This window comes from Cantharellus anzutake (assembly GCF_015039405.1).
Source record: "Cantharellus anzutake strain C23 chromosome Unknown EI90scaffold_46, whole genome shotgun sequence".
NCBI classification, from domain to species: domain Eukaryota; kingdom Fungi; phylum Basidiomycota; class Agaricomycetes; order Cantharellales; family Hydnaceae; genus Cantharellus; species Cantharellus anzutake.
In genome coordinates, this window is record NW_024066996.1 from 497,854 (window position 1) to 563,515 (window position 65,662).

The 65,662-nt window shown below is 50.0% G+C and overlaps 16 protein-coding genes across 16 annotated transcripts; 7 read left to right on the plus strand and 9 right to left on the minus strand.

Annotated features, from left to right (window-relative positions):
- Positions 1-1,836: 1,836 nt before the first annotated feature.
- EI90DRAFT_3070697 (uncharacterized protein) lies at positions 1,837-2,556 on the minus strand. Its single transcript, XM_039061244.1, has 2 exons — positions 2,310-2,556; positions 1,837-2,261 (listed from the first exon to the last, which is right to left on the minus strand). Exons 1-2 carry the CDS (start codon positions 2,536-2,538, stop codon positions 1,915-1,917), a joined length of 576 nt encoding a protein of 191 aa, XP_038912880.1. The 5' UTR covers positions 2,539-2,556; the 3' UTR covers positions 1,837-1,914.
- A 555-nt stretch (positions 2,557-3,111) lies between these two features.
- Positions 3,112-7,808, minus strand: EI90DRAFT_3070699 (chitin synthase 2). Its single transcript, XM_039061245.1, has 26 exons — positions 7,655-7,808; positions 7,153-7,565; positions 7,038-7,098; positions 6,651-6,985; positions 6,528-6,598; positions 6,392-6,468; positions 6,195-6,335; positions 6,028-6,140; positions 5,947-5,966; positions 5,870-5,885; positions 5,704-5,811; positions 5,574-5,643; positions 5,464-5,512; positions 5,338-5,407; positions 5,175-5,282; positions 5,081-5,107; positions 4,964-5,017; positions 4,827-4,832; positions 4,633-4,725; positions 4,240-4,570; positions 4,166-4,180; positions 4,081-4,102; positions 3,942-3,956; positions 3,631-3,888; positions 3,508-3,581; positions 3,112-3,437 (listed from the first exon to the last, which is right to left on the minus strand). Exons 1-26 carry the CDS (start codon positions 7,698-7,700, stop codon positions 3,331-3,333), a joined length of 2,700 nt encoding a protein of 899 aa, XP_038912881.1. The 5' UTR covers positions 7,701-7,808; the 3' UTR covers positions 3,112-3,330.
- A 139-nt stretch (positions 7,809-7,947) lies between these two features.
- Positions 7,948-9,143, minus strand: EI90DRAFT_3127975 (uncharacterized protein; the record flags this gene model as incomplete). Its single annotated transcript, XM_039064054.1, has 4 exons — positions 7,948-8,196; positions 8,257-8,466; positions 8,612-8,803; positions 8,859-9,143. 4 exons carry the CDS (start codon positions 9,141-9,143, stop codon positions 7,948-7,950), a joined length of 936 nt encoding a protein of 311 aa, XP_038912882.1.
- Positions 9,144-9,593: 450 nt separating this feature from the next.
- EI90DRAFT_1946819 (uncharacterized protein) lies at positions 9,594-10,651 on the plus strand. The gene is made up of 2 exons (XM_039052362.1): positions 9,594-9,660; positions 9,749-10,651. Exon 2 carries the CDS (start codon positions 9,931-9,933, stop codon positions 10,489-10,491), a length of 561 nt encoding a protein of 186 aa, XP_038912883.1. The 5' UTR covers positions 9,594-9,660; positions 9,749-9,930; the 3' UTR covers positions 10,492-10,651.
- A 1,754-nt stretch (positions 10,652-12,405) lies between these two features.
- On the minus strand, positions 12,406-14,565 carry EI90DRAFT_3291421 (uncharacterized protein). Its single transcript, XM_039067275.1, has 5 exons — positions 14,465-14,565; positions 13,338-14,410; positions 13,102-13,288; positions 12,995-13,039; positions 12,406-12,934 (listed from the first exon to the last, which is right to left on the minus strand). The coding sequence occupies exons 2-5, from the start codon at positions 14,096-14,098 to the stop codon at positions 12,551-12,553; spliced, it is 1,377 nt and encodes a 458-aa protein (XP_038912884.1). The 5' UTR covers positions 14,099-14,410; positions 14,465-14,565; the 3' UTR covers positions 12,406-12,550.
- A 737-nt stretch (positions 14,566-15,302) lies between these two features.
- EI90DRAFT_3070713 (uncharacterized protein) lies at positions 15,303-15,926 on the plus strand. Its single transcript, XM_039061246.1, has 3 exons — positions 15,303-15,477; positions 15,518-15,711; positions 15,738-15,926. Exons 2-3 carry the CDS (start codon positions 15,521-15,523, stop codon positions 15,838-15,840), a joined length of 294 nt encoding a protein of 97 aa, XP_038912885.1. The 5' UTR covers positions 15,303-15,477; positions 15,518-15,520; the 3' UTR covers positions 15,841-15,926.
- Positions 15,895-16,963, minus strand: EI90DRAFT_3018677 (uncharacterized protein; the record flags this gene model as incomplete). Its single annotated transcript, XM_039057246.1, has 6 exons — positions 15,895-15,957; positions 16,189-16,431; positions 16,485-16,511; positions 16,568-16,621; positions 16,664-16,747; positions 16,799-16,963. The coding sequence occupies 6 exons, from the start codon at positions 16,961-16,963 to the stop codon at positions 15,895-15,897; spliced, it is 636 nt and encodes a 211-aa protein (XP_038912886.1).
- A 20,736-nt stretch (positions 16,964-37,699) lies between these two features.
- Positions 37,700-39,742, minus strand: EI90DRAFT_3070717 (uncharacterized protein; the record flags this gene model as incomplete). Its single annotated transcript, XM_039061247.1, has 6 exons — positions 37,700-37,781; positions 37,815-38,192; positions 38,253-38,297; positions 38,360-38,546; positions 38,596-38,933; positions 39,314-39,742. The coding sequence occupies 5 exons, from the start codon at positions 39,740-39,742 to the stop codon at positions 37,815-37,817; spliced, it is 1,377 nt and encodes a 458-aa protein (XP_038912887.1). The 3' UTR covers positions 37,700-37,781.
- Positions 39,743-41,753: 2,011 nt separating this feature from the next.
- On the minus strand, positions 41,754-44,532 carry EI90DRAFT_2999395 (major facilitator superfamily domain-containing protein). The gene is made up of 11 exons (XM_039056289.1): positions 44,252-44,532; positions 44,099-44,195; positions 43,947-44,037; positions 43,734-43,896; positions 43,670-43,681; positions 43,527-43,613; positions 43,319-43,478; positions 42,922-43,266; positions 42,507-42,859; positions 42,332-42,448; positions 41,754-42,257 (listed from the first exon to the last, which is right to left on the minus strand). The coding sequence occupies exons 1-11, from the start codon at positions 44,371-44,373 to the stop codon at positions 42,080-42,082; spliced, it is 1,725 nt and encodes a 574-aa protein (XP_038912888.1). The 5' UTR covers positions 44,374-44,532; the 3' UTR covers positions 41,754-42,079.
- Positions 44,533-45,525: 993 nt separating this feature from the next.
- EI90DRAFT_1947843 (uncharacterized protein) lies at positions 45,526-47,142 on the plus strand. Its single transcript, XM_039052364.1, has 9 exons — positions 45,526-45,987; positions 46,047-46,118; positions 46,174-46,308; positions 46,360-46,443; positions 46,517-46,540; positions 46,597-46,623; positions 46,677-46,723; positions 46,784-46,919; positions 46,976-47,142. The coding sequence occupies exons 1-9, from the start codon at positions 45,616-45,618 to the stop codon at positions 47,015-47,017; spliced, it is 939 nt and encodes a 312-aa protein (XP_038912889.1). The 5' UTR covers positions 45,526-45,615; the 3' UTR covers positions 47,018-47,142.
- Positions 47,143-47,337: 195 nt separating this feature from the next.
- Positions 47,338-47,810, minus strand: EI90DRAFT_3070739 (uncharacterized protein; the record flags this gene model as incomplete). The annotated part of the gene is made up of 1 exon (XM_039061248.1): positions 47,338-47,810. Exon 1 carries the CDS (start codon positions 47,581-47,583, stop codon positions 47,338-47,340), a length of 246 nt encoding a protein of 81 aa, XP_038912890.1. The 5' UTR covers positions 47,584-47,810.
- Positions 47,811-47,982: 172 nt separating this feature from the next.
- On the plus strand, positions 47,983-49,842 carry EI90DRAFT_1947422 (uncharacterized protein). Its single transcript, XM_039052363.1, has 9 exons — positions 47,983-48,095; positions 48,143-48,413; positions 48,475-48,501; positions 48,558-48,629; positions 48,680-48,862; positions 48,912-48,962; positions 49,020-49,043; positions 49,093-49,119; positions 49,178-49,842. Exons 2-9 carry the CDS (start codon positions 48,252-48,254, stop codon positions 49,376-49,378), a joined length of 747 nt encoding a protein of 248 aa, XP_038912891.1. The 5' UTR covers positions 47,983-48,095; positions 48,143-48,251; the 3' UTR covers positions 49,379-49,842.
- An 87-nt stretch (positions 49,843-49,929) lies between these two features.
- On the plus strand, positions 49,930-50,678 carry EI90DRAFT_3018681 (uncharacterized protein; the record flags this gene model as incomplete). Its single annotated transcript, XM_039057247.1, has 4 exons — positions 49,930-50,208; positions 50,274-50,300; positions 50,359-50,430; positions 50,487-50,678. The coding sequence occupies 4 exons, from the start codon at positions 49,930-49,932 to the stop codon at positions 50,676-50,678; spliced, it is 570 nt and encodes a 189-aa protein (XP_038912892.1).
- A 3,344-nt stretch (positions 50,679-54,022) lies between these two features.
- EI90DRAFT_3070752 (putative Serine/threonine kinase receptor associated protein) lies at positions 54,023-55,885 on the plus strand. Its single transcript, XM_039061249.1, has 5 exons — positions 54,023-54,569; positions 54,640-54,718; positions 54,837-55,109; positions 55,209-55,570; positions 55,631-55,885. The coding sequence occupies exons 1-5, from the start codon at positions 54,398-54,400 to the stop codon at positions 55,699-55,701; spliced, it is 957 nt and encodes a 318-aa protein (XP_038912893.1). The 5' UTR covers positions 54,023-54,397; the 3' UTR covers positions 55,702-55,885.
- Positions 55,886-56,311: 426 nt separating this feature from the next.
- Positions 56,312-60,542, minus strand: EI90DRAFT_3127987 (uncharacterized protein; the record flags this gene model as incomplete). Its single annotated transcript, XM_039064055.1, has 7 exons — positions 56,312-56,391; positions 56,461-56,808; positions 56,866-57,091; positions 57,145-58,576; positions 58,631-59,257; positions 59,321-60,331; positions 60,391-60,542. 7 exons carry the CDS (start codon positions 60,540-60,542, stop codon positions 56,312-56,314), a joined length of 3,876 nt encoding a protein of 1,291 aa, XP_038912894.1.
- Positions 60,543-62,855: 2,313 nt separating this feature from the next.
- On the plus strand, positions 62,856-65,100 carry EI90DRAFT_2930282 (uncharacterized protein; the record flags this gene model as incomplete). The annotated part of the gene is made up of 7 exons (XM_039055019.1): positions 62,856-63,143; positions 63,267-63,566; positions 63,635-63,795; positions 63,856-64,173; positions 64,230-64,391; positions 64,498-64,646; positions 64,733-65,100. The coding sequence occupies 7 exons, from the start codon at positions 62,856-62,858 to the stop codon at positions 65,098-65,100; spliced, it is 1,746 nt and encodes a 581-aa protein (XP_038912895.1).
- Positions 65,101-65,662: the final 562 nt, after the last annotated feature.

Here is a 65,662-nt window from a genome sequence, read left to right on the forward strand (position 1 = left end):
TTTCATGTCATCATTCTATCGGCTGTTCTTTATCTCGTTTGTAGCCGCACTCTAGTGGATAGCAGTATCCATGTATATAAGCCCTATCTCCACTGAAGGTGGCACTTCAGCGTTAACAACGACTAGGATTCTCGGGAACACCTCCATCGTCGTGAACTGACATGCAGTCCCTGACAGAGCTGTCAGGGGACGACTCCCGGGTCCCCATGACCCTCCCCTATGGTCCACAGCCTCTGGTCTGGCCAGCCCTATCCAGGGCACAATCCTACTGTGGGTAAGAAGATGTAATAAAACAAGGGCAAGTATATACACTTGCCTACTGTGGGTAAGAAGATGAGAAGGAAGCTAACTTCTCATCTTCCCACAGTGGCCCCATATCAGGAAAACTTCCGGGGATACCCGGAAGTCACATGAAGGAGTAGGAACCGGGCCCGGAGCATGCGCGCATGCGGGAAGCGCGGCGGGTGGAAGCGGGTCCGGGTCCGGGCTAGTCAGGGTGTGTGCCCTGACATATATGCATGAAGCCCCTCCCAGAGAAAGATTGCTTGGGGCCAAGGGGACTATACACCCTCTGTCTAGTTATGCTAAACTCATCTCAGACCAATTTCCCTCGCTATTTAGGACTGGTTGGTTTTGGAATTAGATATTAGGCTTAAATTTGAGACTTGTGCTGCGACCTTTGAGAAGCACGCTAGGAGAGTGACCGTGTAGCTGAGATCACGAGGTGCATATGAGTTAGATTGAGTACACTGGTATGCGGGTTCACCATCGCCAACTTCCATTTACAAATTCCCCGAACGGTTCCGCTGGCCAGAAAGACTCAGTGAGACCCATTAACCTGATTATGCATAACCGGAGTGCCTTGTATGGGTAGCCACAACAACGATATTGAGCGCCGGGCGTACTTCTCTGCTGGAGACAAGGGAATCACAGTGGTCGTGTGCAGGCTGAGGAGAGTTTGTTTCCCTACGAAGTCCTAGGTAGAACAAGCCCTAACCACATATATCTCATTCATAAATGTCCATAGGCAGGTAATTTGTTTGATGCCACTTGCAGGGCTATGGTAAGCGTCTGTCTATCGCGATTGAAGTGGGAAATGTATATGATAAAGAAACGGAGAATCGGGACACAGAAATGCTCATGGCTCCAAACGATATATGTCTGATCACCAGCGCTCAGATGTCTCCAGCCTGGCACCTTTCTTGAACGGCGAAGCCAACTGCCACAGTAGCCTGGGAGCCTGAGTGACTTACAAGACCTGTGGAAAGAGGACATCTAGATATCCCGAGGCATGCAGTGGACACGGGGAAATAGATGTGAGCACCAGGATCCACCAGAGCGGTGATAGGGACCACAGAAAGATAGGTCGCTTCCATCGTGGTAGACGTACCTCCTCACCGTGACCCAGGAGGCCCTTACGAGCGCCGTGGGCGAGGCCGCGGACATCATATCAACACTGGAGCAAGATTTAGCACCGAGATATGCAGACTCGGACCCAGTCGTTCCAGGGGAACGACTGGTGGAAAACATTGCATCCGGGATGATGTAAGCGCTACATGTGACTATACCGACGTCGGTTCAATGTGTATCACTATTTAGACCTACTTCGATGTAAACTCCCGAACGGCATGGCCACCGACTCCATCCCTATCCTATCCGCACCCATATGCTGAGCCAATGGAAGATACAATAAGGAGAAATGTCGCTGACGTCTTTGGGAAGACTCCAATTGAGAGCAGTCGTTGCCCAGATCCATCGGAGGGATTTGCTCTTGACAGCTCTGGCAAAACTTGATATACTGCCATTGCTGTATAATGGCGGAAGGATTCTAGTAGTCATAACACTACTTACTGTCCTTGGCTCTCAGCAAGCAACTGGACTCGGTGCACTTGGTGTAAGATCAGACTGTAATCCTTACTGCCGCTTCTCACTACGGGATCGGCTCCTTTGAGACGAAGGTGGGAGGCCACTAGAATCTAACCAGCAATCATCGTCGTCATTATTTTCGTTTTCCAAATCGTTGATGTCCTCCCATTTATCCATTTCAACAATTTCCCCAGGGGTAAATGTCGCTGAAAGGAGACAGCCAATAAAATGCCACAAAGTAGGAGCTTTATGGGAGAATTTCTTCGCTATCCGCTGGACAGACGGAAATTTAACTTCCTTGTGTGTCATTGATGAAGCTGAGAAATGGAAGCCAGAGGCTATGTCTGTTAGGCAATCGAGCTCATTCGTGAGTTGTTGGCGAGTGTAAAGGAGCACTGAAGCGAGAAACAGGGTAGGATCCAGCGAGTAGAGCATTTAGAGACACTTTTGGAGGCTTTCCCTTTCAATAATGAGACCAACAAGCGTAGGGAGAGACCCCTTGATTTTATGGAGATTTGTGGGGTTGTGACGCAGATCATCGCTAAGGCAAGCGTCGAGAAATTCATACAATATCAGACCATTTGCTTCGAAGGAGTTAAGCACAGCCTCTACACGCGCTCTCTTCGGCACTTGAAAGGGTAAAGGAAGTGGGGACTGGTGGACGTTCATCATATCGGACAGTGAGATCAGTTGCGCAATAATATTCTTGTTGAGTGTTGTTTGTTCGATTCAATATGCACAAATAACAGTATACGGCTGTCGTGGGAAAATGTTTTCCACCAGCCGTTCTGACAAGATAAACAAGCATAAACAGAACGGCTGGGTACGAGCCTGCGAGATATGGAACGGAGCTGGTAGTATCGTAAACAGACACCTACCTTACGCTAACGAATTGGCAACGAGGTATCAATGAAACCATGCATCAATTCGCAAATCAACCATTCGTCGCCACGCCTACTTCGCCATCGTTTGCGGTAGCGAATTGTCAACGGTAAACTTGCAGAACAACGACGCCGAGGTGGTGCAAGGAACCGAAGGGACGTCCACGTCCACCCACAGTAAATCATCAGGCACCTCGTAAGTTGAAAATTAGATATGCGATCTTGGGCCTTCGTCCCTCGCGCTCCCTCAGTGTGTTAAAAAACGATTAGCCATTAGGCAGGTATAGCAATTAACCGTACAGCGGCCGGGATTTCGGCACCTCATGACTTTAAAGTTAGGGGTCGCAAACCTCCTGCATATATCAAACCGCTAGCGGTGTCAACGTACCGACACCCCGAATGAACAAAATAATCGTTATTAAATGGACCACGTTTGAACGGCAATCATCAGCCTCGCCAGGAGATCACAAAGCAAGCCTCTTAAGGATACATAATCGAAACGAAGAACGAGCGAAAAAAAGACCAGGATGAAAAATAGTAGAAACAAACGAACGATAAGTAATGAAAAAGCGTTTGGACCTTTTCATTGACCGAATAATCGGAATATGACATAAAGAACGGAGCCCGTGAATCGAACAACGCTCAAACCAGCAAGAGCGTAGAAAAGCATGATAAGATAAGGGTTGATGACTTGTGAGCGAGAACCATAAAAGGTATCATTAGGTGGGTCTTCAGATGAGCCGTTTGGGCAGGGACGAACCTCCTGTACTACTAGTGAAGTGCTTCGCAGCCCAGTCATTGAAGAATTGGGAGGTGAACGCAATGACCATGATCCTACCAAAATCGATCAGCGCCTTACAAACAAGGGGATCAAACCGCCAACATGTTTGTTCCTATCCAAGCAAGCACTACATTGGTCCGACTATTCCGATCATGATCAGACTGCTTCGTCGCAGCGTCACGATGCTGCTTCTCCTCGGGTGCCGGAATACGCAGCGAATGCTGGCTCGCTTTCCATAGCTTATCAATGTCCTCCTTCGCAGTGATCACTTCAACTTCCATGACTTCTTTGCCGTTTTCATCTTTGACTTTCTTGGCGCCACCTAGGTCCTTCGCTGCGCCATTGTCGCCCTTTGTTCCCCTAGAAAAGATTGCTGAATGAGAACGACCAAGAAGATAATGTGTGACACCAACCAGCCGAGATCGTGACTAAAACACGATAAAAGATCGTAAGTGGTAAGCTGGGTGTTCGCTCATAATAGAGGAAACCCACAGATTGCCTGCATAATCGTGTCGGTGTCAGTAGAATGCAGGAAAAAACGTTTTAGTGTGCAGCTTACACATCGAATACATCACTACGCATGGCGGTTCAGTTCATGTCATCAGACATGACAAAATAACAACGAAGAAGCACGTACTTAGAATATTGACATCTGGAAGAAAAAAAATGCGTTAGCCTAGATGATGCACTTCACACAATTTTTCAACTCACAGCTCGGTAAAAAGAACAAATACTGGACAAAACTAGTAAAAAGATGCCATATCTCAAAGTGGATAATAGATCCAAAGAAATACAGCCCGTATGTCGCCGCCAAACTGATTGCGATATCGCGGAACGTGCGATTCTTCAATAGCTTACCAACATGCGACCATCCGGTTGCCGTGTGAGGAAGAGCCAGATACACCGTAAACCCTGCACACCATAGAGCGATGATGTTACATATGCCGAATGCGACTATGGCAAAGGTATATGTCCATTTTGAACCTTGAGGTCGATTACCGAGGGAACAGATGAGCACGAGAAGCAGGACGGCAATGTAGATCTACGAGAACACCATCAGTCGACGAGCCAACCCGGCACGGGAGCTACTTGTGATTGTCGCACCTTGAGAATTATTTCAAAAACCTTCGCACCTGCACCGTTAGCCAGAAAGTTGAATGCGTCATCAGGACCAGGGATTGTAGCGGATTGAACAAGCTAGAAGAGGGTAGTGTTGAATTCCTCCGAAACTATGTCAGAGTACACTACTTACGAACTACAAATCAACATGAGTCCAGATACACAATCAGTGATGCTCGGAAAAATGATACGTACAAACTGAGGCGGGGTGCCGCGCATAGGAAGAAATCAGGTTCTAACGTTTCAATGAACTGATCGGCGGTACGCACGAACTAATGAAAATCAATCCAAGTCAGAAAGTACATTGTTCCTCCGAGAAAACACTCACAGCAAGATAGAAGTTGGCTAGTGAAGTCCAGGCGAAAATCATCTGCAGCGCAAATAACAAAACATCAAACTACGCCAACCTGAAGTCGTCCCCCTGTCGACGAACCTGGACAGCATTATAAATGAATTCAAACTTGAAAGGGTAGAAATTCACGATGAGTCTCCAATGTTCGTGTTGGACAACAATGTTACAAACTCACCTGAAGGACAAACTTGCGCCAGACTCCATGACCGGAAGTCCATATTCTGAACATGTGGATAGTGGCATGAAGGGCAGCGAAAAAACTTCCATTGAGCCATCGTCGACGCTGCAAATGGATCATCGATAACAGATTTCCGTTAAGCTATAGGGTGAGGACTCACTTGTGAGATGAATTCGGGCACGGTAGTCGGGACATCAGTAACTGCTTTTGCCGATTTGACATACTTCAGCCTATTGAATGCCATTTCAGAAAGAGAAAATGACGCCATGCAAACGAGAGAACTTACACCCATGATTCGCTCTTCTTGGTCACAATCTCGAAACACAAGATACGATCTGCACATATCCCAAATTACTACCCACCAACCAAAGGGGCAGAAGCGATAATTAGAGTTACCTTCGGCAAGATACATATTACGAGTATTTAGGCTTGCACCGTGGATACCACCACCATGCATCGTCTCGCCCTGTGGATGAGAAAGGAAAATCAGATCTCGAGTACGGTCAACACAAACTGAAAGGCGAACCTTGAAGTAGCTCGCTAGTGGTCCGCTCCCGTTCGGCAAGTTCTGAAGAGCCTTGTACCGGTAAGCACTGAATGCGCCAGGGAGTACGCTAATGTATCCGAAGACACTCTGCGGAAAGGAGGCAAAAGTCAGAATTGGGTACCGCTGGCTGAGATAAACTCCGTACTTCAAGGGGTTTATCACTAGATTCCAGGGAGATCGAGGTCAGTAGATGCAACTGGGCAGTGAATAGCGACAACTGACAGGATGTTCGACATCTTGTACTGCGAGATGGATGAGAGTAAGTCTGAATCGAGAAACGTAGAGTAGTGACAAGCAACAAACTTCGAAGTTCTGCGATGCGGCCAGGGGACTAGTGAGCAAAAGCGAGCAACCACGACCAGTGTCAACGGCAATCTCTCCACAAGCGCCTCCAACGTTCGGATGTTTGTCGAAGCCTAACACAGAATACGGTCACCCAATTTGATAACGACGTGAGGGAACCAACTTACATTTCCAGAGCTCGTAAATGGACGTCCCAGTTGGCTTCGTACCTACGTCTAGAAGTACACAGACGTTGGGATTGATTAAAGGGCCGAAGGCATTGAAGAACCATCGGTGCGAGTTGAGTTTCTTCTTATTCTGCTCTTTTACTGCATAAAGAGTCCTGCTCAGAATTTTCCACTGGGATAACTGGAAATAGACAAACGGCAGAAGATGACTTGAATCGGGCAGGGAGCCTGCGAGACTTCGCCATTCAAGGTGACCATCACCTGAGTGGTAAACCTAAATAAACTTTGAGTACAAGCACTAAGATCCATGAGGGTGTTACGGAAGAGACGCACTCAAAGATGTGCGCCTGAACGTCTTTCCCATTGACGGTGTCCTTCGCGACACCATCTTGGTAAACTCCCATCTGTTACATCGCTTGAGTAAGCCTCGACGCAACTGTTTTCAAAAGCACTCACTAGCGTTAAGACCTTCAGCGTCCGCTGGTTGATTTTACTCCTCCCATCCGAAACGACACATACGACAACCTTCTGCCATCCATCCGCACCCCACGTCTTACTCCTACTCCTCCCACACAAATGCGCAATATTCTTAATGACTGCATTCATCGTCTTGCAGAAGAGTTCCTCATCCTCATTGTACATGGTCATAACAATGAAGAGCTCAGTCTTACGACCGTAAAGGAATGGTCGAAGGGAGTACTTGGCACGGACAAACTCATCTGGGTCAACAGTGCAGGCGGAGTACCGGATGTGTGTGAATTCGTCGTCTGTCCTGCCACTGACCAAGATACCTAATCACACCATCAGCCCTCTTTCATCCCAGAGTGAATGGATGCACCTCACCTGATGGTGCCGGCATATCTAGGACGAGATTCCCTTCGCGCAGAGGAACTTGACGAACGGACTGCGGGCATAATGATTAGTTCAAGAGCATCCAACAACTAGGCCAACCACTCACACGTCGCTTCATGAGCTGCTCGTGAGCATTGGACCAGCCACCGCTCGGGTCTCGATAAGAAACATTGGGACGAGAATAGGGAAGGGAACCCGGCGCATAAGCCACGGGAGAACGAGGCGGGTAGTTGGACTGTTGATAAGGAACAGAAGGAAGCGGCGGCGCACCGCGCACTTGCTCCATCTCGTACCGAGAGTTCAGATGAGTTTGAGAGTGATATGATTTGAAGCTTTTAGAGTCCCACTGCTCCTCAGGAGGCGGTTGAGAACTGTCTAAACCGTACGAACCGAGACCAGACTGCATGCTGTAGTCGTCGTACGGATGTTGAAGGGCGGAACGAGCGAGGCGTGGTGAATGTGAAGATGCACTGTAATGATTGGGTTGATGCTCCTGGTGAGCAGGTGATGGATACCCAGCTGCATCAACAAATAGACAACATTGCAAATTTTCGAAGCGTCAGTTATTACGGACTTGTCTCCTGGAAACGGAGAACTTAATGAGTTACCAGTAGCGGCATGATAAAGAGTGGCATAATGCTGCGAGTCAGCCATGACAAGGGAGGCAAAACGAGGACAGATTGTTGAGCTGGTTAAAGAAAGTCGCTAACAGCAAGGCTGGAGTCAATGAATAGATACAAGGTGGCAATCCGAGCGACGATCACAATTCAATCGCGCTGATCAAGTCAACAACCTCGATATTGAAATTGATAATTACGAAAAAATCTCAGATGAGTTGATGAATGAACGCGGAGCGTTGACTCAGAGTGAGTATGCCCAGGATAGATACTATGAGAATAAGTTACACAGTAGGGTTCGCAGTATGGACATGGGGTCTTGCGGCAGTAGTGTCATTGGAAAGGGTTCGAGCAGCTCTGACTTCCTTCCTCTTCTGATGATTTCTTGGGCTATATGTATGCTGGAACTTGGATCCAACATCCACAAAAGTGGTGCTGCCTATCTTAATTGATGACTTGGGTCGGGGTTTGGATGCAACCTGTGACAGCTTCGTCTGCGCCAATTCCTCCAAGGTCGTAGGGACAATGGGTGTCTAACGATGACGATTATTAAGCCTTGTCAAGGACAACACAAGGAGCATTCGATAACATACTTTGCCATCATCCACAGGTTCCCAGTACACAGACGAGATAGAAGTGGATGGGAGTTGCTCCCAGTCCGCATCATAATCTGCGGCGGCGGCATCATCACGATCTACCTTGGCTGGCTTGACATTGATATCTCGCTTTTCCGGGGGAACTTTGGCAAACACTCCAGTAGCCGACTCCCAAGCACGAAGAAAACCAGTTTGGAGTTCGAAGCCCTAACGCAAGCAAGAGATGAGCCTCAGGAAGCAAAAGACAATACTTTCGAAACCAAAAGCTCAGAAAGTGAATGTCATAGAAATCGCATTCATCATAGAAATCCATTGGACCAGTGAGAAAGAGGGAATCTAAACGAGAACACACCTTCCCGAGATTCCTTTGGTGGGACTTCAGTCTTATAATGGCTTCAACTCGTTTGATGCTTATACTGTGCTGAGCAGCTAACCGTCGAGGGCTATTGGCTTTAGGGTCACGTAACCATGCATTATATACCGTATTACGGAGTGCATCCGAAAGCGGAGGTGGTGGCTTGAATGTCGGATTTAAGGGGAATGGCTATGGATAACTCATTAGTGATGACCTACACGTGTGAGGGAGGCGTCGCACATACCACTTTCCCCCCCAGCCAATTGGTCGAATGTAGCTTAGGTTGTTTGAACTGGGATCCAGTGGTCTTTAGCCAGTCCCGATATAACGGACCACTGTCTCTTCCAATAGGGTTCCCGTCTTTATCCCTCGCTGCACGGCGTCCCCCACTCTCACGTGTTTTCGAAGAGGACGCATCTGAGCTAGCCCCCGCGCTGGAGACAGATGATGTTGATATAAAAGCCCTCTCCCCTATGACATGTCGACAGAGGGGCGACACGAGTACTTTTGCACAAGTGAAAGGAGGCATTTACGGTTGCCCAGCAGGGCCAGGTTGAACTTTCGTATTGTGGCCACAGGTCACGTGACTCGGGATTTTTTGAGCTCACTGCTACGCGTGTTTACGTATCTTCCACTTCCACGGTTGTCTTCACTCCCCTTCCGACTTTCGTGTGCAAAGTGTAACATAAGGGATTACTTGCACTTGGATGCCACATTTTTGACCAATTAGTGCCCTTTCACTCATGCTTATTTGCGACTTCTGTGCTTCCGTACGCCTTAACACCCAGCGCCCTCACGATACGAGAACCCTCGGCTCGCCCCTTATGACCCTGGATTCCGCCTCCCGCTGCCTCGGCAGTGACTCTGTCATAGCCTAGGCAAAACCCAACCCTATAGCATACACAGAGGTGCACGTATTCATCCCATATCAACCCTCTACCCACCTCTGGGACGCGTTATCTCGTTCTCTTTGGGCGAGATATAACCGTCATTAGACGTGTCTGAAAGACGCTCTCATGTCTCTGTGGCCCAGGCTATTTTACACCGTATGACCGCTCATTTTGGCTTGTTCATTCGGAACGCTGATGTTGACCGTGACGCGTCACCTCCTACGGACCCTTCCACTTTGTTGAGGAGGCCGCTGCGACGTTCTCTATTGGCTCATTGGATGACCAGAGTAACGCGACGCGATAGCATGCAATGCGAATCAAGTCAGTGACGTACTCTTGTGTCTTCTCTGAGACTTTGTGGGTGTTCGGCAGAGCTTCATCGGCATCGTAAGGGTGGGGTCGGCATTCTGCCACGGCCTGACCTTCATGAGACTTCATGGCCAGATGTTCAAGATGCGAGATGAGTCGGGAGGTGAACACCAACGCACTGGCGCGGGATGTCGTTTCACTCCAGGACCTACAGCAGATTGTCTCTGGAGGAGCACGATCCCGTCCTTGGCTCCTGAAGCGACATGGTTTTCTCGTTGCGCTCTGGTGCGGTTCGGGGGAATGGCAAACCTACGGAATACTGTGTTTCTTATCTTACCGCTTCGGTTGTTTTGCGAGTGTTTTCGGCCGTGGGATGACCGAACTTCCCAAAGGATGCTTTGGAATATGGCCTCAAACTGTAAAAATACTCTGGCTTTCCAGGTGTTGTTTGGTGGGTCACACGAGTTGAGGGTGAACCATTCAAGGGGAATAGACGGGAGGCCAGCAAGGGCATTATTGCAGTTGAGGGTCTGGGAGGGTTTGGGACTAGGTCTCATAGATGGCGAGCGTCGGTGCTTTCCCGTTTCTTTGTGCTTGGAATCGTGCCCCATCACTCTACTCCTTACACCCCGTCTCCACAATCATTTTGTCACTAGCATGACTTGCGATGCTCCATGAACTGCTCTTTTAACATGGAAAGACGGCTTGGATTCAGTTGACACATTCGTGACGCCATTGCGCTTTCTTCAGCCACCCGACTTTGCCCTTACGACGCGATGAAAGGAGGAATCAGCAGGCTATGTCCCAGCCATGCGAGTGCAATTCAGCTTTCCCACTACGTGTTGCTCTGGTTCACGGTAACAGGTCTTTAAGGGGCTGCTATAGCTTGCGCTGGGCTGATCTTATACCCGTGCTAGGCGGAGCCTTTATTCCCACCTGGCGCTTGCCTCTGGCCCGGTTACCTGAGAGCATGTAGCCCCTGCGGGGAGAAGCTGGTATCACCATTCCGGCCGCTGCATGAGAGATATGTTCTCGATTCCTCGAAGGTGTTCGTTTGCCAATGTGGCAACTTGGGTCTCAGAGATGCAAACTGCTTGCAGTGTACCGGCTTCGCTGGTTGCACGGTGTATGGGATAGCTTTCGGCCAAGCTAGAGGGCCTCGGGAGCAAAGGGCTTACAACCGTGATGCGTGGGACGGACAATTCGTACGAACCCACAGATAGCGAATCGCAAATCCTCTTGTGGTTAGCTTGCTTCGCTTTCTTTCTGGAGTCCTGGGGGTGAAGAGTGAAGGTGATGGAGTTGAGTGGTGGAAACCTTGACGCCATGTTGCTGGCAAGGGAGTACTTGGGTCCAATTGGCAGTTGGTGAATGCATGCTTGGCTGTCTCTGAGGGAGTTGCCGCAATTCCGTGCTAGGGTCTGATGGCCTTGAGGACCACGATTTGACATGCGTCATGGGAGGTGAGGACTTAGAGTCCGGCGACCCACCCTTGCAAATATATAACAATTTTTCAACTCCTGCTCTCATTTTGATTTGAGGCAGTTTTACACATTACTGGCGTTTGGCGCTTTGTTTGATCATTCCAATGTAGACCAATCGGATGTCTGGGGCCCAACCTCCGCCCGACTTGCGAGCTATGACTCCCGTAATGACACCACCGCTAAATGCGCAACTGACCGAGTTGTCTATTTGAGTGGCCCGCTGGCCCGATAGCTCTGTGACAGTGACTGAGATAGTATTTTCCCCAACCCATTTGCATGCATTCCGTTCTTACTTGTTGACAACTTTCTGAGTAAATGTAGCTCATGTTCAACCTGCCAGGATACGAGAGATGTCGCAAAGCAGACATTGTTCCCACAATTATGCGTGCACACGTAGGAAACCGGGTGCGTTGAATCACGAGACTAATCACGGGATAGCTGTCTGCCCTCAGCTGACCTCAGGTTTCCAGCTTCTGCTCCGGGAAACCTGGTTGCGCTCTGTCGGGACCGCTTTGGCATTCACATGCCTCACCTCACCTTTCGCGCAACTTAGCCTGAATGGGCCAAGGCACGCTGCCTCATCGTATGCGGAATGTTTCGGCACGGATGCGCGAGGCGCACCATTCAGTGGAAGTGAGGACATTGTCTAGGCCATGCTTATAAAAGAGCCCTGATAGCTCCCCTTTCTCCTCCCTGTCGCCTGGTATCTCGCGCCCTTCTGGTAAGTGAGATCCAACTTGCTGCTCGTTTTCCTGGCTTACACCTTTGACCCGCTGCTGCTACTCCCGTTTACTGCTTGGTGCTTCCACCGGAGTCAGCTCTCGGTGTTCCGGCTTATAGGGTATTAAACTTAGCCTAGATATGGGTATCCTGTCCTCGCAAGCTGAGCACTTACGTGAGCGCTCAGCTTTACACTCGCCCTCCTGCGAAGACAGGATACTCGCATCTAGGAATTAATGTTAGGCAAATGGTCGGGTATATAGACCTAATATTGCATAATGAATTTCTAATTTTTAATTGACGAGGTGCTTGAGTAAATCCCAAATTGTTTTCGGATCCGTGCAGGGTTGATTGCCACCAGCCGTCAAATGCGCCAAATGTAGCACACAAGTTTAGAATTAACGTTGATCATGCAACAAATGACAAGGGTTGCTACCACTGTGTCCCGCCGTTCGCATTTACAAGTGCTTCAAGCTTGTGAACGCAAGAAAAAAAGCAGCTTTGTCATACAGATCACAGCCAGATTACTCGTTTTAATATTCATGATAGTCGTGGCGGACTCTCCAAGGCTCGTCAACATCAAATCCCCGCACGGTTGTCACCATGCATACAGTGCCATACGCCGTCTCCAACGAGGCCTCATTGCCGTATGCGACAAAATCCACCTTAACGAACTTTTTAGGATTCCCATTCACTTCGATGATCCCTAGCCTCCCGGGGCTCCGGCCTTTGTGTGTACGGATCAATGTATTTACGCCGCCTTCCATCTCGCCCCATGTGTGGAGCTTGGCAGATCGAGGGAGTATTGCACGAGTTCGATGCTCGGAGTGGTACTCGGCGAAGAGAACGTGGTGAAAGGTGATGCTGACCCCCGTTTGAATTAACATGTGATAAAGAACGGCATCACGACCTTTGAGCTGAAAGAAAGATGGAGTATGAATGCCGATACTGCACCGTGGAGGCTGCATTGTCCCTACCTTGTGACTGACTGAATCCGCCTTCTCCAATGCCCCGTCCATGGGCTAGGTGGGTATACTCTTGAGCCATCGAGAATGTCGAGACGATCGCATAGATAATGACTCACATATTGATGTTCCAGATAGAAGCACAGACGAGGATGTTCGATGTTGGTGAAAACACTGGGAGCAGTGAGTGCGTGATATAGCAGACTGAGATTGTGATTGGAACCCGATTCAGCCAAGAAATCGGTGCCAAATGATGTATTGTCGCTACTAGTGCTATCAAACGAGAGCGTGTACGAGAGCGTCACTCTGTCAAATATTAGAATGGATTGCGAAAACGGTTATTGGATACGCTCACCGATGGCCGCTCGTGACTGGCAAAACTTCATGCTCACAATCAGAAAAGAAGGCTATCCACTCGAGATTTGCGCCGCTTCCCCATTGTGTAGTGTACTCCTCGTGGCCCAGGCTGTTGTTGCTACTTTCCGTTCCTGGTGCTCTGACCACAAGCTGACCTCCCTCGTGTCGGGCAGGCAAATTGATAAGCAGTGTCCCGAACATGTCTGAGGAGCGAGGGGTATCGATATGTCCCTTGAAGAAGTCGCCAGTAGAATAAACGTTAAGTTTGTCCAAACAAGCAATGATCCGGACCCTTCCAGTGTCTGCTTCCAGTGCATGCAGAAAGTTCTCATCATCGCTCATCTGTCCGGCGGGCGAGTGCGGATTCGAAGGAAGCAGAAACTTGGATATGTAAGTAATGATACCTAGACTATAAGGGTCCAGGCTCCCTGCAGGAAAAACTCCAAAGTTCTCCTTTTGAAGCACGAGGGCGCGACGGTACGAAGGATCAAACACGTCTTCTTTTCCCTTCCCAAACGAGGCCTGACTAGATGCATTGATGAGTGGCACAATTTCGCTTTCATTCTTCAGCGGGAAAGAGACGGGAGTGAATTTGGGTGATGATTCCCCAGACGTTTCGGAAAGCAGTATAGTGATGGATACGTTCTCATCCAATGGGATGTTACCAGTGCAGAAGAAAGGGCGCTCGGTCGCCTCGAGGGCGGATTTAATGGCCTGAAGTTGCTCTGGGATGTTGGTGTTTTCAATGTTGCTCGACATTGCAAGAAGGTAGAGAGTGTACTGCTCTCAAAACTCAGCTAACACACCCGATCTGAGATCCAATTCAATTCCGGTACCGAGATGCTGTCGTTCAATGATTCCGAACATTCAGACCACGGCTCTCACTAATACCATTTGTTGATATCCCTGCACCTAAAGCCTTGCTTTCCCTGTAGCGAATTGATGTGTGTGTGGTGCCAAAAGCGGATGTAAAAACCATTTTCGGGCTTGGTTTCCCATCAGCTCCGTCGCGCTAATTGTAAATCTTCGGCCGCGATGAAAGCAATGACTGACCCCTTTCGGTGTGTATCTCTTAATCCAACATCGATCACCTCCCACTCTCAGGGAAACACGACTGATCCTCACCATCATGAAAACGAACGAGTGGGGGAATGGAAAACGATTAGCAGCTGAAAAAATTGGCGGAGTTGCAGTCCAAGTTGGAGACGACTGGGCGTGAGATGAAGATTCGAATGGAAGTGATTGAGACGGAGCCTGCAGCTTTTATAGGCACAGGATAAACGAATAAACGAATAAATTCGGCCAACTCCGCTACAAAGCAGCTCAGGTAAGACATACAAGCCGACCTCGTTGGTCCGTAACAACGCATAGAAAACACAGTGAAAACCAACACACTCCGACCAATTTCTTAACTACTTTCCTAACTTTCGACGGCCCTTAACCATCTCCCCCCAAACCCAAAATAAAACCCCAAATTCTCCCTGCCAAATGAATGAACCCGGAATGCCACACATGTCCCATAGCGGATGCGCAACGCGAGGACAAAGCTGGAAAGCGACAGGATGTGATGTTGGAGTAACAACGACCCGTGACTTACCAACCAACACCACATGATCCCTCTTACATCCGTATTTGCCTCGTGACACAATGTATATAATTGTATATACTGTTTTCGCTCTACTTTCCTTTTCTCCTCAGTTCTTCATTTACGGAGACTGAGGTTAGTATCATTGCTTTTAGTTAGTTGTTACATTACTTACTCTGTACTCTTCTGTACTATAGCTCCCGCTTTAGGTTAGTACTAAACGTAGTAATTCAGTTCTTCATTTACAGAGACTGAGCTCCCGCTTTAGCCCTCCTATTATGTGAGTGCTTCAACGTTCAGTTTGTCTTCACAGACTGACTTTGTGTCCGATGGCCTCTTACAGCACATGACCTTATCATGGAATCACTTTCCTCAGTGTGTACATCGCATTATCGTTCTAACATCTGTGCTGCCCTCCCTTTGGGTATGCACTTCCATTGGTGTTGGCAGATTGTAGTCACAGCTTTGTCCAATCACTTTCTAATCTCAATATTTGATTGCAGTACACTCGCTTTGATAATCACCCATGTTTGATGGCTTCTGCCTTTAATCGGTCTCTTTCACCCAACAATCGCATTATTTTGCATAACCCACGGATGTTGGTCTACCGGTGGTTGGATGCATGTTACGTTTGCTTCGGCCTGGGTTTTTGCTACACTATTGACTGCCCTGTCCCCCTTTCATGCCCCTCCTCCCAAGTTTTGTTTGTTCCTGCGATCCAATATCCATCGTGTCACCAAAACCTCCCTCAACTCTATGCCTTTATTCGGCCGCCAGCCAAAACTCCAGATTGATGCGGCCCCAACAATAATAGGGTCAACCTTGGCATGCAAGGCAAAGCATAGTTAGCAAGATTTCTTTTGCACTCAAACTCGAAGTGAGAAATTCTGGTATGGATTGCATAGGATCTGCATAATTACACGCCGGTGCCGCCAAAGGGAACGTATGGTATATGTACATAATGCAAATGTTATTTCTTGAGCTCGAACTCTGCCCAAAACATATTTACGCCGAGTTTTCCACAAGAAAGGAACTAAACGTACAGATGGGATACAGATGTGGTGAAACTGATTGTAGACACAAGATATAAGCAAGAAACAAGATACACGGGGACCAAGAAAGTTTGCTAATGGAAACAGTGCAACATGCGATACGCGATTTCTCATCAAAGCCTCACCATCCTCAGGTGGATCCTGGTTTTTGTTCATCTAATTCCTCATGTGGGTGAGGCTCTCCTATGTTCCGAAGGTAAGCTAAGACGTACGGAATTTTCAATCCTCGCAATAGCCCTTTCATTGAGTTTCTTGACATGTTGCTCATGTTCCCAAACGCCGCCATGAGCCATGAAGGCAAACCTCCGCACAGTGGGCTCAAGGAAGACGTAGCAGTCCTTGTTGTTCCTGAAGTAATGATTGGCTTTGTGAGAGGCAACGGCAATGGAGCTCAGGGTCTCGACGCACCTGATGGGATCATTCCAGTTATAGGACTGCTTGTGGCGAAGCGCTTTCTGAAGAAGATATTCATCAGCAGAGAATAGTTAGATATGGAAATACCACCCACCAATGCAGGAACGAGCTTATTGCTAATCTATGAGATGAATGAATTCACCTACAAATGCATACCATGCATGAAAAGGAACGTACCTTGTACTTTCTTGAGCCGCTGACTATGGGATCGCTGTGAGGGGAACGTATAACCTGATCACCCCCCGAGGAATAACACTAGCACTGGAAGCTCACCATGACGATTGTATATGGGGTGTGCTTGATCAAATGATGCTTTTCTCCATCTTCCCACTCAACCAGCTGAAGCTGATTCAATAGCTGGAATCTTAGCGTAAGCTTTAGGATTGTTCATGGTGTGCCATGGCATACCAGGTCTTTATGATGACAACTGCTGTTGAAGAACCCCATTGGCCTTCGGATCTGCCTGCTGGCAAGCCAGCCTGCACTCCACAAGTGGGGAACATCCTCATTAATATCCAAATCCAACCTTTGTCCATACAGTTTCTGATGGTGCGATGACGTAAGCAATAGCATAGGTGGAATCCAACAAGCGCCTTACTTTCCAAACTTCCAGGGTAAAAAGACTTCGTATTTGCCTATTTACTCCGGACAGCGCAAGATAGTCTGTGATCTGTGAGAAGGGCCAGGTCAGTTCCAAAACTCACACCACAGATCTCTGGATTTATGCACCTCGAGGCCATTTTCCCTGCTCATAATCTGGATAGGAAGAGATGGGGCTCCGACTAGTACTATTGAAGCCTGGGTTGAAGGGGGATATCTCACTTTATCAAGTATTTCGACAGGTAGGCTGAGAAAAGGAGAACGATCGTGGTGCCATTCAGGGATATCTGAAAGGTTGCTTACTATTTTGGGGATGGTACGTTCCATTCCCCCGTTCGCCTCAGGCCTCAGTTAGTCCGTCTAAATATAAGCTTAAATGTGCTGTATATTCAACGGGGTAGAGGTAAAAGGCTACCGGGCCTTTACAACTACTCCGAGGTATATATATGTAATTTACATATCTCGGCACAAATAAATAAAGAAATAAACACATCACTATAATGGGAATTATAGTGATGCAACATAATATAAATATCACTATAATCGGAATTATAGTGAAGTAAGGTTAATCCCTTACATCCTCCTCCCTTGCGATATTGAATCGCAGACAGGGTACAAGCATATGAAAGGGAAAGCAAGCATATTAGGGAAATATAACACTCTACATACAAAGAATGTATGCAAGCGGGGGTACACTCATTGCAGGAGGCTATAGTAGTAGTTTGTAGGCAAAGCCCACTTAGAGTTTCTCCTGGAACATATGTACCCAGCTCTTGACAACAGCATTGTCGACGATGAAGTAGCAAGTGTCAATATGACAAGCTAGAGTAACGGTTGAGTCACCGTCAAAAATCAAAAAAGGAAAGGAAAAGAACCAACAACGGCATTGTTGTTGATGAGAAAAGGCAGTGACACCTGAATTGGTCCGCTGCGGGATTGGGCACAAGTTTATAATGCCCACAAGTTTGCGGCATCATGGCTTCCACCCAGCAAGAGATGAAGCAGTCAACCTGAAGGTTGATACTCCAGTGATGGAAGCAACTCACCGAAGGTCAATGCCCCGGTGATGGCCAGTGATTCCACACCTGAAGGTTGATACTCTGGTGACACAAATAACTCACCGAAGGTCAATACCCCGGTAATGGCCAGTGATTCCAAAGGTCACTGAGGCCGCTCCTCCCTAGAGTGTTCTCTGGGAGTAAAATAATAGTTTGATATGAGTCAGCACGATGCTGACCCACAAAGATAACCACTAAAGAGTGGCACGGGTTTGTTTCTCCTCCCTAGACAGTTGTCTGGGGAGTAGTTGAAAATTCAACCTAGGAATCTAGGTTAAAAAAATAAGACAAAATTTCCGCCACACTTGAATGTGGGCCGGAGTTCTGAGCAGTGATCTGCTCCTCCCTAGATAGTCATCTAGGGGAGTAGAGAGGTCATTCTGTCCATATGAGTGACAGAATGGAAGCGCGGCCCATGAACTGGGCAGGACTGAGCATGTCTGATCATTCAGACACGGGTTTTTTTTTTTTGTTGGGGGCGGCTTGTCCGTCGGTGGGACAGCTTGTTCACTGTGAAGTGAACAATAGAGAGAAGCCCTTTCCTTAGAAAGGGCCAGCCTTCCAGATGGGAAGGCAATAAGGAAATGAGCGCGGTGCAGAGAGGCACCGCGCATTTTGACGACCTGGCACTCAACAGTGCCAGGAAAACACAGACCTTCCCTTGGAGGTGGGGTGTCTGTTGGCAAGACAGATCGTTCACTATGCAGTGAACGACAGAAGAGAACCCTTTTCCAGATGGAAAAGCAACAGAGAAATGAGCGCGGTACAAAGAAGCACCGCGCATTTTGGGGGCCTGGCACCCAATAATGCCGGGAACACACAGACTTTCCCAGAGGTGGAGTGTCTGTGGGCAGAACAGATCGTTCACTATGCAGTGAACGATAGATGAGAACCCTTTCCTTAGAAAGGGTTGGTCTCCCTTCCGCGGAAGGGGTGGAGAATAATGAATCACCAAAATCGCGATGTGGAACAGCATCGCGCATCTTGGTGACCTGGCACTTAACAGCGTCAGGAAAGCATCCCTCTTGGCCTGCAGAGGGCCAAGGAGGTGGTTCGGATTCGACTTCCTGCAGAGTGGAGGGAGTAGGTGCTGCTGGGTTGTCAAACCCAGGAATTTCCGAAGCGCTGGGCAGCTCTATGAGCTGGCACTTGGCAGCAGCTGAAGCGCTGCCGATTCCATCTATAACCATAATAGATGAGAACCCTTTCCTTAGAAAGGGTTGGTCTCCTTTCCATGGAAGGGGTAGGAAGTCATGAACCACCAGGTCCGTGGTCCGGAGCATCCTGGTGACCTGGCACTCAAAAGCGCCAGGAAAAACGCTCCTCTTGGCGTGAAGAGGGCCTCTGAGGCCCCTCGAATCCATCCTCCCTCAGATCAGGATGAGTAGGGGGTTGGGAGTGTGTAAGGAGTATCTGGGTTGTCAAACCCAGGAATTGCCGAAGCGCCCGGGTAGCTCTATGAGCCGGCACTTGGCAGCAGCTGAAGCGCTGCCGATCCCATCTAAAACCGATGGTAAACAAGTCGCTTGGGCCCTCACAATGTCGCTAGATCGACACTTGGCTCCCACTGGGGCAGGAGAGTCAATGAGACTTTTACACAGCGAAGCGCTGGGTGGCTCGGTGTGGTCACACTCTACAACATTAGAGGAATGGTTATTCCGCCCCAAACTGGGCGGAAGGGAAGTCTCAGCACGCTTTTCTAGTGTGCAAGTGAGTGGGGAGGGAAGTCGGGCCTGAGTGGCCACGGGTGGGTCAACTCGCGTTTTTGTCCGCGGTTCTAACTTTGTTGACGCGTTCACATAATACTCATGCGCTCTTGAAATAGGGAGAGCGGGCCCATGATGGTGAACGCGAGGGTGGCAGTAGGACAGACACCAAGTGAGATTGAGATGCTGCAACAGGTTCAGCATCTCCTGAGATGGTACAACGTGTATGAGACGCGTTGCTGGGCCCTCACGGGCCCAGATCACCACTTCCAGATGGAGTGGTGTTGACTCCCACCATAGGACTGGAGGAAGGGCCAGCCGTGTGGGTGTGAGTCCGGAACTTCCTGGTTGTGAGCATTAGGAAGTGAAATCAAAGGTTCCGGTGTGAACCTTGATTGAATGTGCGCGTCGTCAGGGACAACGATGCGTGGGTTGCCAAATGGGGTTCTGGCACCGGTGTTGTGGTAGCTTCCCAAATCCTGAGATTGGGAGGGGTTGCCTCTACTCTGAGGCACAGCCTAGGTGAGCGTGCGTCTAGGAACGGCGCACGCGCGATTTGCGCGTGAGAACTAGGCGCAAATGCGCGTTGTCGGGCTAGACAACGCGTGCGTGATCAATGATGCGCGTTGTCAGGGTAGACAACGCGTGTGGGACACAGCAGGGTTCCGTCACCAGTCATGGTGCCGAGATTGTAAAAGGAAACTAGCTTAAAAAAGTGAAAGGTTGCTTACTATTTTGGGGATGGTACGTTCCATTCCCCCGTTCGCCTCAGGCCTCAGTTAGTCCGTCTAAATATAAGCTTAAATGTGCTGTATATTCAACGGGGTAGAGGTAAAAGGCTACCGGGCCTTTACAACTACTCCGAGGTATATATATGTAATTTACATATCTCGGCACAAATAAATAAAGAAATAAACACATCACTATAATGGGAATTATAGTGATGCAACATAATATAAATATCACTATAATCGGAATTATAGTGAAGTAAGGTTAATCCCTTACAATATTGCACCATGCCACTTCACCTTTGGAAAGTTTCTTACGAGGGCTGCTCGGAAAAGTATTGGTGGGCTGAGCCTTCCTGTGCTTTCTGGGAGATGGGGTCCTAGGGGTAACAACTTCTTCGCCGGAATCAGCATATTCCCCGTCCTCTTCCTCAACCGTGCGTCGCTTGCGGCCTTTTTTTGTAGGGGTTTGAGTGTTCTCCAGTAGGGACATCTCCTCGATGCCTAGGCGTGTCTGGAAAGGATGGAGGTTGTTGACGGTGTTCGTCCAGTTTTCGGGTGCAAAATGAACAATATAACAAACCCATTTTCAATTCAAGGTCACCTGACCCGATGCTTTCCTAATTTGGTGACAGGAAGACTATTCTGGGTTATTTCCAAAGCGGATTACATTGCAGTTAGACAACAATTCAGGCACAGGCCGTTTGACCAGGCCCCACCATGAACCATATACTAAGGCAAGACTCACAACAATTGCGACACATGTCGCAAGATGCAACTGCACTGTGGACCAGGCAACGGTTCCAATGCGTACACCTCACCTAGGTTGCTTACCCTATCATTCTCATGTCCGAGTGCGTGATGCCCGTATTCTCAGTGCTGCAAAAATACTGGGCAGGCTCTTAAAATGTACAAGGGCTATTGTCACAAACCTCTCGGTGCTAACAAGCGTGGGAACGGAGCGGAGCGAAGCGAGAGTCGTGAGATCACGGGAAGCAAGATCATGAGCCACAAGATCACAAGATCACAAGAAGTCTATTGAGGTCAGTGACCTGTGTTGACCAGTTGAAGAGTCCATCTTCACTGGTCAACTCCTTATATACATGAAGATGTGCTAAAACATGCGAGGTGAGACATATGAGACAAGAGAAACATACAGGAAGTCTTAAGCTACATGAGTTGAAATGGAACTGAGATATGCGGGACATGTGAAACCTCCGTTAAGTCCGTCCAGGGTTACAGCTTAACTGTAACAGCTATGGCGCGTTAAATAAATACATTTAGAATGATTCTCAAAACGGTAAAGGAAATTCCTTGAACCCGAACAAGAGATCTGAGGGAGAAGGGGTGAAAAAAAAATTGCTCTCTTTGTACATGAATACACCAGCAGCGACTACACCGTATAACAGAGAGAACAAGGGTTTGAACCCCCAAAGATATTGTTGGAGGAACCGTGTGCTATGGGAGGCCGGATGAGTTTCCGTACAGCCACATTCCCACATCCGAGCGAGGAACTCGCCCGGATAGCCACATTCCCGTGGTAGCGTGACTACTTGGTCACAACACCTTTTTTCTTCTTATCTATTTTAGTCACTTCGGACTCATCTGCGAAGTCCACAAACTATATCCATTCATTTGGATTAGTTTCCTTTTTCCCTCAGTTCTCGTGCATTAGCTTGAGACTGAGGTTAGTTTACAACATTCTTTTACTCTTATTTCTTATACATTGTAACTCATTGTATATTACCTTATAGCTTTAGCATTAGGTAATATTATAGTTCTCGCGCATTAGCTTGAGACTGAGCTTTAGCATTAGAGCAAGCAGTTATTCCGTTAGATATCAGAATAAGTAATTACAATGTCCATCGCTGTCAATGGGGGTTGGCAAGTGAGGTTAACTTTGTAGTTGCTTATGTAAGCGACTCACGCTCGAACCATGGTCCAACCATTGCAATGGCAGTTGGTCTCAACACAAGTAGTCAAGAAGAAAACAAACAATGTATTATGATAGGAAATATGCAACTCTATAAATTTAATGCTTGATCGGTGCAAATTAGTCAGTTATATGGTGAGATCGAGGGGGGAGATGGCAGTCAAACTAACCCATTGCTGAACTGTCCATGGAATGGTGATTAAGGTACCGTGAAATAACTTTCTTTAATAAGTCCTTCCTTGGCCCAGTGTAGAGGTTCCTAACAGGCATTTTTGGTGGTATAAGACCATCTTCACCTATAGATTGGCGCTTGTTGAATTGAAGGACCCATGTTCAGCATGTCAACTTTGGTGATATCTAGGACGAGTTCTGTTGTCTATCCAGCTCATCCCTCCTTCCCTTTTTTTGCTGCCTCCTCCACCCAGCGCTTCTCTGCTTCTTGAACCCCAACCTTTATCAGCGAAAGTGGTATCTTTTCTTCTTATATGAGGTAACGGAATAACCGCTTGCTCTAATGCTAATGCTAAAGCTCAGTCTCAAGCTAATGTGCGAGAACTATAATATTACCTAATGCTAAAGCTATAAGGTAATATACAATGAGTTACAATGTATAAGAAATAAGAGTAAAAGAATGTTGTAAACTAACCTCAGTCTCAAGCTAATGTGCGAGAACTGAGGGAAAAAGGAAACTAATCCAAATGAATGAATATAGTTTGTGGACTTTGCGGATGAGTCCGAAGTGACTAAAATAGATAAGAAGAAAAAAGGTGTTGTGACCAAGTAGTCACGCTACCGTGGAAATGTGGCTGTCCGGTGTAGGAGAAATAATATTCAAAGAATAAAACAATGATCTATCAGAATAGTCAACAAACAGGTGACAAGTTCAGACGTTTAACAGATCTCATGATCTTTATGAGACTGGACAGACATTAGATCATTATAAATTATCTACACCCATGTAGCATGAGATTTAATCTACTACAATCATGCCTAGAACTTGGCATAGGTGTAATATTCAAAGAATATATCCCTACAACAAGAAAATAGCACATAGATGGCAGAATAAGAAGGAACATTGGGAAAGAAATGTGAATATCTCGGGAACCAGTAAACTTTTGACTGTAATCTTTTTACCATCTGAAAGGACTGTTTCTTAACTTTATTCACGGTTTTGTTTCATTCTAAAAGCTTCAAAACTGACGGAGATATTGCTCAAACAGCGAAACACCTTATAATTCATATATATTTATTTGCTAATTCTTACAAAAGGTAATGTGACTCAAGGGAAATATATTGGCGCCCGGAAGTCTGGCGGACCAAATACCATATGATAGAGTATTCCCCGGCGCGGGCGGACAGTTTTTGATTGCATCAGAAGAGGAGAAAATGCTAAAAAACCGGATCTTGTATATTTTCCCATGATTCATCAAAACTTTTTGATTTTAAGCTCAAATAAATCGGAACAAAGGAATGATTGATGATCTGGATCTTGGATCATAAGCATGAAGTGATTCAGAAGTCCGCGGATCGGTTAATTAATTGGGAAGGCTCTAGAACATTAGTAATGATGTGGCTTCACAAAAAGGGGTCAATTAGAGAACAGTCTAGAAAGTTCCTTTATAGCTGAGTCATTTCTAAAGATAACCGTTCGTAATTAAGGCGGTGTAGAGCATAGCTTCAGCGCTACAAGATCCCGCTAAGATCGGCCCAAAAGACAAAGAAATGAATTACTTATTGCTGAGTCATGTCCTAAGTCCATTATTAAGCTTACACAGCCCAAGCCCCTATATCATTCTAGAACTATCTATAATACAAATGTAGCACATGTAACTAGTGCGAGGCGTGGGAGTAGAGAGGCCTCTGAAAAGCATAAAAGGCCGCTGCTTCTGCCCCCTCTCAAACCTCAGGTAGAAATAAAAGTTTAATTCTCCTCACCAGTGGTTGGTTCGTTTGCTCCAAAAGATAAAAGCAGATATTAGTTGTTAGCTCACTAACACGTCACTCTAAGCGTGAGTTAGGGTCAGTTAGACACAGCTGAACAAAAGTGTCATAGTGAGAATTAGTGAGAATTTGGTGGAGGGACTTCTTAATTGAATAATCTCTCAGCAATATTTGGTTATCACACCACAGGAGAAAAGTGAGCGATCCTGAACCTGCTAGATAACTAGCATGCACTCTAAGCGATAGAAAGAGCAGTTTGGTCACTCCTGTATTGAGTAACATTTATTGCGGAATTATTTTATTAGTAGTTTTCCTTCAGTAAATTATCAGGAAAATGTCAGGGCACGCCCGCCTGACCCAGCCCCACCTAACCCGGTGCCCCACCATCCACTCCTCCCAACCTCCCCCTCTCCCCCTTTTCTCCCTTCCCTTTCTTCTTCTCCTTCTTTTCTATTCTCTCTCCTCTTTATTCCTTTCTTATCACATGGACGACTTCCTTTGTATCAATGTACCATTGACCCGGCTGCAGTGTAATGTGCCCGAACCCGGACACACCGGACGACCCCCCGCACACCGGACGCTCCTAGGACCTCTTACGGAGGTACCCAGACGGAGGTGGCTGTGTGCTCGGATGACATGGCGCTTCCCACGTGGCCTTCAACCACATGTATATAAACACAGCCTAAGTGGGAACTGAGAAGCAACCTTCTTCTCACATTTCCCACTTTAGGCAAGTAGCTTACACTTCCCTTGATAATGACAATAACACATTTCCCACTTTAGTCTTAGTGGCCAGGGACCCTTGTCTGCTTCGGGCCCGTTGCTACGCGCGCCCGCGTCATACCTACCGGACCCTCAGCCTCGGGCGATACACCCGGGCGCTCTCGACCCCGGGTCGGTCCCTGACAGCAGAAGAAGGTTTCAACCCCACCTCCCCCGCCATGGTGACACAAGAACAGTATGACGACCTCCTGGCCCGGTTCCAGGAACTACAGGCCACTGTGGTAGCCCAAGCCCAGGGCCTGCCTGCGCATGCACCCAGACCACCCAAAGTCGCCCCCCCACCCCCTTCTCGGGAGTCAGAGAAGACCTCGACCGCTTTAAGGCCGAATGCGGGATCTACCTCTACGTCCGCGTGGCCGAATTCCCCAGCACCCTCTCCCAAGTCCTCTTCATGCTTTCTTACATGAAGGGAGGGACTGCAGGAGCATGGGCAACGCAACGCACCATGGCGCTACTGAGGACAGGCTCCCCTACACCCACCATGGACGAGTTCAATGCAGAACTTGACGCCATGTTCCAAGACCCAAACCGGGCGGCTACAGCCCGGCAGAGGCTGGCTACTGTCCGACAGGGAAGTGACCCCGTGGACAGACTCATCCAGGAGTTTGAGATACTAGGGCCCACCTCGCAGCTAGGCGACGTAGGGCTAGTCGACCGCTTCGAGCGGGCAATCAACTCCCGGCTCCGCGAGAGCATCTACCAGCTCCGCCCTATGCCCATCACCTGGGCCGAATGGAAGCGTGAAGCCACGCTCCTTGACAGCCAGTGGCGGCACTTCCAGAGGACGCAGCCATGCACGCCCCCACCCGGGCCCCCTCCACCTGCCCCACCCGCGACCCCTGTAACCCGTCCCAGACGAGAGACGAACCCGCACCCCGAGACCCGCCAGACCCGACGCCTGCACCCAGAAGACCTTCAAACGCTGATGAAGGGGCTGAAGGGCCAAACGACGAAAGGACCGGAAGCAGGAGGGAAAGGGCTAGACCCGGACCCAAGAGGACGCCCGGAGACCCAGCCTGTAAGGAGCACACGCCAGCCACCCACAAGGGATAGCTCACGCAGACGCCACGATGCCCAGGGGCCGTCACCAGCACCGAAGCTCCATCGAGTCATCGCAAAGAAAAGGAGAAAAGGAGCACCCCGAGCCCGCAAGGATGAGGAAACCACAGAGACGGCCCCAGAGGTAGCAGTATCCCCACCTGCTATCTACGTCCTCTCCAAACGGTCCCCGAGATCCCTCAACCTTGCCGTGAGGCTGACCTCCCTAACCTCCCTTGCCTCCGTGTCCGTATCAGCGCTCCTAGACTCAGGAGCCACCGGAAACTTCGTGAGCCCTGAGTTCGTCCGGAGACACAAGCTCGAGACCACCCCACTCCCCACACCCATCCCCGTCCGTAACGTCGATGGAACCCCAAACGAGAACGGGGCCATAACCGAAGAATTAGAAGCCCTCTTGACATTCGGACGCCATACAGAGCGGGCCCGCTTCGCAGTCGCGAACCTCGGGCGACAGTCCCTCATCATAGGACACTCATGGCTGCTGCACCACAACCCGGAGGTGGACTGGGTACGGCAAAAGGTCGTCATGTCCCGCTGCCCATCCTCCTGCTGGCCACCACGAGCACAAGGTGACCAAGACCCCACGCTAGAGCCTGGAGATGGGATCTATGCCGCGATCATTCCTCCAGAGTGGGGACACGAGCTAAGAGTGACTACCACACCCTCCCAGCGGATGGCCCAAGAAGCCCAAGACCCGGAGGCAGAACCCGTATCGTTCGAGGCACTGGTGCCAGAGCAATACCAGGATTTCCGGGATGTGTTCTCGAAAGAGGCCTTCGATCAACTACCCCCCGGAAACCCTGGGACCACGCCATTGATCTAGTGCCGGACGCCAAGCTCCCCAGAGGGAAGACCTTCCCACTCTCGCGGCCAGAGCAGAAGGAGCTGGACGAGTTTCTGCGAGAGAACCTGCAGAACGGACGCATCCGACCGTCCAAGTCCCCGATGGGGGCCCCAGTCTTCTTTGTTAAGAAGAAGGACGGGTCACTACGGCTAGTTCAGGACTACCGGAAACTGAATGAGATCACGGTAAAGAACTCATACCCGCTCCCGCTCATCTCTGATGTCCTGGCCCGCCTCCGCAATGCCAAGTACTTCTCAGCGCTAGACTTGCGCTGGGGGTTCAACAACGTCCGAATCAAGGACGGTGACGAGTGGAAGGCCGCATTCGCAACCAACCGAGGGCTGTTCGAGCCCTTGGTAATGTTCTTCGGGCTATGTAACTCACCCGCGACCTTCCAAACCATGATGAATGACATCCTCCGGGATTTCATTGACCGAGAGGTTGTCATCTGTTACATGGATGACATCCTCATTTTCACCACTACCCTAGAGGAGCACCGGAGGGTCGTCCGAGAAGTCCTGGAGACGTTGCGAAAGAGGAGGCTCTTCCTGAAGCCAGAGAAGTGCAAGTTCGAGCGGACGCAGATCGAGTATCTGGGACTTATCATCTCCGAGGGAAGTGTCGCGATGGACCCTGTGAAGATTAGAGGAGTCCTTGACTGGCCCACCCCAACCAAGGTAAAGGAAGTGCAGTCCTTCCTAGGGTTTGTGAATTTCTATCGCCGGTTCATCAGAGACTTCTCTGAGAAAGCCCACCCACTTCATGCATTGACCCGGAAGACCAAAGTCTGGGACTGGGGCCCGGACGAGGACCACGCCTTCCACGCCCTTAAGGAGGCCGTCACCACTGCCCCCGTCCTCTCCTTCCCCACTGATTCCGGCCACTTCAGGCTCGAGTGTGACGCCTCCAACTTCGCAACCGGTGCAGTCCTCTCTCAGCTTCAGTCGGATGGGGAGTTCCACCCGGTAGCGTTCATGTCCAAAAGCTTTACGGACGTGGAGCGCAACTACGAGGTATATGATAAGGAGATGCTCACGATCGTCCGAGCCCTTGAAGAGTGGCGGCACTTCCTGGAGGGTGCCAAAGAGAGGGTTGAGGTCTACACGGATCACCGCAACCTGGGGTACTTCCGCACGGCCCAGAGGCTAAACCGACGCCAAGCACGGTGGTCCCTCTTCCTCTCCCGCTTCTACTTCACCCTCGTCCACCGCCCAGGGAAGCTCATGGGGAAGCCAGATGCACTCTCACGACGCGCTGACCACCCGAAGGGGAAGGATGACAATGAGGGGCTGACACTCCTCCAACCCACCTGGTTTGAAGCCCGGGCAACAGAAGCGATCTCAGTAGAGGGAGAGGAGGCAGGGATCCTAGAGAGGATACGTGGAGCGAAGGAGCATGACGAGAGGGTGGTGAAAGCCATGCGGGAACTGGGAGAAGGGACCCTGAGGTCGGATGAATGGGAGAAGCAAGGAGAGTTAATCCTATACCGAGGAAAGGTGTACGTACCGAGAGACCAGCAACTCCGCCATGACCTGGTACGGTTGCACCACGACGCACGGGCAACGGGGCATCCGGGGCGATGGAAAACCCTAGAACTCGTTTCCCGTGACTACTGGTGGCCCCGGATGGCAGAGTATGTCGGGCGGTACGTACGCGGGTGCGATACCTGCAACCGAGTCAAACCTTTCCCCTCACGAAAGGTTGGGAAGCTCACCCCAAACAAAGTCCCCACCCACCGCTGGCAGATAATCTCAGTGGATATGGTAGGAGAGCTCCCAGAGTCGAAGGGGTACAACGCCATCCTGGTCGTGGTGGACCGCTTGTCCAAACGCATCCATGCGATCCCAACCGTAACGACGATAGACTCAGTGGGCGTAGCGCAACTCTTCCTAGAACACATCTGGAAGCATCACGGGCTCCCAGAGGAGATCCTAAGTGACAGGGGGAGTGCCTTCGTCTCCCACTTCTCGAGAGAGCTCGCAGACCTCCTCGGAGTCAAACTCACCCCTTCAACACCCTACCACCCCCAGACGGATGGACAAACCGAGCGGGTCAACCAAGAAATCGAAGCCTACCTCCGAGTGTTTGTCAACCACCGCCAGGACGACTGGGCAGACTGGCTCCCGCTAGCAGAGTTCGCCTACAACAATCGCATCCACTCGTCCACCCACCGGACCCCCTTCGAACTCGACACCGGGCAACACCCCAGGATGGGGACAGAACCCACCTGTACGTCCGAGGTGGAGGCTGCTGATGCCTTTTCATCAAGGATGATGAAAATGCAGGAGGAGGCGAAGGCGGTGCTAGAACATGCAGCAGACGAGATGGCCCGCTATTACGATCGGGGCCGTGAAGCAGCCCCCAAGTACCAAGAGGGTGACCAAGTCTGGCTCAATGCCCAGAACTACACGACCGACCGCCCCACCAAGAAACTAGACCACAAATGGCTTGGCCCCTTCAAGATAGTCAAAGTCGTCTCCCGTCAAACTCCAACTCACCGCACGACAGAAAGGGATCCACCCGGTTGTATCTGTAACAAACATCAGGCCCCACCACCCGGATGAAATCGCAGAACGACCCCTCGACCCCCGCCCGGGCCCGGAACTCGTAGATGGAGAAGAGGAGTACGAAGTTGAAAAGGTATTAGACTCCAAATGGCTACGCCGGAAACTCTGGTACCTGGTAAAATTCACGGGCTGGCCAAACTCGGAGAACCAGTGGCTCCAGCGGGACCACTTAACCCACGCCCCCGACCGAATCGAGGAATTCCACAGAACGCACCCCCAAGCCCCCGGGAGAGAGAGGGAGAACCACCTGGCCGCTTCGAGGCGAAGCGGCTTAAGGAGGGGGTGATGTCAGGGCACGCCCGCCTGACCCGGCCCCACCTAACCCGGTGCCCCACCATCCACTCCTCCCGACCTCCCCCCTCTTCCCCTTTTCTCCCTTCCCTTTCTCCTTCTCCTTCTTTTCTATTCTCTCTCCCCTTTATTCCTTTCTTATCACACGGACGACTTCCTTTGTATCAATGTACCATTGACCCGGCTGCAGCGTAACGCGCCCGAACCCGGACACACCGGACGACCCCCCGCACACCGGACGCTCCTAGGACCTCTTACGGAGGTACCCAGACGGAGGTGGCTGTGTGCTCGGATGATGTGGCGCTTCCCACGTGGCCTTCAACCACATGTATATAAACATAGCCTAAGTGGGAACTGAGAAGCAACCTTCTTCTCACATTTCCCACTTTAGGCAAGTAGCTTACACCTCCCTTGATAATGACAATAACACATTTCCCACTTTAGTCTTAGTGGCCAGGGACCCTTGTCTGCTTCGGGCCCGTTGCTACGCGCGCCCGCATCATACCTACCGGACCCTCAGCCTCGGGCGATACACCCGGGCGCTCTCGACCCCGGGTCGGTCCCTGACACTATCCCAGATCCTCTTCGTCCTCTCCTACATGAAGGGAGGACCCGCAGGGGCATGGGCGACACAACAGACGATCACCCTGTTGACAGCCACCTCCCCCACCATAACCATGGACGAGTTCAACACGGAACTCGACGCCATGTTTCAAGACCCGAACCGGGAGGCCACAGCTCGGCAGAAGTTGGCAGTCATCCGCCAAGGGACTGACTCCGTGGATAAGGTCATCCAGGAGTTCGAGATATTGGGACCCGCCTCGAGGCTAGGCGATGTCGGGCTGGTCGACCGGTTTGAGCAAGCGATTAACTCGCGGCTCAGGGAGAGTATATACCGCCTCCGCCCCATGCCCACCACTTGGACTGAGTGGAAGCGCGAAGCCACGCTTCTGGACAACCAGTGGCGACGTTTCCAAGCCACCCAACCACGCGCACCCCCACCTAGACCCCCATTCCCGCCAGCTCGACCTCCGCTGACCGTGACCCCATCCCAGACCCGACCCGCGCAGACCCCCCCACGACCTGCTCCAGCACCTCCGCCCCCACCCCAGCAGCCTGTCCTACACCAGGGACGGGCCCCCAGCCGATGGATCTCGACAGGTCGAGGACTGACCAGAGACGGTGCTACAACTGTAACACCCCGGGTCATCTTGCGCGAGAATGCCCACACCCCAGGGTCAGCCGAGTACGATGTCTCCACCTGGAAGACCTGAGGACATTGATGGAAGGGCTGAAGAGGCAGTTGACCGAAGGGACAGAGATGGTGGAGGGGGAACCAGAGGAAGAACCTCAGAGGGATTTTCAGGCAGGCGACCGGTAAGGGATGCGTCCCGGCCGCCCGTAGAAGATAGCTCGTGTAAATACCGCAGCGCGCGTAAGCCAACGCCAATGCCAAAGTTTCACCGAGTCATCGCGAAGAAAAAGAGGAGAAACGCATCCTCCACCCGTGAGAACGAGAAGACCCCAAGGGCAGCAACGCCCGAGGTAGCAGTCTCCCCCCCGCCATTTACGTCCTTTCCAAGCAGTCCCCCAGATCTCTTAACCTCACAGTGAAACTGACCGCCCTAACCTCCCTCGCGTCGGTATCTGTATCAGCCCTCCTGGACTCAGGAGCCACTGGGAACTTCGTAAGCCCCGAGTTCGTCCGAAAGCACAACCTAGAGACAACCCCCTTCCCCAACCCATTCCCGTCCGTAATGTCGATGGAACCCCGAACGAAAATGGAGCTATAACAGAAGAGCTAGAAGCCCTCCTGACCTTCGGGCGACACACAGAGCGGGCACGCTTCGCGGTTGCAAATCTCGGGCGCCAGTCCCTCATCATAGGACACTCGTGGTTGCTGCACCACAACCCAGAAGTGGACTGGGTACGACAGAGAGTCGTCATGTCCCGCTGCCCGTCCTCCTGCAGACAACCGCGAATACAAAATGATCAGGACCCGGTACTGGAGCCTGGGGATGGGATCTACACTGCTATCATTCCCCCAAGCTGGGGCCATGACCTGAGAGCCACCACGACCCCCTCGCAGCGGATGGCCCAAGAGGCCCGCGACCCGGAGGCTGAGCCTGCGTCGTTTGAGACGCTAGTACCAGAGCACTACCAGGACTTCCGGGATGTGTTCTCCAAAGAAGCCTTTGACCAATTGCCCCCCCGGAAGCCCTGGGACCACGCTATAGACCTGGTACCGGATGCCAAACTGCCCAGGGGGAAGACCTTCCCACTCTCGCGCCCGGAACAGAAAGAACTGGACGAGTTCCTACGCGAGAACCTACAGAACGGGCGCATACGGCCGTCCAAATCCCCCATGGGAGCACCAGTCTTCTTCGTCAAGAAGAAGGACGGGTCCCTATGCCTGGTCCAGGACTACAGGAAGCTGAACGAGATTACGGTGAAGAACTCGTACCCGCTCCCCCTCATCTCAGACGTCCTCGCCCGCCTCCGCAACGCCAAATACTTCTCAGCCTTGGACCTACACTGGGGGTTTAACAACGTCCAGATCAAGGACGGAGACGAGTGGAAAGCGGCATTCGCGACCAACCGGGGGCTGTTCGAGCCCATGGTGATGTTCTTCGGCCTGTGTAACTCCCCGGCAACCTTCCAGACCATGATGAACGACATCCTGAGGGATTTCATCGACCGGGAGGTTGTCATCTGTTACATGGACGACATCTTGATCTTCACGGCCACCCTGGAGGAACACCGAAGGGTCGTCCGAGAAGTCCTAGAGACGCTGAGGAGAAGGAGGCTCTTCCTCAAGCCAGAGAAGTGTAAGTTTGAGCGAACCCGGATCGAGTACCTGGGCCTCGTTATCTCGGAGGGTAACGTCGCGATGGACCCGGTGAAGATCCAGGGTGCCCTCGACTGGCCCCCCCAACCAAGGTGAAAGAAGTACAATCCTTCCTAGGATTCGTAAACTTCTATCGCCAGTTCATCAGAGACTTCTCTGAGAAGGCCCGCCCCCTTCACAGGCTGACCCAGAAGACCCAAACCTGGAACTGGGGCCCGGATGAAGACGATGCCTTCCGTGCCCTCAAGGAAGCCGTCACCACAGCCCCTGTCCTCTCTTTCCCTACCGACCACGGCCGCTTCAGGCTCGAGTGCGACGCATCCAACTTTGCAACCAGCGCGGTCCTCTCCCAGCTCCAACCGGATGGAGAGTTCCACCCGGTAGCGTTCATGTCCAAAAGTTTCACGGATGTAGAGCGCAACTACGAAGTGTACGATAAAGAGATGCTTGCAATCGTCCGAGCCCTCGAGGAATGGTGACACTTCGTGGAAGGTGCTGAGGAGAAAGTCGAGATCTACACCGACCACCGTAACCTGGGCTACTTCCGGACGGCCCAGAGGTTAAATCGACGTCAGGCCAGATGGTCCCTTTTCCTCTCCCGCTTCCATTTCACCCTCGTCCACCGCCCAGGGAAGCTCATGGGGAAACCAGACGCACTCTCCCGCCGCGCTGACCACCCGAAGGGAAGGGACGACAATGAGGGGCTGACCCTCCTCCAACCGGCCTGGTTCGAGGCCCGTGCGACGGAAGCAGTCTCAGTGGAGGGTGAGGAGGCAGATATCCTAGAGAGGGTACGAGGAGCGAGAGATCATGACGAACAGGTGGTAAAGGCCATGAGGGAACTGGGAGAAGGAACGTTGAGGTCGGACGAGTGGGAGAGACAGGGAGAGTTGGTCCTCTACCGGGGCAGGGTGTACGTTCCAAAAGACCCACAACTCCGCCACGATCTGGTACGGCTACACCACGACGCGCGGGCGATGGGACATCCAGGGCGATGGAAAACCCTAGAGCTCGTCTCCCATGACTACTGGTGGCCTCGGATGGCAGAATATGTCGGGCGATACGTACGTGGATGCGACACCTGTAACCGCGTCAAACCCTTCCCCGCACGGAAGGTTGGGAAGCTCACCCCAAATAAAGTTCCCACCCACCGTTGGCAGGTGATCTCGGTAGACATGGTGGGAGAGCTCCCAGAGTCGAAAGGTTATAACGCCATCCTAGTTGTAGTGGACCGTCTGTCCAAACGCATCCACGCGATCCCCACCGTGACATCCGTGGACTCGGCTGGTATCGCCCGGCTCTTCCTAGAGCACGTCTGGAAGCACCACGGGCTCCCGGAAGAGATTCTTAGCGACAGAGGGAGCGCCTTCGTCTCGCGCTTCTCGAAAGAACTTGCAGATCTCCTGGGGGTCAAGCTAACCCCCTCAACGCCCTACCACCCCCAGACTGACGGACAGACAGAGCGGGTTAACCAGGAAATCGAGGCCTACCTTCGGGTGTTCGTCAACCACCGCCAGGATGACTGGGCGGACTGGCTCCCACTGGCAGAATTTGCCTACAACAACCGCGTCCACTCGTCCACCCGTTGAACCCCCTTCGAGCTTGACACCGGGCAGCATCCCAGGATGGGGACGGAGCCCACACGTACGTCCGAGGTAGAAGCCGCCGACGCCTTCTCGTCCAGGATGATGAAGATGCAGGAAGAGGCGAAGGCGGCCCTGGAACACACAGCGGACGAGATGGCCCGCTACTACGACCGAGGTCGAGAGACAGCCCCCAAGTACCAGGAGGGTGACCGAGTCTGGCTCAGCGCCCAAAACTATACGACTGACCACCCGACCAAGAAGCTAGACCATAAGTGGCTAGGCCCCTTCAAAGTCGTCAAGGTCGTCTCCCCGGCTGCCGTCAAGCTCCAACTCACCGCATGGCAAAAGGGAATTCACCCAGTCGTATCTGTGACAAACGTAAGACCCTACCGCCCGGACGAGATTGCAGAACGACCCCCTGACCCCCGCCCGGGCCCAGAACTCGTAGATGGAGAGGAGGAATATGAAGTGGAAAAAATACTGGACTCTAAGTGGTTACGCCGGAAGCTCTGGTATTTAGTAAAGTTCGCGGGTTGGCCGAACTCAGAGAATGAATGGCTCCCCCAAGACCAACTAATCCATGCCCCTGACTGGATCGAGGAGTTCCACCAAACACACCCCCACGCCCCAGGAAGGGAGAGAACGAACCCCCTGGCCGCTTCAAGGCGAAGCGGCTTAAGGAGGGGGTGATGTCAGGGCACACCCGCCTGACCCAGGCCCACCCGGGCCCACCCGGCCACACCACACCCGCTCCCCGCTGTCTATCCCCCTCCCCCCTCCTTCCTCCCTCTCCTCCCCTTTCTTTTCCCTTTTCTTTCCCCTTTCTTTATTTCATTCTTCTCATCTTCCTCTCCCTGTTTATTTCTTTCTATCTACACGGACCACCTTCCTTTGTATCGATGTACTATTGACCCGTCCGGCCCACACACCCCGGACGGCTTCCCGCTGTGCCCAGCACGCGCGCATGTAGCGGACGCTCTCGGGATCCCCCACGGGGACACCTGGATGCCTGCGGCTGCCTCCGAGGATGACGTGGCACCTGTCATGTGACTCAAGCCGCATGTACATAAATGTACCTGAAGTGGGAACCGAAGAAGTAACCTTCTTCTCACATTCTCCACTTCAGTCTGAGTGGCCAGGGACCACTGTCCCGGATCGGGCCCACCAGTACGCACGCCCGCTCCACACCCCGCGACGGCCTCAGTGCCGGGTATTACCCCCGGGCCCTCTCGACCCCGGACGCGTCCCTGACAGCGCAGCACCGATACAAGTCCACAAATCAGGATGCGGGGTCGGTGCGATGCTGACACAAGTCCGCAAAGGGATGCAGGAATCAGCATGGTGCTGATGAGTCCGCAACAGAGGGTGGTCTGTCAGTGCTGTCACAAAAGGACAGCATGATGGCCAGCAAGATACGGAGGGGAGTGTTGACCTGACCAGAGGTGTCAAGGACAACCAGAAATGGACAGAGGTTGCGGAAGGTGCGGAAGCGGTGCATGGTTGATAGAACAGACATTGGGTTGGGGCTGGTAAGGATGGGTTCGGGTTGGCGGAATCGCCTGTCGGCATTGATTCGCCGCTGACAGAGCCCTGGGATTTGTCAGTCGTGACACATATCCAGTAAATACAATTTAAATGCTTCAAAGTGTATAGGGGTGAGAAGCTTCTGGGAGCTCCTGGAGCATTTGAAAATGAAAAGGAAAAAAAGAGGGAAGATCCCCCATGAGTACCTCCTACCACAAGACTAACACAACAAGACACTGCTTAACATTTAGATCAAACACTATACTATATATCAAGGACACTGAGACTCACCAATACACAATCAAAATTTATGGCCTGATATATGATTAATCTGGCAACTTAATCACTTTCGGGCTGGCAGAATATGGGGGAGGGGGAAATGGGGGAGAATGAGGGGGGAATGAGGAAAATTTGAAAAATAGGGACTTCTAAAAAGTTGAAAAAAATAATTAGGGAAAAATCAAAAAAATTCAGAAAATGGAAAATACTTTTGGAGACCCAAGAAATAATGAGAACTGAATTGATGGGAAAGTCTGAAAATTGAATAGGGAAGTGAGGGGAAGCCTTGTAGCATTGCTGTTCTAATTTTTCCTGATTGTTCTTGGTCTCACTCCCAGCTGCTACTGGATACTCCTGGATACTCCTGGAAGCTCCTGGGAGGGTCCAGGAGCAGCTAATGGAAAATACTTTTGGAGACCCAAGAACTGAATTGATGGGAAAGTCTGAAAATTGAATAGGAAAGTGAGGGGAAGCCTTGTAGCATTGTTATTTTCTGCTGTTCTGATTTTTCCCAATTCTTCTTGGTCTCATTCCCAGCTGCTCCTCAATACTCCTGGAAGCTCCTGAAAGCTCCTGGGAGGGTCCAGGAGCAGCTGGGAGTGAGACTAAGAACAATCAGGAAAAATTGGAACAGCAGAAAATAACAATGCTTACAAGGCTTCCCCTCACTTTCCTATTCAATTTTCAGACTTTCCCATCAATTCAGTTCTCATTATTTCTCGGGTCTCCGAAAGTATTTTCCATTTTTCTCCATCATTTCTTCCTCAATTTTGCAAATAATTATATGTCCTGAAAGCACTTTAAAGGCACTATAGTTCCTGAATTTTTTTTCGATTTTTCCCTAAATTTTTTTTTCAACTTTTTAGAGACCAAAATTTTCCTCCCACTGCTCCTGGCACATTACATACTCCTCACCACTCCCAGCTGCTCCTGAACCCCCTCCCAGGAGAACACTATTGGCTCCAGGAGTGCCCAATCTGCTGTTTTGTCTCCCACATGCTCCAGCCACTCTTGATGCTCCGGAGCATAACAGACTTTTGCTGATGTACCTGAAACAGTCTAATGTCCCATACATCCAAGTCAAAAATCAAGTCGGACCAAGTCATCTCATCACTTCCTTAGGATATGTAGTTATATTACATATATAAAGAGCAAAGTATATTATCGTGACTTCCACCTCTACGGGCAGCAAGCGGAGTGTGCGGGGAGTGTTCGGGCATGGGAGAAGGTCAGGGAGGAGGTCGTCTGGCCCCGGGGAACACCGGGTCGTGACATGCAGGCCTTGTAGGGTATTAAACTTAGCCCGCTCGAGTCATCCTCGTGAGGCTTACAGTTACCTTGCTTGTGAGCCTAGCAGTACTCATGTAATCCGCAAGCAAGGTCATTCGCAACCTTTCTAGTTAGTCAAATGGTCGGGTATATAGACCTAAGATTGCATAATGAATACCTAATTTTTAACTGACGAGGTGCTTGAGTAAATCCCAAATTGTTTTCGGAGTTCCGTTGCCACCAGCCGTCAAATGCGCCAAATGTAGCACACAAGTTTAGAATTAACATTGATCATGCAACAAATGACAAGGGTTGCTACCACTGTGTCTCGCCATTCGCATTTACAAGTGCTTCAAGCTTGTGAACGCCTTGATAAGGAAAATACAGATCACAACCAGATTACTCGTTTTAATATTCAGAATCGAGGCCTCCCCAAGGCTCGTCAACATCAAATCCCTGCACGGTTGTCACCATGCATACAGTGCCATACTCCGTCTCGAACAAGGCCTCATTACCGTATGCGACAAAATCCACCTTAACGAACTTTTTAGGATCCCCATTCACTTCGATGATCCCTAGCCTCCCGGGGCTCCGGCCTTTGTGTGTACGGATCAATGTATTTACGCCGCCTTCCATCTCATCCCATGTTTGGAGCTTGGCAGATCGAGGGAGTATTGCACGAGTTTGATGCTTGGAGCGGTGCTGGGCGAAGAGAACGTGGTGAAAGGTGACACTGACGCCCGTTTGAATTAACATGTGATAAAGAACGACATCACGACCTTTGAGCTGAAAGAAAGATGGAGTATGAATGCAGGTACTGCACCGTGGAGGCTGCATTGTCCCTACCTTGTGACTGACTGAATCCGCCGTCTTCAATGCCCCGTCCATGGGCTAGATGGGTATACTCATGAGCCATCGAGAATGTTGAGACGATCGCGTAGATAATGACTCACATATTGATGTTCCAGATAGAAGCACAGACGAGGATGTTCGATGTTGGTGAAAACACCAGGAGCAGTGAGTGCGTGATATAGCAGACTGAGATTGTGATTGGAACCCGATTGAGCCAAGATCTCGGTGCCAAATGATGTATTGTCGCTACCAGTGCTGTCAAACGACAGCGTGTACGAGAGTGTCACTCTGTCAAATATTAGAATGGATTGCGAAAACGGTTATTGGATACGCTCACCGATGGCCGCTTGTGACTGGCAAAACTTCATGCTCACAATCAGAAAAGAAGGCTATCCACTCGAGATTTGCACCGCTTCCCCATTGTGTAGTGTACTCCTCGCGGCCCAGGCTGTTGTTGCTACTTTCCGTTCCTGGCGCTCTGACCACAAGCTGACCTCCCTCGTGTCGGGCAGGCAAATTAATTAGCAGTGTCCCGAACATGTCTGAGGAGCGAGGGGTGTCGATATGTCCCTTAAAGAAGTCACCAGTAGAATAAACGTTAAGTTTGTCCAAACAAGTAATGATCTGGACCCTTCCCGTGTCTGCTTCCAGCGCATGCCACAATCTCCGCAAGATCTGGCGACTTATTCCCTATTCAGTTCCCTGGCGCTTATATACAGCTTGTAACTAATGCTTGTACAGTAGTTCGAAATCAACTAGAATTCACCCCTAAGCTTACCTCTGTCCCCCGTAAGACCTCTGACCTTCTGAAGTATCGGGACCGCGTCGAGAACGAGGCGCAACACTCCTCCTCGAGTCATTGAAGCCGAAATCCCGGCTCACTCGCCTAAGTAGCCTCGGCCTCGAGATCGGTGGGGTTTATCCCTCGCTAAAGCTCGGTCGTGTGTAGGATGCCTTTACCACTAGCGGGCAACGTTCGGTTGCCTACAGCTACCATCGGCGAAGATTCGCACAGTTCTGACACTGCACTCCTTCGGCCCTGAAAGGTTGCTTACATCATCGCTCATCTGTCCGGCGGGCGAGTGCGGATTCGAAGGAAGCAGGAACTTGGATATGGAAGTAATAATACCTATACCGTAGGGGTCCAGGCCCCCTGCAGGAAAAACCCCAAAGTTCTCCTTTTGCAGCACGAGGGCGCGACGGTACGAAGGATCAAACACGTCTTCCTTTCCCCTCCCAAACGAGGCCTGACTAGATGCATTAATGAGTGGCACGATTTCGCTTTCATTCTTCAGCGGGAAGGAGACGGGAGTAAATTTGGGTGATGTTCCCCCAGAAGTTTCGGAAAGCAATATAGTGATGGGCACGTTCTCATCCAATGGGATGTTACCAGTGCAGAAGAAAGGGCGCTTGGTCGCCTCGAGGGCGGATTTAATGGCCTTAAGTTGCTTTGGGATGTTGGTACTTTTAAATTTGCTCGACATTGCAAAAAAGTGGTGAGAGAGAGGTGGTTTGAGTCAGCAAGTAACGACCAAAACTCAGGTTGAGCTAACACACCCGATCTGAAATCCAATTCAATTTCGGTACCGAGATGCTAGCAGCCGTTCGAAGAAAAGATGATTTCCAAACATTCAGACCACGGCTCTCATTTGCTGATACCACTGCACCTAAATCCTTCCTTTCTCTGCAGCGAATTGATGTGTTTGTGGTGCCAAAGCGGATGCAAAAACTATTTTCGAGCTTTGTTTCCAAAGGTTGCCCACCGGCTCCGTCGCGCTAATTGTTGGAGAACCTTTGAAATGATATGGGGTTAAGTATTGTGCTAGGAAGATCTTCGGCTGCGATGAAAGTCACTTTACACGCTGAACGTGTATGCATGCCGCATCAACCGAATTATTCCGATAACTTGAATGCATATGGTAACTTTGTTGTAGAAACTAGGGACAGATCGTACGGACAAGATGCAGCTTCGAGCAACAATGACTAACCTCTTTCGGTGTGTATCTCTTGATCCAACATCGATCACCTCCCAATCTCAGGGAAAACAGCCATGAAGCAAGCGCCAGAATATTGGTCTATTGTCTTGCCGCTTGATTTTGATTTCTCTTTATGTTCTGATTTCAGCGCCGAAGCGTATAGTGACATTTGCTTTGGAGTCCCTTCGTGAGATTAGTGATCCACGGTCTCTTCCCCTACGCACTTGCTCTTGGGACGTCAGGAACTTGTGTTCAACCCGCTTAGCCCGATACATTTTGGTCATCAACGTTGTATATATTGCCTCTGCCGCCTATTACCCCCCGGCCTCAGGTGAACATAAAGCACGAACTTTTTCAGTTGGTTAGCCACGACAAGCTTCCCTCTTTCTAATTTGGTCTCATTGTTAGCAGTGAATGTCACAATTGCTTCTTCGCGAGTCAACGGGATCAGTCCCATATATAGCCACTTGTCTCGATATCCCCACTCAATCAGAACTCAAATGCATACACCCCCACTCTCCCAGTTGAGCTCCAGAGGCTCATCTGCGAAACTGTGCTCGACCGGCCAACTCTCAAAGTGTTGAACGTCACCAATCGGCGTCTCTGCAATGTAACGGATGCATATGATGATGCCACTATCGCTGCATGGTGGCTGCGTGCACCGATATTACAACGTTTATAAGCTTCTCCTAACACCCCCGGCCGCATCGCTCAGTTGGAGGATATGTCCGATCAATTTGTATTACAGCTGGACATCGGGAGGAACCCTAAACAGGGAGGAGCATCAACATCTTAACATCATCCAAGCAACTGATCGAGGGCATCAGATCGAGGGCATCAGATCGTGCCCCAAGCTTCAGAGACTTGAGTTCTTTCCTGGAGGGGTTCAATATCAAAGCACCCCCTACGATCCATAGAAATGATTGCGCAGGATCACCCCGATGTCCTTCTCGAACCTTACATGACCCTCCTGGAGTGACCTCCGATCAACTCGCATGCCATTTCTCCGGCTAAACCTCCTTAAGGATGGTGCAGTTGGCGATTACCATGTCTAACATGGCAAGGTCCCACCATTTTTCGGGATTTTCGAGAAAAGCTAGAGTGGCGATGACACAAGATCAGAAGGGAGGAGAAGGGGTCAAGGCATTCAAGATGCTTTCTTTGAACTCAAGATCTATCAGAATTTCGAAGTTGACGGATGTAGTCTCGGGACTGAACGGCCTGTTCTCTAAATTTCGGCGGGGAGGGATTCTGAACCAGTGTGGGGCTTGCTGATTTTGTTAGCGTTCCTTCGACGTGGGAGGAAAGCGAGAAAGGCGAGCAGAGCACAAAGTTGACGGAGATTCAACCATCCTCTTTCCGCTTATACGGGGGGAAATTCTCGGGAGACGATCGTCATCATCATGGAGATCGGAACGGAACGAATGTCCCTGGTTTGTTTCGACCGATCCTCACCATCATGAAAACGAACGAGTGGGGGAATGGAAAAAGATTGGCAACTGAAAAAATTGGCGGAGTTGCAGTCCAAGTTGGAGGAGACGACTAGGCATGAGATGGAAGATTCGAATGGAGGTGATTGAGACGGAGCCTGCAGCTTTTATAGGCAAAGGACGTGAGTGCTTCAACGTTCAGTTTGTCTTCACGGACTGACTTTGTGTCCGATGGCCTCTTACAGCTCTTAACGTCAAAGAAGTTGATCACTGGCGGCCTTAATCGTCGAAAAAGGGGAGCCTTGGTGCATGATAGTTTGCGTGCAGTGAAGTCATGCGCAGGCACTTAGCGGCAAGGACGAGGCATCTATGGCGAGGGGATACGCATACAACAAAGAGGCACATAGGAAACGCACTACTCCGAACGGTGTAACGGTGTCCGATCACCGGGGTTTAGATGCCTCCACGGTCGATTACCTTCCTGAACCACGAAACTGACCGCCAGAGATGCTAAGGCCATGGCACCCATAAAAATCCAGATAAGCCAAGTCCCTCCGAGAACGTGTCGGTTCATAGAAAGCGCAAATATCGAACTATGTTGGAAGAAGGGGCCCTTTGAGCATGTGCGCCAAAAAAAAAAAAACAGGGAACTTATAATTGCACGTACGCATACATTGGCGGACCTATTGTTCGGGCTGCGCTTGCGGTCATCAGAGCAAGACTGTTAACTTTGCCCAAACAGTGTGCAGAGGGCGCTGCAGCGGTTACGAGAATTGCATTGGATCTGTGGTCAAGGGATATCAATGGCATGCGCGGCGTGCCGCTTGCAAGAAGTCACTCGCCCCCAGGTAAGACTAGCAATTGCTTTCACAATAAGCATTACGGCCACTCCAAATTTTAGCCAGAAAGGAACATCATGCCATGACTCCCCTGACTCCCCTCCGAAGCCTGCATCGTGTGCAGGGTCCGGAAAGTGGCGAAATGACCCGGTATGTTCATGGTGTCTCGTTTCGACTGTAGCGGCGGCGATGGCGTGAACGGCAGGATACAAAAGAATGAAGATAAAATCGAACACCATGGCGACACGATATATCTTCAATGTGCCCACTTTTTTATGAAGAGGTGGGAACACAAAAGCGAGCATGAGCGTGCCCATGATTGAGCCTATGCTAAGAGCGGTTGCAATTTGAGCAGGCTAAACAGCGGTACTGTTTTTAGCACACAACATAAACTCCGGAAGAACAAGTACACTCTCACCGTAAGACTTATTCCCCCGTGATCGACTGCGATATACATCCAGAGTGCGAATATGTAATCGTTCGAAGTGGAGATCATCGCCAATAAACCATAGGATAATACCACGCCGCGCACGATAGGATCTTTGAGAATCTGCCTAACGGACGTATGGTCCTCAGGTTGGGAAGGAGGTGTAGTAGATGCCGCGGCTCTTTGTTCCTCGGACTGGGATAGAGGCCGTATCGATAGCCTGGTCACTCCGGTGCTTCCATAATTCACCCCAGCCATAGATAAGGCTTGGGGTGAAAGCAGACGGCTCTCCTCCTCATGTTTAAGGGTATTCGTTAAAGGATGGCTCGGAAGCGTCTATTGAAGTCAGTCCACTTTCATCATATCACGAGAAGCTTATTGCACTCACTTCTCGAAAGAACAATGTGATGAAAATGAAGGAAATTGCGGGAACAATAGCGGCCACGAAACATGGGAGCGCATAAGGATGGTCAAGGAAATATTGCGAATTTTTGAAACGATCTGGGAAACGCCTTTCCGGATGGCTCAGGAAGCCCCCTATCAAAGGGCTATGGCTCCATTGTGCCGGTAACTAACTTCATGATTTTGCGACTCACGCAATGGTAGAGCCAATCGTCCAACACAAAGGGATGAATGAAAAGGCCCTTGCTTGATTAGTAGAATCGGTGACGTCGCCCATGGCACTGGCGAAGTCAAAGGGTTCAGCATGCGTGCACTTGAATCACACAAATTCTATCACCTTCGGATGACTCTGGGAGGTCGTTTTATCAGCAGCAGAATTGAGGAGAAACGAGAAGACTCACGGGACGTCGCCATAACTTATACCAGATATCGTCCTTGAGAGCAACATTTGCCAATACTTCTCGACAACCCCGAACACGACAGTTGAAACAGTACATATCGTGAGGCATGCCATAATAATAGGCCTGCGACCAACCCTATCGGACAATGCTCCCCATACATACACTATCCCTCGCCATGAATAATTCATAGTTAGAACCATGAGGTCGACATACCGAAAAGGAACTGTGCCAAAGCATAGCATCCAAAGATGAGACCAGACCAACGAGCTAGTTGTTCAGGAGAATTTGATATATCACCGATTCTCTATGTGAAATGCAATCCAGTATCAAGACCCCAAACCATGGCGGATATGGAAGATCTCAACTTCATTGATAAAAGGATACACAAAAGTGACGATTACAGGATCAGACAGCGACGCAAAGGCCAGAAGGAATACCTGGACCTTTGGCAAAGGAGTGACGCTTTGAGACGTAAGTTTGTTTGCTGCAGCCTTCCTCGAGTACGAGCAGTAACGCACAACCAAACGTCTCCACGTGACAGAGCTGGCCCGCTCGCCTCTGCTTGGATCTCAGGTGCTAATAAGGGTATGGGGGCATCTATTCCATCCTGAGGGGCGACCTGGACGACGGGAGCAGCCATATTGTCGAGGGCTCAGATTCTGGGCTTCAGGAGAGCTCCGAAGCCAGCTCCGCAATTCTCACGCTGGATATGACATGACGTAGGGGGCTAGAGTATGTACAGGGGATCACAAAACCAGACGAAGGCCCGGTTAAGTAAACGCCAACTCCGAAATTAAAAACTTCGACACACGTGATGGGAAAGGCAACTGTCGGAATTTCGTAGCGGAGTTGGCCGAATATATTTGTCTATTTGTCTATTTCGTTTTTATGAGTCAAAAACTATTAAAGCACCCTTCAGAGCTGGAATGACTGGTAAATGCGATGAAGAGCGCTATTGAGGGTCGCGCAACGGGTGGCCACGCTTGGCGGTATTCTTACTACTAACGACGTGGTGGCCGTGCCGCGAAGAGGCTAGTAGCTGGGCAGTCTACAGTATAGAGCTCGAGGTCGGCTTGTATGTCTTACCTTAGCTGCAAGTGAAGCGAATTTATTCGTCTATTCGTCCTAGTAGCCTTTGTTGGAGAATATCCGTCATCCGACTGTTAATAACATGATTATTGACAGAGATGGACATTGTAATTATTCTAATATCTTTGGGGGTTCAAACCCTCGTTCTCTCTGTTATACGGTGTAGTCGCTGCTGGCGTATTCGCGTACAAAGAGAGCTTTTTTTTTTCACTCCCACTCCCTCAAATCTCTTGTTCGAGAGAATTCCCTTTATCGTTTTGAGAATCATTCTAAATGTATTTATTGGTGAAGTTTAACGCGCCATAGTCCTTGTACATTTTAAAAGCCTGCCTAGCCTCGGCGTCACGCCATTGTGCATGAATGGGTGCACTTGTTCGAGTCTGGGTCTATCTCTCGGCTTTGCTCGTAATCAGGTTTGAGGTCCCCCTTAAGTTTCCATGCGTTTAGAACGACAGGGTAAGCAACTTAGGTGAGATGCACGCATTGCCTGGTCCACCATCTTGCGACGTGTCGCAAGTGCAATTGCGTCAGTCTTTCCTTGCTATATGGTTCATGGCGGGGCCCGACTTGGTCAAACAGCCTGTGCCTGAATTGTTCTCTGTGGAATATTACTTATGTAATCCGCTTTGGAAATAACCCAGAATAGTCTTCCTGTCACCAAATTAGGAAAGCGTCGGGTCGGGTGACCTTGAATTGAAAACGGGTTTGTTATATTGTTCATTTTGCACCCGAAAACTGGACGGACACCGTCAACAGCCTCCATCCTGTCCAGACACACCTAGGCATCGAGGAGATGTCCCTACTGGAGAACCCTCAAACCCCTACAAAAAAAGGCCGCAAGCGACGCACGGTTGAGGAAGAGGACGGGGAATATGCCGATTCCGATGAAGAAGTTGTTGTTACCCCTAGGACTCCATCTCCCAGAAAGCGCAGGAAGGCTCAGCCCACCGATACTTCTCCGAGCAGCCCTCGTAAGAAACTTGCCAAAGGTGAAGTGGCGTGGTGCGATATCCCTGAATGGCACCACGATCGTTCTCCTTTTCTCAGCCTACCTGTCGAAATACTCGATAAAGTGAGATATCCTCCTTCAACCCAGGCTTCAATAGTACTAGTCGGAGCCCCATCTCTTTCTATACAGATTACGAGTAGGGAAAATGGCCTCGAGGTGCGCAAATCCAGAGATCTGTGGTGTGAGTTTCGGAACTGACCTGGCCCTTCTCACAGATCACGGACTATCTCGCGCTGTCCGGAGTAAATAGGCAAATACGAAGTCTCTTCACCCCGGAAGTTTGGAAAGTAAGGCGCTTGTTGGATTCCACCTATGCTATTGCTTACGTCATCGCACCGTCAGAAACTGTATGGACGAAGGTTGGATTTGGATATTAATGAGGACGTTCCCCACTTGTGGAGTGCAGGCTGGCTTGCCAGCAGGCGGATCCGAAGGCCAATGGGGTTCTTCAACAGCAGTTGTCATCATAAAGACCTGGTATGCCATGGCACACCATGAACAATGCTAAAGCTTACGCTAAGATTCCAGCTATCGAATCAGCTTCAGCTGGTTGAGTGGGAAGATGGAGAAAAGCATCATTTGATCAAGCACACCCCATATACAATCGTCATGGTGAGCTTCCAGTGCTAGTGTTATTCCTCGGGGGGTGATCAGGTTATACGTTCCCCTCACGGCGATCCCATAGTCGGCGGCTCTAAGAAAGTACAAGGTACGTTCCTTTTCATGCATGGTATGCGTTTGTAGGTGAATTCATTCATCTCATAGATTAGCAATAAGCTCGTTCCTGCATTGGTGGGTGGTATTTCCGTATCTAACTATTCTCTGCTGATGAATATCTTCTTCAGAAAGCGCTTCACCACAAGCGATCTTATAACTGGAACGATCCCATCGGGTGCGTCGAGACTCCGAGCTCCATTGCCGTTTCCTCTCACAAAGCCAATCATTACTTCAGGAACAACAAGGACTGCTACGTCTTCCTTGAGCCTACTGTGCGGAGGTTTGCCTTCATGGCCCATGGCGGCGTTTGGGAACATGAGCAACATGTCAAGAAACTCAATGAAAGGGCTATTGCGAGGATTGAAAATTCCGTACGTCTTCGCTTATCTTCGGAACATAGGAGAGCCTCACCCACACGAGGAATTAGATGAACAAAAACCAGGATCCACCCGAGGATGCTGAGGCTTGACGAGAAATTGCGTATCGCATGTCGCACTGTTTCCATTAGCAAACTTTCTTGGTCCCCGTGTATCTTGTTTCTTGCTTATATCTTGTGTCTACAATCAGTTTCACCACATCTGTATCCCATCTGTACGTTTAGTTCCTTTCTTGTGGAAAACTCGGCGTGAATATGTTTTGGGCAGAGTTCGAGCTCAAGAAATAACATTTGCATTATGTACATATACCATACGTTCCCTTTGGCGGCACCGGCGTGTAATTATGCAGATCCTATGCAATCCATACCAGAATTTCTCACTTCGAGTTTGAGTGCAAAAGAAATCTTGCTAACTATGCTTTGCCTTGCATGCCAAGGTTGATCCGGAGTTTTGGCTGGCGGCCGAATAAAGGCATAGAGTTGAGGGAGGTTTTGGTGACACGATGGATATTGGATCGCAGGAACAAACAAAACTTGGGAGGAGGGGCGTGAAAGGGGGACAGGGCAGTCAATAGTGTAGCGAAAACCCAGGCCGAAGCAAACGTAACATGCATCCAACCACCGGTAGACCAACATCCGCGATTAAAGGCAGAAGCCATCAAACATGGGCGATTATCAAAGCGAGTGCACTGCAATCAAATATTGAGATTAGAAAGTGATTGAACAAAACCGTGACTGCAATACGCCAACGCCAATGGAAGTGCGTACCCAAAGGGAGGGCAGCACAGATGTTAGGACGGTAATGTGGTGTACAGGCCTCGCCAGGGTAACACGACGCTGCGGAACCAACTCAGTGAGTCAGGTCACAGAAAAAATTCTACAAATGCAATGCAACCAGCGATAGGAGGAGCGGTTATTGCCAATGTAACATTTAGAAATGAGGTTTCTTTTTTTGGTGGAGCCCCAGTAGCTTTCGCGATACATGGTCAGTGCCAGTCCGCCACCTGGCCCCGGCTATGGGGGGTCCGGTATACCCACGGGCCACGGCCAGTTGTCCGGCAGTTTCCCTTCTTCGTGGAGGTTCCACCGCTTTCGGCTACGATTTGTCAGGGCGATATCCTGTTGGAGTTTGTTGTTGAGGCCGGCGACAGGAGGTTTTGGGCGAGGTTGGGTGAGGGTTCTGAGTTCGCAGCGGATAACTTCTGATATACAATGAAGAAGCCAGGATCAAACATGAACGATTATTTATATGTTAGATTAATAGCTCGAGCGGGGGTCGCATGCACAACGCATATACTCCTGCCTTGAACCACGCGACGCAGCTCTCATGGAAAACGTTCCCCAAGACATATGGGAAACTCTAAAGCATCGTTGCGTCGATATTGGCCACTCAGATGAAGCCGCCGAAGATCTTGTCTGGCGTGACATTCCAGTTTGGACGCACAGCCGCTCCCCTTTCATGGAGTTACCTGTCGAGATTCTCGACAAGGCAAGCAGAGTTTCCTTTGATCTTTTGGCAAGGCTTAACGATGGTTCTACTTTCTTGCCAGATAACTGACCCCGGTAATGGTCTTTCGGTTTGTATATTCGAGGTGGGGATTCGAATTTTGGTAATGATGGAATCATAACCTAGCTTTCGGACTATCTCGCAATATCGGGGGTATGTCGGGAGATTAGGGGCCTGTTCACAGCGGATGTTTGGGAAGTAAGCATTATTCGTTTTCACGGTGGATGCGGCTTATTTTGCGATGTTAGAAATTACACCGCCTATATATGGGAGTGCGCATGCCAACACTCCTGATCTTCGAGAATCACTTAAATCATATAAGACGGACAAACATCACTTTTTTAAACACCATCTGGAGTTCTGGCTGGCTTGCAATTCGCAATGGTGAGATCCCAACTTTCAATTGTGGTGATACATCGTACAAGTCCGAGGTAAGGAAGGAAAGGTTGAGCTCTGAGGCGGGGCCCTAAAGTATTCCAGGTGCTTCGCATGCTCGATTTCTGGGGCCCAACTTGTCAACAAATTGATTTGGTAAGCCAGACTAGCCTTCATTTGCAGCAATAACACTTATCTCGATCCCCATCACAGTTGAGTGCGGTGGATCGATATGGCGTAGGTAGTATCTGCAGTCTTCAACACAATGTCTTATTGTTATCAATAGCTGACTCCACTCGAGGGAAAAATCCTGGTAAATATACAGTTCTATCCATTCTCCCGACTGTTGAACTGATATGGGGTGAATATAGTTGTGTGATCCTCGTAAACGTCTGATCCATGACTCTGCAGGAGACTGGGATGGTTGGGCCATACGTCTCCCCCCTAACTACACGCTCCCAGAGGCAAAAGTCCGCCGACTGGCCTATATGGCTCATGGAGGACCACGCGGACATGCGGAACACATGAGGAAAATCTATCAGCACCGGCGCTACAGTACCAGAAATCTATAGATCACGCAGATGGGTTCGATTCCGATTCCTGGGAAGAATATGAATGCTAACCATGATATGGAAGTTAATTCGCCTGTATTCCAACAGAGGTTGCCATTCTCAGTACCCCAAGCCACTCCAACCCCCTGTAATACACGTCCTTCCCTTATGTATCATTTCGAGGCTCGCCATTAATATGTCGTATGAGCCAGCTGTCATTGTCAGTTGGATGACGAACTCGGAATACAATAAGGTACCCTTAGCGCGCTACCAGTCGATGTCTTCCACTACTGTGACCTATATACTTATCCCAACTGTGCATCTCACACCTCTAGGCAGGGACCCCTTTCTTGTGCAATACTTTTTTCTTAGATCTCCCTCCATTCGGAGCTGTGTTGGATGCGAAAGAACAGGCATTTTCTGGGGATTTGGCTGGCAGCGAAGAAGCGCCTGTGTTTCAGGAATGAATTGTTTCCGAGTTGGTAAATTATTATAAATCAGGCCGCCGAGGCAACCCCTTTGTTCAGATCGAGCCCCTGCCACAAGCGCATGCGAGCAAAGACGCAGCTACTATGGAAAGCTCTCCTCGGGATACCACAAAGAAGCTTAAGGTTCGAAAGCGTCGTGACATCATAGATAAACCCACAAATGGCATCGACGCCCAAAGCCGCCTAGATGAAGCCGCCGAGGAACGTGCCCTTAAGAAGTGCAAAACATCAGTCGGCTCCACAAATATCAAGGATGTTCCCAACAAGAGGTCAACGAGACGGGAGATTGCCTGGCGCGACATCCCAGTTTGGAAGCATGACCGCTCCCCTTTCATGGAATTACCTCTCGAGATTCTTGACACGGTGAGTTGCATTCTCCCGCGCCTTCCACAATTGGCGGAGCTAGCAATGGATAACATGTTTTCTAGATAACTGACCCCCAAAATGGGCTTATAGTTCGTATAAATTTAGAGCAAAGATGCGGAATTCGATGATGATGGGGTTACAATCTAGCTTTCAGACTATCTTGCATTATCAGGAGTAAATCGGGGGATTAGGCGCCTATTCACAGCGGTTGTTTGGGAGGTGGGCATTGGTCACTGTGATAATTATTGCTTTGTTTCTGACTCGCTAAACGCTAGAGACTATACTTGTATATGACTTCGCTCAAGCAAACACTGATAGGTTGCGGGCCAAATTTCGAGGAGCGCTTTAAACTGGCAGGCTGTACTGTTAGGACCATCTGGAGTACTGGCTGGTTGGCGATTCGCAGTGGCGAAATCATCACGTTCAATTGTGGTGATAGCCTTTGCAAGACCATGGTGAGGAAATAAAAATTGAACTCTGGACGGGCTAATAAAATGTCCCCAAGGTGCTTGATACTTTTGATCTGGAGAATCCAACTTGTCACAGCATCCGCCTGGTAAGATAGCGCAAACCACTTTCCCAGTGTGCTCGTCTCAATACATACTGCGGTTGCCCAGCCTGATGCAGTGAATAAATATGGGGTATGTGTTCTGCTGATCAATCGTCCAGTGTTCGATATACTCAAAGCAGTGCCTACTATTGTCCATAGCTGACTCCACGCGAGAGGGATATGTTGGTAAAGATACAGTTCCATACGTTCCCATCCCACCGTTGGTCTGATATGAGATGAGACAGAAGTCTAGTCCTCATAAGCAGACCAAAAATCTTAGGTCTTTTTGGGGGCAAGTAAAACCTCTTAAGATTTAGCTTCGGCACTGATTTTCGTAGCCCTCCTGTTTACATATTTTTGGAGATGAGAGTCCGTCGCCTAGCCTACATGGCCCACGGGGGTCCATGGGGTCATGAAGATCGAATGAAGAAACTTCGTCGGCGTCGCCTCTACGTATGCCAGAAAACCTGTTATCGTCGTTGCCTAGCTTGACCCCTGACTCTGCGGAGAAGGGTGCTTTGTAGCGAGGCTCTGGCGTGGCCCAAAATCATGTCATTTCCCGGGGGCGGGGAGACGATGGCCCATTTGTAGATATATCACTATACATTTTCGCTGTCAGTGGAAAATAGGACTCGCTGACGCAGCAAATACCTACCATCCTCGTACTTTTGATTTGATTGAAAAATGGCTGATGCGATATTTCAGATTCGCAAAGGCACATTAATGCGCAGAACTGAGTCGAGCCAGTCAAAAGTGCATCCGAATAGTCCTTCGGGGAGCGTTCATCAATAATAAGTGCTTCTTCCTGTGACGAGGGCGAGCGGACAGCTGGCTGTAAGAAAGCTAAGCCGTTGTATGGCCAACGACATGGCATCACAGGAGAACGAGTTTATCATAAAATGCGCAGTAGCTTTATCCACATTCGGTCCAGATCCGGAGGAGGTCAGTTGCCAGTGTCCCAATACTTATCGTACACGGTACAAAACACCAAGCCACCTATAACATGATCGAATTAATTTATGAGCCCGGGAGACTCGTCCTTCAAGATTGCATCTTGGAATTGAGAAACTAACTCGTGAGTTCCACCAACTCACAGAACAGTTCGACAGCACAGCTTATAGACTTGGACAATCAGCATACACGTGTTGGAGTTGCGTGACGTGCCTCAGCCGTAGGGCGTCCACAGAGGAGCGCAAGAATCACAGAGCATGAGGAGATGGTACGCGCGCGGAACGTATGGCAGAGCCTCTATGTTAATAGTTATAGATGCCGTACGCTATCGTCTGCCACGGAGCGCTTGGGGAACAAGGCAAAAAGCAAACACACCTCGACTGGATCAGTAGTGACGAAACCAAGATTCACCAATTGCCAACCCTCCGAAACCTAGCCCTTCGTAGTCGTATGGGTGGAGGTCGCGGGCAAAAGATTCGTGGTCAACATACATGAATAAAATACGCATTCAAAGGATAAACAGCCCTTGTCAGGGTTCAGTGCAAATGTCCTAAGTCGAGGATACCAACCCGGAAGCCATAGCACTCTTAGGCAAGAACCTAGCCTCTATGACTTTGTCGGGAAAAAAATCAGAGATTGTGTGTTTCTTCCCATCAAGAGCAGTCTTCCTCTGCTTCTCCCGGAGTTTCTGACAGGTCTCCCTCTCTTTTGCTTTATCTCGGCGTAGACTGCGCTCGGACCGAACACCATTTATGGTTGTGCCAGGGTATGCAGTGACTTTGTTGCCGGATGATACTCCATCCACATTGGGGTAGTCCGAGCCATTGGTCAAGTTGATGCAACCACCTTCCCTGGTGCCACCACGAAATGGAACGCTACATCCAAGGCATCCCATGATTTGGAATGGCATCCGGGCTCATTTCACGTGGTTCTTGCATAGGAGCATTGGTGCGAAATTTCTGAAAACAGGTGAGACAGTATTTCACCCCAAGTTCACAACTGTGTGACTTCTCTAACCTTTTTCTGGGAGTAGTGTCCAAGGTTATTCGCACGCTTGCGTTTTTTGCTGATAGGCATGATAGAGGCAGGCAGAGGCAGGCGGAGAAAGGGCAAAATAGCGTTTACTTTCCCCCTTTGAAAATTGGCAATTCCCGATTCAATTTGGTTCGAGGCTTCGTTTTCATGTCCGACGCGTACCTCTCGGCTGATTGAAATCTATTTGACGATGACTTCCATGTTCTCGCTCGCGCTTTGCTGTTTTCCTTTTTTTCCCTCGGTTCCCACATCCACGTTGAACGATCTTCTCAGCCCTCCAAGCCATATATGACCACCTGTCGTTCCTCATGCACTGGGAAAATGCACCTGTTGTTGAATGACACCTTATCTCCAGCTTCAAAGATAGAAAGTTTGTGCTTTGTGAGTGGACTGGCGATTATGTATATCGGGACCTTCGTTCCTACGTATGATCGGAAAATGGTCGGAGGGTTTTTCTAAACGAGTTATTTCCGTATGCAGGTCGCAAAGGTGCTGTTAAGCTACTCGATGGTTGTTCCAAGGCCATTGCAGGCAGCGCCGATTTCGCTGAACATGTGGTTTTTACTTTTTTGTCGCGCCTGTCGCGTAATCAGCATTTGGCCTTCACTTATTTTCTACCGCGACTCTGGTTCAGGACTTCACTCGTTTCCCCACCGCCATATGTATCGTATTCACGCCTCTGCACAAGCAACATGGGTTGAAAGGCAATACTGGGTCGATTGGGGGACCTAGCTTCATTTCCTTCCGGAGAGATAATGACCGAAAGTTGGGATCGAATTAAATAATTGTATGCAAGGAAGCCTTTTTACTCACCCTCACCTGATATTTGGGATCCGTTCATAAGGACCAGACTTCGATACCATATCAGTCCAGCAACGGGGTCAAAGTGGAGAACTTTATCATTGCCGAGGTATCTCTCTCACGCGGGGTCATCTATAGATCAGAAAACAGTATCGTTCGTCTGTGAGCACGCTGAGTGCTAGATGATCGACACAATCGCATCATCAGAACTGCGGGGTCATGGATGCTGCTTGAAGAAAACTCATCAGCATCGAGCTAATATGTGGCCCGGGGCTCGTATCTTGCACCACCTTTCTGTGAACGGGCACTGAGTACGTATGCAATTCACGCGTGGTTTCCACGGGAATCTCATCCTGATGTGAGACCAGCCGACGCACAGTTGGATTTTGCGTCGGATCGATCCAGCTGCATCCGTCCTTTTCCTTGGTATCCTAGTATCTCATGGTGTCCTGAATATACCCATTCGTCCCTCATGTATCGCTATAAGCCTCGAATGCACCGTATGAGCCGCTGCTGCCGCGGCTAGATGACAGAAGTGGGCCGAAGCGTTCCCTTATTTGGAAAATATGTGAATTGTTTGCTTCCGTTGTCGGGCTGTGGCATCGCCCATCACTGACTGTCATCCGAGTCATATTAACGGGCGCTTCCCTGCTCTAAAGGAGTCTAAACTTTCCAATCCGTACTCCTCAATAACACGCGCACCTCCCGATTTTCACCGCTTACAAAAAAAGACTCTTTGAAATCCATTGACGACTTTCACGTTCTGGCCTCGCTCTTTGCTGTTTTGTTGTCTTTATTTTCTCCTGACGTCCAGATTCACGAACGATCTTCTCTGCTCTGTAAACGAACATGGCCGCACGTGTCATTCCTCTCACTTGCTCTGGGCACACTAGACCTGTGGTTCATCTCAGCTTCTCCCCTATGCTGGAAGATGAAGGCCAATACCTCCTCATCTCTAGCTGTAAAGATGGAAACCCTATGCTCCGTAACTGGCTTGGCGATTGGGTCGGCACTTTCATTGGTAATATCTCTTGTGTATGATCCGAAAACAGTCGGAGTGTGTCCCTGAACCGAGTTATTCCGCATTACAGGTCACAAGGGGGCTGTCTGGAGCTCTAAGCTCTGCACTGACGGTTCCAAGGCTGCTACAGGAAGTGCCGATTTCACTGCGTACGTATTTTTTGTTCGTGCTGCCTTGTCACGCAATCAACATTTGACCCTTCCTTCTCGGGGGCGTTTTTGATGATGATGATGCTGCTGCTGCTTAACTGCTGCAAAAATTTTTTAGTAAAGTGTGGGATACCTATACTGGTTCCCAACTTCACTCGTTTCCTCACAATCACATCGTCCGAACTGTCTGCCTCTCTCCTTCTGCTTCGCATCTTCTCACTGCTGGACACGAGAAGAAAGTGAGATTGTTCGACCTCACACGTCCAGATTCAGAACCCTCCTTTTTGAGACGTCCGAACAGCGTTGATGCACATGATGCCGTGATCAAGAGCGTGATTTGGGATGCCGATCGAGCTGTCGGCGTCAGTGCAGGAGACGACAAGATCATCAGGTATGAACAGCTACGATTCTTAACTTTTTTTCAAATCATATATATTCGAGGAAAATCTGATGGCATCAAAAATTAATCCATTTCCATCAATGACGAAAGATGGTGGGACTTGCGAGCGCTACAAGAAATTCATTCTGTTACGTTAGATGATCCTGTGTCATCTATGGAACTCTCGGCGCCAAACAACACGCTTGTCGTCACCTCGGGCAAGAACGTGTCATTCATGCCTCTTGTCCCAGGCTTGTTTCCTACGCATAAACTTACCTTACCTCATGCCCCATCATCTGCCAGCCTGCATCCAAAGTCAAAGGATCGATTCGTTGCAGGTAGTACCTCCGATCCGTGGGTGAGGGTATACGGGTATCAGGAAGGAGAAGAGAGAGAAGTGTACAAGAGCCACCATGGGCCGATACACTGTGTCGAGTATAGCCCTGATGGTGAAATATACGCCTCAGGGAGCGGTGAGTCATGTTCAGTGGAGGTGTGATCCAAGCCCTGATTTCTTTGGACGATTTTTACAGAGGATGGCACGATTCGTCTCTGGCAGACGATTCCTGGAAAAACGTACGGTCTTTGGCAGGGGCAGGATTAGGTACTTGAGGCATTTGATTGTATCCACTGCACTGTTCAGGTTGCTGTCAGGAGCAATGATGATGATGATTTCGAAATCGCGATACCGAACACATTCTGCACTACTATCCGAGAGACAACTACAAGATGTAGAAAGCTAGCTATTGTTGACATAAGTAAATAAGGATAACCCACTGGAGTATGATGGGACGACGGGAAAAGAACATAGCAAGACAGAAAGCAAGGATGCAAATGCAGAGATACAGTGAATAGCATGAAAAATTCTTGACCAAAACTATCAAATCGAAACAGACAAAGGAGTGGTATAATTGGTTAACGTGTTTGTACCGCAAAAAGGGGATCGTAAGAGGTCAAGGAGCGTGAAAGCCAATACGGGGTTGTTATGCAATTCGCCACAGTCGTAATATGAATTGTAGAAGAATACAAGGGGCGAGCAACTCGCTTCCACCGATCAATGGCCTAGAATTGGCGCCATGAGATCAAAAAGGGATATCCAGCAAGCCCTTCTTGAGAGGTGACTCAGCTGCGGAGCGATCATTCATCTCCGAATAGCAGAAACATAACGCCGCTAAAAGAGATACCATGTGACAAGCTTCTCAGAAAAACTATCATTAGCCATTCAATGCAAGGATAGCACCCATTTCCTTCTCGTCCGCAGCATCCAGTCTACGGCTACGGGCTTTGAGTCGCACTGTTGATGGTAACACACACGATAGTTCTTTAATTCCCATGATATGATCGCGTAGGAACGAGGACTCACAATTACGGTCAAAGCTTAGAAGCACAACCTTTGCAGTCCGGGAGGTGGGCGTCATAATGCTACCTTGGAGCCCGGGAAGGAATAACTGGCGGTCGACGAAATGCTCGGCTTGCCATGACGCGGAACGCAGAATCAAGTCGTCCATGGTCTTGTCCGTGTTGGAGTCGTCGTGGAAATCGATATTCTCAGCACGGACGGAGAGGGTTCGGAGATAGTTGCCCTTGGATGTCTGGACCTTGAGAGAGGACGAGTTGGCAGGGACAGCACTGGTGAGATAAGCCAGAGCGTCATTAGCAGCATTGCCAAGAGGGGAGTTATTCTTGGAAAGACCATCGAGCTCGGTGACGGCTATAAAACGCCGAATGAGGAATGCAATGATGTACCAATTGAAGGAGTGACACTTACCAGCCAGAGGAATAACAACGGTCCAACGGTTCGACTGAACGAGGCTAGCAACAACGGAGAGAGAAGAAAGGAGGATGTTGGTGTCAATGACGAGTACAGTATACCCGGGAATGGCCTCGAGCGCAGGCCTGCTAGCTGGCGGCTTGCTCTGGCGCTTTTGGGGGGCCGGTCGAGCTGGCCTTTCTGACGACCGTAGCAATAACCTACGGAGATAGCGACGTCGGGCCTAAATAATGAATTAGATTTGCTGTTGATTGTGAACAACACCAACGGAAATACCTTGAGGTCTTTGACCTGTTCAGAATCCTCTGGATCCTCGTCGTTCTCATCTTCCACATCCTCACTATCGAGCTCCTCTTCAACTTCCATATCACCTGGAGAAGACGTCGCGTTCCGGTATCCCCTCGAGCGCGCGAGCGCCTCCCTCTCTTCCTCTCTCCTCTCCTCTTCCCATTTCGAGATCTTAACCTCAAGCTCACCAAGTACAACAACGCTCTTGGCTTGATCGTCCCATTGCAACCCAGGGATGAATTTGAGTAGGACTTCAGCGGTCGTCCGCACCCGCTTCCACCGCGCAGCCGACAATGCCTGAGGTGGAGCAGGAGACGCCTCCCAATCCATTTCGTCCTCCCTTTCATCCTCCACAATCCCATCCTGACTCTCGGCAGTCGTAGGCTCGTCTGAAGACGCCTCGCCAGGGCGTATGACGTCCATCTCGCCATGAATGCTTGGAATAGGACACCTACTCTTCCAGAAACCTCGCTCATAAACTCTTCGACCAGCCCATTCCATACCACGAAGACACCAGTCTTCAGGTACCAGATGACCAGCCGACAACTTGCCGGCGTCACGGGAGGACGAGGGCGTGGGACGGGAGATTTGTTGGAATGATGCGGTGAAGAGGGCGGACAGAGTTTGCCATGGGACGTAACGCTCCATAAGCTGTGTTACGGAAGGGGATTTGAGGAGAGTGGAGAGGAAAGTAAGGATGACGGTGATGTAAGGGTTGAGAATTGGAGATTGCTGGAAGGAAGGGTTGATAGGCATGTACGGGTTTTTAGAAAGAATATAATTAAGAATCGTGAAAGTAACCTCGAATGCAAGAGATAGGATGAATTGGGCTTGCTTCTCTGCAGGATCTTCCTCCGCTGGGTCCGTGGAGAGGGCTTGCATGGGTGCAGAGAGATGTGAAGGGTCCTGATCCGCATCAATAGCAGACGACGTCGCATCGGCCACCTTGTCCTCCTCTACCTGCTCCGCCCATGAAGAGACAGTAACGGATATGGGATCATTCGCATTAGCACCAGGTGAAGGGTCGGTGTTCCCCACACCCTGGGAGGATGGCTGACTTGCATTGCTGGCAACCTGGCCATTTTGGGGATGGGACTTCTCTCCACCGGCTAAACCACCCGCTTTGCGTACTTTGGCGTCTGGTCTCCCGAACTCAAATATACTCCCAACACCCAGAATAGCCATCGTGATCCATTCGTGCTCCGCCACAGCGAACTCATCGAGTTCCAGACGCTCGATGAACCGGCCGAGGTTGGGACGAACTTGGTCCAGATCAATTCGCGTGAAGAGCAAGCCGATGATGTGGAGGAAGAGTGCTGTAGCGGGTGAAGTAGGAGACGATAAGTTTTGTTGCATCGAAGGCGAGAAGAACTCAAGCATGGCGTCGCGGCCCGTATCGAACGGATGGTTAGCAATCAAGCTGAAACCCCGTTTTGTCAGTCCTCGTATCCTTGAACAAGATAACGAAACCCACCTTTTTACGAAGTGGTACACTGTCCTAAGCTCATCGCCCTTCACGTTCTGACCGAGCATCCCGATGTGATGGTGCAATCTACCCGCACCGGGCGTATCCTTCAGGCCCATCGCGTACCACTCTCTGGCGGTACGCCTCCATGTATCACACTCGTCCTCGTCACCCCATTCGGCGGCAGCGCGGACACCCACGGAAGGAATCGGCGAGTCATCAATCTTTGGGACTGGGGGGTCAATCGGTAACACGACCATGCTCTCGTCTCTTTCTGATGAGGCAGCCGCAACAGCAGGCTGAAGAGGTGGAATGTTCGCCGCATGGACAGCCACTAAGAGCCGATAATTTGCAAGATCACCCAGAGCTTCAAGCCATTTCCCTCTGTAGGCCTCCAAATTGCGCTCTTCGAGAAGAGAGGTGTAAAGGTGGTAGGCGTAATAGATGAAAGATGTAAGGTGCTCGAGGGCGCGCGGGGAGGTGAGAGATGCTCGGCGGAGAGCGACAATGAGGCGGTGGAAACTGATAGACCACAGCCGAGTGGGAATGTTGTACTTGTCAGGGATGGATTGCATCGAAGCGGGGACGTTAGCATTAGTAGTGAGCAGCAATAAATTATGGTGCGCCTCAGCGAGTCTATCCGAGGTAAAGACAACAGGTCATCACTGAGGGTGAAGAGTCTAATTTCAAGTTACTCACACTTTATGACTCGCGATTAGCCTAACCCAAGTTTCGTCTGCGGTCTCGGTGGCAATGCTGTGCCCCTGGACTCTCGACATGTCATATTCTTCCTCGACAGACCTGACAGGTGGATCCTCGCTCAACAATTTCTTCTCTAGTGCGGAAATCTCCCTATACACTCGCTTCAGCTCAACAACGAAAGGATTCACGCTGCCGGGCTCATCCTTCTTGGGAGTCCCACTCAAACCTGAATCTACGCTGCTGGCACTGGTGACGGATGATAAGGTAAACGCTGAAGACGGGAATGACCGAGTGTCTGAGGTCGACGAGACAGAGGCATAGTCTGCTGGCGTCATACCAAGGTTCGGGGGAACGGAAGAAAGCGACGCTTGCTGTCGCGACAACACGGAGAAGCGCATAGGATCATCTCGAGAGGGATCAAACAGCTGTTTCGCACCAGGCGGCGGAGCACCTCTTTGCAGTAGCGATGGTCCCTGCTGTTGTGTGTGTTGCGGCTGCGCATGACGCAACTGCGGCGAACGACTATTCGGCTTCGTGGGAGCAAGGCCATTGATGCCCGGGACAGCGTTACCGTGCGAAGGCTGGGATACACCAACTCCAGGAAGCATTCCGTTGCGCAGCCGAGATGGACCCGCGGACGAAGTCTCAGACATGATTTCAGGTTCGCGATGTCGCTGCGGAACTGCTAACGAGGGCGGTAGGTGTGGTTGCGCTAGTCGGGTAGGCACGGGATCTGTGTCTGGGTCGAAGAGTTTGCCTGCTACTGGGGCAGCTTTTGTCTTGCCTAAAGTACGATCAAAATCTGCATCTACGCTGGTAGGCACATTGCGTGCGGGACGGGAGGATTGTTGGGTTTTGCGCCTCGGAGAATATGTATTTCCTAAAGGGGATGATGAGGGTGGGGGTGCTGGGGAAATGGTCGAAGGACCAGCGACAAGGATCGGAGTTGTGTTGCCGGTGGCCGCCACAGCAGGAGAAGGTGCAGGTCTCTCTGCCCGCCTAGTCGCTCTATGATTGACATGTGTACAAGTTAGTAGATACTTGGATGAGATCGAATGCATACGCACGACGCATTCTTCCTCTGTAATGCGATCAGTCTGTCAGCAATGTCAAGGACAGGTGCATCTTTTCCGGAAGCCCCAGTGGTCGCACGAGGATGATTGAGAACATTTGAAGACACTCGCTCCTTATTCGCCGAGGCTAGCTGAGCATCTCGCATGATGTCCAAGAGAGTACACCAACAGGACTGCTAGCGCGGCGTCTAGGATTTAAGAAGGCAAGCCAGTAAGTAAGGATGAACCGAGTGCGAAGGGTAGTTAAGAAACAGGTAAAAAGGACGGGCACGGCACTCAGGCATTCCGCAGCACTTTGCTTCCGGCCTGCGGGGTTGCCCAAGTTGCATTTAATTTGAATTTCATTCATCGCAGTGACGACTCACGATAACGTGATCATTAACTAAATAGAAACACCGAACACGGGGCCATCCGGAGTCAGGAACGGCAATATGCCGCAATTGGAAAATCAATGAGGCGACTGCGCATTTCGCCTGCGTGTCGGTTCACTCAATATTATACTCTCTGTTTCTCCAGCGTTCGATGAAAGGTCATTGCCTACGATGCCATGTGACATGTTATCAAGCAGTGTTCGTCAGCGTTGATCTTGCTTGTCATTCGAGTGCACCTTACGAAAACGCGCTTATGTGGGCTCGAATTACTGCGTATTTTCGCAGCCATCATCTGCGACCCCTTGCCACGAGTATTGTGACTCGGGACTCACTTATTGAACCTGCTGGAACAAACGCCTCGTAAGCTCGGAGTCAACTACCACGTTTGGTTCGCATGCACATCCCTATATAGAAGCATAAATCGGATGTGAAATGGATGTAGAACAGCAAGCCTAGCTCTGAGCGACCCGTAGCATAGGATTATGACGAAGCTAAGCTCAAGGCGCGACTGAAATGGTCCCAAGAGTGGCATTACATACAGGTCCATCCCATGCCGGTTGTGAAAATGCAGCTAAACAATGATCGCGCTAGAATTCCAACTTTCATAATCAGTAAATTACAGTGCAATCCCCCGCGATTATACTATTGACCCGCAGATTAACGGGTTTTAGAGCTAACAAAGTTCCGCCAAATGATTTTTCTCAGATGCGGATACCCCAAGTCGGTAGATTGAGCATTTGAATTTGCGTTAGATTCCAGTCTTACCCGATTCGCCCGGACTACCGAAAAGCACCCTATCCTATGCACGGTAAAAACTATGTTTTCAGGCCCAGCAGCCGACTGGTGTGCAAAATTGCTGGCAAAGGTGGGTTTCGGTATCGGACCTGGGCAAATGTGTAATGCAAATTGATCCCCATGGAGTTACAAGTCGTCCTGGTCTGATTCGGCTTGCATGAATGACCTGACATGCTTGTGAAAACCGCTTCCAGGTGACAATCAATGTCTCCAAAATGGAAATGAAAAGATCAAGCTAGTAGAGGGGTTCGATGCAGTCGAAGATTGCTTGCTCATACGGCCTGCTTCCGTTGATCGATTGAGTTCTAACAGGGGAAATTCTTGCAAACGTCGAGCCCCTAACCGGGGACGATAAGCATGTAATCTAGCTCATGCGGAGAATCGGAATGAGATAACTGGATACCTGGTAGGACGCCCCTCATTGCCGTAAGTGCCCGCTACTCTCACGCTTCGTAACCGTCGGGGATGCAATTGCGGCTACCAAGTGTGCCCGATCTACCCGACGTTCTTCCTCGGTGAACGATAAAAAGAAAGATGGATCTTCACGCCAAAGCTACTGGGAGTGTCTGTAGCGATATGAGCAAATATAGCCGATTGCCATTGCCTGCGATTTAACGATTCGTTGTTAGGAGCAGGAGAACGAACAGAATTTGTCTGATCTGACTGAATTGATTAGTTTCAGGAATGCTGAGTGTGTTGAGCAGAAGTGTTGGACCGTCGAGTTCGCTGTTGCAGATAACACTTGCAATCTGCATGGCAGTTTTTGGGGCCCCGTGATGGCATTATTCAGACAGAAGACTTCAGTACACAGGGGGGACAGGACGTGTAAGTGGTGCATGGCTCTTGAGCGGTGATGTGATCCGAAGCCGCTTGGCAATGGTTGACGTCGAACGCCGGCGTGGCAGTGCTGGGGATCCTCTCAGCGAGCATGCGCTCTAAATTCCTACCTTTTACCAGGCAGTTAGACGAAGTGGAAGATCGTGCGTCCCATGCGCTAGGTCCGGCCAGGGAGGAGGGACTCACCCTATCCAACTTTGTTGCGCCTAGTTGGAACAGATTTTTTCCTAATCCAGGGCTATAGGGTGCGCTGTGCGCGGAACCCGGAAGCTATCCATCACTACGGGGATGATCCTTATTGCAAGCCAATTGCTATGGAGTCCAGGATGCAACCAGCGGAGGACGTAAAGAGCATAGCCCTCGGTACTTCCTTAAGCGCATACTAAACAAGCTCGTTCCCCTCAGGATAAAGCGTCATAAGCTCACCGTTCAGAGTTTGGAAGAGAGAAAGTAGGAATGACAATCTACACTTCCCCTCTCCCGCGTTTGACCGTTCCCAAACGGTCTGTCTTCACACACCTCTTCGGCCGGGAGGACCCTTTTGATCCTTCTTCCACTGCGCTCATCGATGGTCTCACATCTGAAGTCATCACGCGTGGTCAACTCAGGGCGCAGATTCTTACCTTCACTTGGGGCATTCGTCACGAACTCGTCAATCTGGGTGGAAGGAACTTGAGAAGAGGAGAAACGGCACTAGTCTTCAGCCCTAACTTTTTGCTTTTCCCCGTTATCTCGCTTGGATTGGTGAGTGGATTGGATTTCAGTCGCAAAGGACGTCCACTCAAACCCTGGACTCTGTGTAAATCCCCATTTTCAATGTCCGCATTTGCTGAACTGCTTCCTTCCTGGTGTACAATTACAATATAGAATGCCGCTGGAGTCATAGGTGCCTTCGCCAACACAGCGTACACACCACCAGAACTCGCACATCAACTTGTCAACTCGTGTGCTTCACACGTATTTGTGCATCCTTCTCTCCTTCCCGTTGTTGTTGCTACCTACGATCTGTTGAAAGTCCCTCTGGATGAAGCAAGAAAGCGAACAATTGTGATGAGTTGGAAGAACGAGGATGTGTTCAAGGGGTGGACAAGTTTTGGGGATATTATGACGCTCGCTAAGGGAAAACAATCGGCGCCAGAAGACTTCAACGGAGAGAGGGCGAATGAGGTAAGCCGTTATTTCTGACAACTATCCGCTTGCATTTGTTTGGTATGAAATATTCCTATAATAAACAGACTGCATTCCTGTTTTACTCGTCCGGAACCACGGGCCTCTCAAAAGGCGTGGAGTGTACGCATAATGGTGTGAACACCGTGTTGGAGATGTGCCGAGCCGGATTTCGACACTTCTTTCCTGAGCGTGACGTGCTCCTCGCTGTCCTACCCTTTTTCCACGTGTAAGTTTGCCCTTTTGACTTTCTCTTTCCGTTCTAGCTTATTCATTATGATCGACTCAGGTTCGGTGGTGTAGTCATCTCCTTTGCCCCTCTGTCCATTGGCGTCCCGCTTGTCATTCTACCTCGTTTTCAACCGCAAACTTTCCTTTCCACAATTCAGACATTCCGTATCACAGGGATGTATCTTGCGCCCCCCGTCTTATTGTTCATGAATAAGCACCCAATGGTCTCGAAGTACGATCTCTCAAGCTTAAGGAACATTCTTCTGGGAGCAGCACCTGTCAGTACGGAGCTCATCCTCCAGACAAGAGAGAAGTTGAGAGCGATGGGAGCCAAGCACTTGGAAATAACTCAGGCGTTCGGGCTGACAGAAACAACGTGAGTGATGTCGTGATGTATTCGTTCAATTCCATTGAATCGATGATTTCCTATAGTGCCACAACGCACATCCTCCCTCCCGAGCGTTCAGTTGAGAAAGTGGGCTCCATTGGCATTTTACTTCCCAATCAGGAGGCTCGACTCGTGGGCGAAGATGGAACTGATGCCGCAGAGGGCGAGCGCGGTGAACTTTGGATTCGAGGTGATAATATTATGAAGTAAGCTTCTGTCTCCTTGCCTGCTGCGGCTCCACCGGACCCGCAAGCACCCTCATGAATGTGGATTGACTACTTACGCCGACCCCTACCGTGTCTGTGATTGCAGAGGTTATCTGTACAATCCGGAGGCAACAGCAAACTCGATAACACCTGATGGTTGGTTCAAGACGGGTGATATTGCCACACGCGACAACGAAGGGTTTTACAAAATCGTTGACCGGAAGAAGGAACTTATCAAATACAAAGGATGGCAAGGTGAGCAATATCATCAACGCAAACCGAAACAGTTTCAGGCTAAATTCGCCTTCGACTGGCATTATCCATCCTATCCGTATATCTAGTGCCACCAGCTGAACTCGAAGCGCTTCTCGTCTCTCATCCCGAAATCGCTGACTCCGGCGTGATCGGCGTACATTCGGAAGTGGAGGCCACCGAAGTCCCCCGTGCTTACGTTGTACCTCGCGATACATCTCTGCTCGGGTCATTCAACTCCGCCAAGGCGAAGGCCTGGGCATCCTCCATTGATAAATGGGTTCAGACAAAAGTCGCACAGCATAAATTCCTTAGGGGTGGTGTAATCGTGAGGGATAGCATACCGAGAAGCCAAGCCGGTAAGATTCTGAGGAAGGAGTTGAGGAGTATTGCCAATGCGGAGGATGCGAAGAGGAAGAGGAAGCCGGTGAATAGGACTGACGCTGCAAGGTTATGAGCGTGGAGTGGACATGCGAGTGGACCATGGGCGAGGGGCAGTGATTGAGTTTGATGTCACTAGTTGTTGAGTAATTTCACCGGCAAATTCGAGATTTGGTTACATAACAAAGGAGGCATACCATTGGCATTAGTCGAGCTGAATTTTTTGCCCGACATGTCTAAGATAGCACTAAGCTGCAACATGTGAACAGTGTCGGAATAAACGTCAACGACCCGCGAACTGAACGGGGCACCCAGTTGAGAGACTCTGATATGGAGATCCGTCCAAATGACACAGCCTTGTGATTCCGCCCTGAATGGCGTATAAGGAACGTGTGGTGCCCCGACCAACACATATCCAGTGCCGCCAAGAACCGCCCGGTGATTGATATATCATGGATTTGTGGATCTGTGGGGTAAGTATGTCGTTGGGGAAAAGATCATAATTCCGAACTAGTCGGTCATGTAACTCAAACTACCGCTCGGCCAACGGGCTCGGTGGCACTTTTAGGCTGCCCGTTAACTAGGCCGAGCCCGTAGTTACCAGTTGCTACTTTTTGAGGCTGTTGGAAATCGCCTCG

Bases quoted from the DNA above. Each gene is read 5' to 3' on its own strand.
- EI90DRAFT_3070752 (XM_039061249.1), top strand. From the start codon at position 54,398: ATGGCCGCACGTGTCATTCCTCTCACTTGCTCTGGGCACACTAGACCT. The intron at 54,570-54,639 runs GTAATATCTCTT...TCCGCATTACAG, and splicing joins TTGGGTCGGCACTTTCATTG to GTCACAAGGGGGCTGTCTGG. The intron at 55,571-55,630 runs GTGAGTCATGTT...CGATTTTTACAG, and splicing joins AATATACGCCTCAGGGAGCG to AGGATGGCACGATTCGTCTC.
- EI90DRAFT_3070713 (XM_039061246.1), top strand. From the start codon at position 15,521: ATGTTGGTCTACCGGTGGTTGGATGCATGTTACGTTTGCTTCGGCCTG. The intron at 15,712-15,737 runs AGATTGATGCGG...CCAACAATAATA, and splicing joins CGGCCGCCAGCCAAAACTCC to GGGTCAACCTTGGCATGCAA.
- EI90DRAFT_1946819 (XM_039052362.1), top strand. From the start codon at position 9,931: ATGAGACTTCATGGCCAGATGTTCAAGATGCGAGATGAGTCGGGAGGT.
- EI90DRAFT_3070699 (XM_039061245.1), bottom strand. From the start codon at position 7,700: ATGGCTGACTCGCAGCATTATGCCACTCTTTATCATGCCGCTACTG. The intron at 6,986-7,037 runs GTGAGGTGCATC...TGGTGTGATTAG, and splicing joins AGATATGCCGGCACCATCAG to GTATCTTGGTCAGTGGCAGG. The intron at 5,408-5,463 runs GTAAGTTCTCTC...GGCATTCAATAG, and splicing joins AAGAAGAGCGAATCATGGGT to GCTGAAGTATGTCAAATCGG.
- EI90DRAFT_1947843 (XM_039052364.1), top strand. From the start codon at position 45,616: ATGTCCCTACTGGAGAACCCTCAAACCCCTACAAAAAAAGGCCGCAAG. The intron at 45,988-46,046 runs GTGCGCAAATCC...CCCTTCTCACAG, and splicing joins GTAGGGAAAATGGCCTCGAG to ATCACGGACTATCTCGCGCT. The intron at 46,444-46,516 runs GTGAGCTTCCAG...GCGATCCCATAG, and splicing joins CCCCATATACAATCGTCATG to TCGGCGGCTCTAAGAAAGTA.
- EI90DRAFT_2999395 (XM_039056289.1), bottom strand. From the start codon at position 44,373: ATGGCTGCTCCCGTCGTCCAGGTCGCCCCTCAGGATGGAATAGATGCC. The intron at 44,038-44,098 runs GTTGAGATCTTC...CATTTCACATAG, and splicing joins TGTATCCTTTTATCAATGAA to AGAATCGGTGATATATCAAA. The intron at 42,860-42,921 runs GTGAGAGTGTAC...ACCGCTGTTTAG, and splicing joins ACGGGGGAATAAGTCTTACG to CCTGCTCAAATTGCAACCGC.
- EI90DRAFT_3070697 (XM_039061244.1), bottom strand. From the start codon at position 2,538: ATGATGAACGTCCACCAGTCCCCACTTCCTTTACCCTTTCAAGTGCCG. The intron at 2,262-2,309 runs GTCTCTAAATGC...TTCTCGCTTCAG, and splicing joins AAGGGAAAGCCTCCAAAAGT to TGCTCCTTTACACTCGCCAA.
- EI90DRAFT_1947422 (XM_039052363.1), top strand. From the start codon at position 48,252: ATGGAAAACGTTCCCCAAGACATATGGGAAACTCTAAAGCATCGTTGC. The intron at 48,963-49,019 runs GTAAGCCAGACT...TCCCCATCACAG, and splicing joins CTTGTCAACAAATTGATTTG to TTGAGTGCGGTGGATCGATA. The intron at 49,044-49,092 runs GTAGGTAGTATC...TGTTATCAATAG, and splicing joins GTGCGGTGGATCGATATGGC to CTGACTCCACTCGAGGGAAA.
- EI90DRAFT_3291421 (XM_039067275.1), bottom strand. From the start codon at position 14,098: ATGTCGAGCAACATTGAAAACACCAACATCCCAGAGCAACTTCAGGCC. The intron at 13,289-13,337 runs GTGAGCGTATCC...AATATTTGACAG, and splicing joins CCAGTCACGAGCGGCCATCG to AGTGACGCTCTCGTACACGC. The intron at 13,040-13,101 runs GTGAGTCATTAT...ATACCCACCTAG, and splicing joins TCTATCTGGAACATCAATAT to CCCATGGACGGGGCATTGGA.